Source organism: Ananas comosus, linkage group 4 (assembly GCF_001540865.1).
Source record: "Ananas comosus cultivar F153 linkage group 4, ASM154086v1, whole genome shotgun sequence".
NCBI lineage: Eukaryota > Viridiplantae > Streptophyta > Magnoliopsida > Poales > Bromeliaceae > Ananas > Ananas comosus.
In genome coordinates, this window is record NC_033624.1 from 1,511,667 (window position 1) to 1,581,195 (window position 69,529).

A 69,529-nucleotide genomic window follows, 5' to 3' on the forward strand; every position below is an offset into this window, starting at 1 on the left:
AAGATCAATTAATTAAAGTGCATGTATGATTCAATTTATGTTTGGACCAAAAAGGATTAATAAATTAAAGTGCATGCATAGAAACGCTTGATCATCTGTTTACACAATGCGCTTTGGTCAGATTCCTTATAGCTATGTCGCTTGAGGATGTCCAGCTAGGAGAATTGGGAGCTGACGTACACCGCCTGTGGGATATATGGAGGGATCGGAAGGGTTCGAATAACGACTTAAGCGGTATTATTGCTTGCTGGTGGGTGGCTTGGGAGACTAGGAATGGAGTCATCTTCGCGAAGGCCCAGGCCGATCCGATCCGGGGGACTCATAAGATCAAACACCTGATAGCTCAGTGGGGTGCTCCTGACCCGTAGAGCTGCAGATAGACCTCGTAGTTAGTGTAGGAGAATCAGCTGTAGTTTGCAAACAACTTCCACCATCCTGTTTTTTCGTTTTTTGTCTCCGTCTTCCTTGAGGCCTTGATGTCTCACCCATGTTGCTTATTTCATCTACTTATTGAATGAAGCGGGTAGCATGCTATCTTTTTCTCAAAAAAAAAAAAAATACTAGTTCTAACCCTTATGATTGTCCATATTTTGACTCAACTAATTTTGATGGTCTATACTAAGGATAAATAAAATTTAATAAATCTAAGCAAATTTAGTCATATATAATTAACTTAATTTATTAAATCTATTGCAGTTAATATTAATTTATTTTGAGTATATTGTAATTAACATCACTATCGGGTTTTTTACACAAAAAAAGTGATGTGACTCTATAAGGTGGTGGTGGGATGCTGATGCCCCTCTCACGTGTCACTGCCCAGGAAAAGCTATTTAGGAGGATCACTTCACGTGACATGCCCACTCCTTGACCATATTGACATGTATCTCTCGTGTCGATCGCTTTTAATTTTTTTTAGAATAAACTTCAATTTATTTTAGCTCATTTCATTAAAATAATGTTTAATTAATTTATAATTTAGCTCATTTTTATTTTATTATTCTGTAATTTAAAAAGCTATATATATTTAACTTCTCTGTGGTTCTCAAAAAATTTTAGTTCACTAGTTTATTTGATAGTAAATTTTTGAACGGAATAAAAATAATATAAAATAGCCGAGGGTAATTTTTCTAAACCATTAATTGACGAAATAAAAATAATATGAAAGTGTGATGCACGTACACATTGCTGTCATTTCCTATAACAGTGATAGAAAAGTGTGATGATCTTCTGCGTAACGCTTTTTTCATATTCAGGCATAATTTGATATTGTAGTAATTAAAAATATTTATTTTATATTTTAAAAGATGTTTTTTTAAAGTATTATAAAATTACAGTAAAAATCGCCATAGAAAAAGTACATAATCACTTATTTCTTCAATGCAGCATTAGACTAAATAAAAGCTTTTATTGTTATATACCAATTATTATTAATAATATAATAGCCATTAAAATGTAGCATTTGAGCAGGCATGCAGTATTACTCTAGCCACAACTTTGACTACGAATGTCAAACCTCTGGAGATCATGATTGATTTGAAATGGTGGCTCAATTTAGACCCCATCATGGATCGCGAATCTCATTAATTTGTCCACAATTTAATTCATTTTTCATTTGACATGCATGGAAAATTGTTACCATAAAAATGTGTACAGTAATATATATTATATATATAAGTGTTGGAAGATTATGCATGTTGTACGTAGTAGAGAGCTATATATTGGATTCATACTAATGTAAGAGTTGTAAAAGCTTTATGAACCATGTTAAAAAAAAAAATAAAGACAAAATGAAATTTGATATTATAAGCCACAATAAGATTTCATATTCCTAAATAATTAGCTTCATACACAGTACTGTTCACTATGTCACGGACTAACACATAACAAACTCATGCAATGAACTCCAACAAGCTCTATTTTACACACACACACACACACACACACACACACACACACACACACAATTTCTTACTCCTAATAACTTAGCAATACATCCTAAGCAATTTAACCCTAGAAAAGTTCACTGAATAAGCATATGCTCTTCTACATATCGACGACCTTGAAGTGCTCGCGATTCTTGACGACGATGTCGTACATGTGCACGGAGCGAAAGCGCGCGAATTCCTTGGGGAGGGAGATGAGGTCGAGGGAGGAGCGCTTGTGGAATTGGAGCTGGTTGGGGTCCTCGTAGTATCGCTCCCACCCTAAGCTCAACAGCTTGCGCTCGAGCGAGGCGTAGGACGCGATCACTTCGTTCGTCGGTGTGTGCAGCAGCACTTTGCGCCGCCCTGCTGCGGTGTCGCTCTCCACGAGGCGCACCACGCCATTCTGCGTGAACACCCACACGCCCGACATGTCGATCGTATTGCTTCTTACGAATCTCGTCGATTTTGTAGATAAAAAGAGAGAGGGGATGCTGAAAATAAGAAGGGTTTGTAGCTCATATATATAGAGAGAGGTTAGAGAGAGATTAGAGAAAGAGAGAGATAAAGTAAAACAATAGCAGCCAAAAAAAAAAAAAAAAAAGAACATGTGGGGTAGTCGTTAGGAGGAACAATATTTGTGCGGATGTTTGGCCGTTGGCACGGGAAAAGCTTTGTTTGGGGAATCTATATAAAAAAAAAAAAAATTTAAAAAACAAAAAGAAAAAGAAAAACACACACGTGTAATCAGCATATTTAAGGTTTGGGAGAATTTATATGTGACATATATACGTTTTCATAATCAAATCATGGGTCGCAAAATTGCACTTACTGTCATATCATGTTAACATAAAATTAGCAACTCAGAACAAACATTCGGCACATATTAGCACACCTCAATTTCCAAAGTTATCGACAATATATATATGCCGCGCACTATGGTTTTATTTGGATGTTTTGTTATAGAGCAATTAAGATACTATATATGATAAATACTTTGTTTCTAAATTCCAATATTACAACAACAAATAACAGAAATTCAGAGGTTTCAACTCTTTTTTACTTTTACAATAAATTTACAGTACTGTTGAAATATATTTGTTATTATTTAATACTTTATAAATGCACCCAAACTTCTCCTTATAAATATATATATAACGTTTACTATATATAAAATACTAAAAATACTCCAACCACAGGAGCAAACTAAGCCAACACAAATACAACAGCAGCACTTTGGGCCCTTAAGGTGCAGTATCCAAAATACAAGCTACTCTTATCTACTAGATTCATAAGTTCACATAGAGTCCAAGTAATTTACATCGATCACAGCTATAGATACACTACATATAATTTTATAAGCGCATTGCTGATAAGTTGATAAATCTATGCAGTATCTCGTAGTGTGTGCATAATCTAATTATAACCTTTTATATCATAGATACCAACGCACCAATATATAGCACAGTAGGAGACTATATATAGTCGGGGATCCACGGCATTTCTCTACAGTTATGAGTATTGTAGATGATCACGGGGAAAATGGACGTAGCAATCACTTCACTGTTCCTCGTATTTGTATTCCATCGCATATCCACAGCGTTACTATTTTATTATGTAGTTTTATGTTTTATTGATATATTAACAAATCTAGTTAACATCTTGAATTGTATGCGTAATATTTTGTAACCCTTAATTTACATCATATTTGTCAATATATTAATAAGATATAATGACTAATAAGAGATCCAGTAGTGCGCATCCAAAGCATTTCCCCGTACAACAAAATCTAATCAAGTAGATGATGAGTTTTCGAGCTGCAAATCATGAAGTTGTAATATTTGTGCTCGTACAAAAGTAATGTTCGTGAAAGGACATGAATGCACGGAATTTATTAAAAGAGCCCAACAGTAGTAATTAACAAGCACAAAATTCAGAAAAAAAGAGAGTGATATTTCGATAGTTGGTTGTTATTTGCTTATCAGTAAATTTAATCAAATTTATTAAATCCAATCTGGTTATAGTGAAAATATCTCTGTGAAAAGTTTTTTTTTTTCCCTTCTTTTTTTCTCAAAATCACCTATTCGACTGATGTAGGTAATGAACGGTGAATTTGACAATCAGCGGAGTGGGACGACACTTATAAAATTTTTTAGACACGTACCATTTGTACAACGGGAATAGTTTCAAGGGTAGTATTTCCTGGAGAATAATTAGATCTTAGGAAATCATTGAAGCCACAAGAATTCTAAGGTTATTATAAGCAGATCTTATTCCAGGGAACATCATAATTAGATCTAAGGACTAAGGAATTTAGTTCTGTTCACCAGTGCAGGGAATTTTTGATCCATGAAGATAAACTATCTTGTCATGCTCCATTTTGCTCAAATGAAAGTTCCCCACAAACTATCCAATGTTTTTAGGTCCTAATGCGCTACTATTACTATCTAAAGATTCCTATCATTTTATGTTGTTATAAAAACAAACCTATTAAGGTTTCATTTCGGATTGCGGGGAGATTGCGTTACGTGAGGTGAGAAAGTACTGTACGTAATATTGAGTTTCGCATATCGCGCGCGATGAGTCGGTTACGATATATTTTCTACGGTCCCACAGGAGAATGCAAAAGCATATATATCCTATATGCTTTTTTCTCAACTTCATTTTATCTAATAGCGTTAGATAGACCTCAATACCAAACTAAGCCTAAGTACCATCTGAGTGGGCATGTCGCGATTAAACATTGTAAATAAAAACTTATTATATATAATGACTAAAAGCCCCGCCTTTATACTTTGGAAAGTCTGAAAAAATTCAAAAGTGCCTCTAGCTAGGATCCCTTTCTCCAAATGCCACAAATTTAACTTTTGTTACAAGTTCAGTCGAGCATGTTTTGCCTGCTTGGTTTGGTGCTTAGCACTTCTTTAAGAGATCTTGAATTTCATTCATTATATATATAAATACTTTCTTTATAAGTTTGATAAGAAGTAGCCATTTTATTCCCTACAAAAATGTAAAACAAGAAGCTATCCTAAATAATAAAAGAGTGGGCATTGGTTAAGTTGGAAAAGGACCAAAACTAAGAACAAGATAACAAGATAACAACATAATAAAATTAACCACAGACTCAAGAGGTATAACTTCTAAGAGATTTTCGCCTATCATAATATTGCAATTTTCGGATATTATTTATTTGGAGAAAGTGTTTCTTTAATGTTTTGGAACTGTTTTTTTCTTTTTTTCTAATTAGGAAGCTTCCCGGATTTAAAATATTTCAATCTATATACCATAATTTTGCTTCCAAAGAATCATTTCCAAAGGAATATCATTCAAAGCAATGGAAATATTATCTTGTCTATTAAATAGCTTTTCCCCACATCTCCTTTTGAAAGATTTAATCAACCAAAAAGTGTCCTTTCATAGCATCATTTGAAAGGAATTTTCTTTAAAGTTAAAAAGCATTTCTTTTTGTCACTAGCAGGCATAACCTAACCCCACTTTTTAGTTCTTATAAGTACTACAATTTGATAAAAAGAGTCCCTATTATAAATATCTTAAACAAAGAGAGAGAGGCATATGCTATACCATTTCCTTTTGAGCTTGTCCCCTCTTATCAATTTCTAATGTAATGGCTTATCTTAAACTTACCTTATCTTTAACCCCGGCATTAATAATACGTGCTTCGATTTTTACAAGTTATACGAGAGCTTGCATTTGCACCGTGACTTCAAAAATTAACAGATGAAAAATATATCGCAATAGAATTATTATTTAACTTATCCTAATGGTTAGCTGGAGTATAAATTGGCTACTTATATGCCTTGCTTTTACTACGGAATAGATAAAAGAGGTAAAAGGTAATAATTAATGATGAGCTCACAATGCCACGCGACGAGAATAAAGCCTCTTCAACATAGGGAATGTTGGATCAATTCCCCTAACCAAAATGGTGAAGAGAATTTGTTTTCTAGAAAGAAGGGGATCTAATTCCCCCCATCTTAGTTAATTTTCGATAAGAATTGTCGACCCACTGTCATGTGAATGTCACATGGGAACAGCTTTACATATGCTTATGTATTTATTGGTTAATTTCAACTTTATCTTGGAATGTAGAGATGGCGTGCGAGAGAGAACAAAAATTCGACAAATGGATTAGCTGGGACATGCCAAATCCACTTTTGTTAATTCTATGTTGGAATACCTAAATTACGGTATCGTATTTTCTCGCCTGAACAACTACTCTAATTATATCTTATTATGTAAACGCAGTTGTACAAATATTGTGTACTCTACTAATCCATAGAATGTACGTATTGGTTTTTTCCATTAAGAAAATCAAATTTTCTATTTGTTCTCTCTCTTTTGTTCATTCCTAAAAGTGACTGTATGAATAGTAGATGATAAAAACATCCGATTGAATGCTCGAAATGGGTCCATGACACTATGCCATACCAAATGAATATAATGGTGCGTTTGGTTCGCGCTATTCCTCGTAATCCAATGAGAATAAAAAAAATATGACGGTGTTTGGCTAAACGCACTAGGTAATCTAGTTGGTAATATTGGATTCACTTGGGAATAAGATTCACCCCAAAGTACTAATCTCATTTCCTTGAGGGAGGGTGGGTATCCTCATATTAATGGATTGGGTAATCATAATATGTCTAATCTCTTTCTTTCTTCCTACCCGCCGGCTAATTGATATTATATTTTCTTTACACTCTAACCTTATATCTCTCTCTAAACTTATTTTTCACTCTAAAATTCAACTTTTTTTTCTCTCTCTAAGCTTTCTCTCTCTCTCTCTTTTTAAAATTTCAACTCTTTCACTCCCTCTAATTTCGACTATATTTTTCTTTCTATTTTTTTAATTATGCTCTCTCTCTCTAACTTACACTCTTTTTCCCTTTTTTCTAAAAAGATGTTGAAACTTTTGGTAACATTATCTAAAATTAAATAAATAAATAAATTGTATATTTGTTGTAATATTAAATAACATGGCTAATTAATATTACCGTGCGAACCAAACACAGGAATTCCACATTCTTAGTAATAGGATGAATAAGAATAAGATTCTCGGATATCTTTTATTCCTAGTAATTTTTCATAATGCGAACCAAACGGACCCTAAAATTAATGGTGATATATAATAAATTTAAAGTAAATTTTGCTGTGAAACAAGCGAGCGCATCTGGTGTAGTGGTATCATAGTACCCTCCCACGGTACTGACCGGGGTTCGATTCCCCGGATGCGCAGTAAATTTAGTTTTTTGAAATTTTTTAATTTAATTTTCTCTTTTACGCTTTTGTTTTCCTGAGTTTCAAAATTTATTTTCCTTATTATTACTCTAACCTTAAAATCTTTTGTTCGCGTAACTTTTGCTTTTAATTCCTCCATTATAGAGCGTGCAGTTTTACTTCTCACATAGATTTTAGCCTATTGGATTTGTTGCGCGAGCTTCGAAATAACTTTAGCTTTAGTTAAAAGCAAAATTTCGCCAAATGGCTGGTAGGTTTCTTATAGAAATGCGTGAGCCCTTATTTTCTCTCGCTGTAAATTTGACTCTCTAGCGTAAGTGGCAACTAATTTGGCAGTCGGTATCCGATATTCCAAGTTCGAAGGTTAATTGTTTTACATTTTTAATTAAATTTGTTTCTAAAAAAATAACAAGACAAGTAACATACTCTGGCTTCTCCATTTCTAAATCTAAATCTTCCATATTCGTATCGTAAGATTTACATCACTCTTAATAACGTGCACAAAGTATTTTTCTTTCTTTTATTGACGTGAGAAATTGTAATAAAACATTAAACATAATTTGAATAAATTTATACCGTTAACACAATAGTTTATTAGTAACTGATCGAGGTTTCCACATTGCAGATGAGACGTCTAAAGTCGACAGCAATCTTGAAAGCTGAATCCGTTACTGTCAGCCGCGCGTATTATGCAGACTATTTTACAACATTTGTTAGATACTTTTCAGAGGCAGACAGCACGACACGAAACGGATGAAAATCAATGAATGATAGACAAAGCACACCAATTTATTTCGCGAATCATCGACCGTCCAACACTGCGAACAGAGAGACACAGATGTTCTTAATTCGCACACCGAAAGCATTGCAGATCGATTCGACACTACACCCAGAGGAGACCGCGACGCGCGGATCTCAAAGCAGCGACCGGAGCATCTCACAGGGGGATACCCGCAGCGGTCTTCTTCCACCCCGGCCTGGACGAGATGTCCTCCCACCAGGCGTTGACGCGGGGGCGGGCGGTGATCAGATCGGCCTTGCTCGTCTTCAGGAGCAAATGCATGCAGGGCAAGTGGTTCAGGTCTGCCAGCGTGAACTCACCCCCCGCCAGGTACTTGTTCGCGGCCAGGCGCGCCTCGTACACGTCCAGCACCTTTGCCAGTTTCTCCGCTTGCTTTTCCACTATCGCCTGGTCGGTAGTCCCGCCGATCATCGGCAAGATGAGAAGCTGGAAGACGAGGTCGCCCGCGGGGTCACCGAACTGGTGTGACTCCACCTCGAGCCACACCTCGGTCGCAGCCGATAAATCGGCCGGGAGGAGGTCCGGGCCGGTCCCCTTGTACTTGGTCGCGATGTACCGGTTTATGGCTCGAGATTCTGGATCAGTTCCGGATTTTAAAACGCCTTTTATATGCTATTACTATATATATAGTCGGAGTTTCACTCCGCCCTCTTGTGTTCGAAGTGAATCACTTTGTCGCCGGTTGTTATTGTTACTTTTGCGTGTAAGAACTTATCGGTAAAACGATAAATAAATAAGAATAGCAAGTTTATGATGACGCTACACTGTAAACCACATGAAAATTAGGCTACTCCGTAAAAAAAAACTTTTTCTTAAAAATAAAAGGATTTTACAAACTGCTAAAGAAAAGCCTTACCAAAGAGAACTGTGTCTCCATCCTCCAATGCAGGAATTTGACCAAATGGCTGCAAAAGAATACGCAAATATAACTTGAATTAAATGCAAAAAAAAAAATCAAAAGATACTGGGACCTTAGTAATCTAGAACAAAATGGTTATGTCCACATATTACTATCATAGCCTATTATTTTTATATATTTTCTCAATCATAATTTTTTTTTTTTTCTACCCAGTATGAGACTGTTAGTGCATCACATATTTTTCTTATTTCTCAAATTATATTTCCTAATAAGAGCCTGTTTTGTTTCTTCAAAACAATGTAGAAAATTTTTCTCATTTCTCAAATTTTTAATTCTCTGTTAGTTTGGTTCCAAAAAAGACTCTTAGTTTTTTTTTAAAAGATATTATGGAAAACTAGTGTTTTGTTTTTCTAAAAAAAAATCAAAAAAATGAAAACACTAACTTTTCACAAAATCTGAAAAAAATTCAAAATCCTAATTTTTAGAAAAAACCAAACAGGGCGAAAAACTTTAAAAGGAGTTTCTGATTAAAAAAAAAATCACACTTTCCAAAAAAAAAGCCAAACAACCCCTAATTCAAAATCACAAATCACCGAGCGACTTCGGCTAGCAAAATCTTTACATTTTTAATCATAATCACTTCACGTGATACGCTATTATTGAAACGTCACGCTTAAACTGCTAAGAACCCATAACTCAATATTTCATATTTAATAAAAAAAAAAATTACAGAGTTGTGCGAGAATACTTCTAAAAAGTATTATTATTCACTTATTTCTAACTTTTCTGCTCTTAGATCTACTGTTATTCTCCTTATTTCCACCAAATCTCATGAATCCGAGAACTACAAAGGATGGAAGTAAGTGAATAGTGATATTTTTATAAGTATTCCAACGCAAATCAAGAAACCAAGTAATTAGGATGATGATAGCTAGGGTGGGTCTTTTTAAGTCGTAATTGGGGATTAAGCTTCCGATCATTCTCATTTCGTAGAACAAAAGAGGGAAGAGGAAGAGGAAGAAGAAGGAGGAGGAGAAGGAGGAGATACGTTGAGGGCGAGGAAGGGGGGCTGCTTGTGGGCGCCGGAGCGGAGGTCGACGAGGGAGAATTCGAACTGCAGGCCCTTCTCGTTCAGCGCGGCGGTCGCCCGCACTGTGTTGTAGGACAAGGGCATGCCGTACAACTTGATCCCCATCTCTCTCTCTCTCTTCTTTCTAGAACTCTCTACGATGGAGAAATTTCTAGATCTCTCTCGCCCTCGCTCTCAATGGGACGATGATAATGACTAGATCTGGGCAATCCCTTCTTAAAGAGAGGGGGCAGGGAGAGGGTGAATTTGAGTTGATATTTTTTTTAATATAAAAAAGTAGTATTTTATTTTATTTTTTAACTGATTAATGGGGGAGGAGGACCCGAATGGTCGGGTGCGTGGAAAAACGTATAAAAGNCGTTGATTTTGAGCCCCTTCGTTCACTAAGCAAATGATATCGTAAAATCATAAAATTTATTTTCTAGATACTTCAAATACTCTAGATCAAGTTTGACGGAGCCGATCGACGATTCGAAAGCCGCAACATCGAAAACGAGCTGAAAGCACGAAAGGCTCCATACTTTCGATAGCATAGTAGCCTCACTCTATATATATATATATATATATATATATATATATGTTAATTAACTGCTCCCATTACAATAAAATAAATAAAGAATTGTCGACGCGCTTGATGAAACACTTTTTGAGGAAACACACTCTGTAAAGGTGCGTATTGCGTTTTTTGACACTATACGATGAAATTAGCAATACTACGGACCCTAACTACGGACTCTAATAAATGTATATCCTATTCAATGTTTTTAGAATAAAAAAGTTGTAAAATTAACACCTACTATGAAGTATGAATACACAGATTGCATTTTCTGGTCGAACTTGATCTAAACCTGAGCTAAATCTGCACTCTACTTCCACCTGAATAAATAGTAATCTAAATTATTCGGAACCTTAAAGGAGCCTAGTTACCTAACCTTGAACTAACCCGCAACCCAAATATTTCAAATCAGAAATAAAAATTACTCAGCATCCAAAACAACATGCAACTCCCCATCTATTTACCAAAGCAAAACTAGAATGAACCCTGAGACAAACCCAAATGACTGCAACCTAGCTCAAATCCATATGACCCAAAAAGCCTGAAATGATCATCACCTCAAATCCCAAAATAATTGATTAAAAACTAACCGAAATTTATGGATCATGGCATCAGGGCATCTTGTAATTACACGCCATCATCACTTACTTTACAAATAGTGCTGACACTAATGATGATGATAATAATAATATTCTTCGTGACTACGCATTACCATCAACGAATAAAGAGACCCCGTTTCATCGGTCAAATCACGCGTCACCCGTGACACAAACCCATCACCTAACAAATGGAAAAATACATTACAAAAATAGAAATTAAAACGAAAACAAAATGTCAACAAACTATTAACTTGTAATTAAAGTAATTAAGTTGCACAAAACAAAACATCTAATTCTCTATACACAGCAGCAAAACCAGCACGCAAGCAAGGGAGAGACTTTTGATTATTTAATTTAATTTGATTTTCTAGATATTATTTAATTTAAAATCCGAAGCCGCCGCCGTCGTCGAAGCCGTTGTCGAAGCCGTTGTCGTATCCGGCGTCGTAGACGTCATCGATGGCCTCGCCGATGAGGAGGCCGCCGAGGGCGCCGCCGAACTTGTTCTTGTTCTTCTGCGGCTGCACCACCGCCGCCGGAGGCGCTCCGTATCCGTAAGCCGCCGCCGCCGCCGGAGGCGGAGGGGGGTAGCCGTACCCGTATTGCGGCGGCGGTGGGTAGCCGTATCCCGATTGCTGCGGCGGCGGCGCGTACCCGTACGGCGGCGGAGGGGGCGGCGGGTATCCGTAGGGGGGCGGGTACGGCGCGGCGGCGGAGCTCGACGCCGCCGGGTACGCCGTCACCGGCTCGGCGCCCTGTGGCGGCTTCCCCGTTGCCTGAGGAGGGTACGACGACGGCGGTGGGTAAGGTGCCGTCGGCTCGGCGCCCTTTGGCGGCTTCCCGGTCGCCGGAGGAGGGTACGACGACGGCGGTGGGTAAGGTGCCGCCGCGGCGGCGGGGTAGGCCGCGACGGGAGCGTCGAGCTTGGACGCCGCAGAGGGAGGGGGGTACGAAGATGGAAGTGGGTAGGACTGCGCCGCCGCGGTGGCCGGGCGCGGGGCGGCGGCGGGCGCGGTGGACTCGCCGAGCTTGTAGGAGAAGTTGAGGACGCCCTTGGGCTTTCCGGAGGAGGGGCTCCGGACCTGGTAGGAGACGAAGCGCGGGGCGGAGCGGGCGCCATCGGCGAGGAGCTCGGAGAGGGGGACGTGGACCTCGCCGACGTCGCGGTCGCCGAGGGCGCGCTCGGCGCGGAGGAGGACGTGGAGGACGAGGCGCGAGGGGTCGATCCCCTCGGCGGGAACGGAGAAGCGGAGCGTAGCGGACCAGCTAGGGTTCCGGCCGCCGACGCGGTCGGTGGGGGTGCGCTGGCGCGATTTCGAGTCGCCGGAGAGGGAGAGCACGGCGTAGACCTCCATCTTCGAGAGGATGTTCACGTCCTTGAGGTCCTTCGCCGAGATCTGGCTGATCTCGAGGGTCCGATACGCCATGGTAGAGGAGGGGGCGACGAGGTCGAAGCCGATCCGATCTAGCGTTAGGGTTTGGGGATTTGGGAGCCTCGGAGGAGGAAGAGGAAGAAGAAGACGACGAAGCTGTACGAGAGTGGTGGAGATGAGCAACGGTGGAGATTCCGAGGTGTTTATATATGAAGGGGAAGGAGTTGAGAGGAAAGGACGGTGAAGATTCGTCGGAGTTTGCGTAGGCAAATAGGGAACGCGTTGATGAGATGAGATATTTTTGATATCGCACTCGCCTCAGAATCCGAAATTACGAGAACGCCCCTGTAGCGTCTCCGTTGACTTTATTGTGCCTGCGGGAGTAACGCGTGGGATCGACGCGCGATGTGTGGGGCCCACATGTCACTCTTTCTTGAGTCTAACCGCCATCTTTAAGTGCAAATTATTCCCTGCACCGGATGTATGCATACACTTCATGCTTTTAGATAATTTAAAACCGGAGTATGAGAAGAATCACACATCCGGTGCAGTCCAAAAATCACCCAAACCGACCACGGAGAGCCACGTGGCATCATATCTTTGGCGGCGGGGCTCCCGACGCGAAAAGGCCGGTACGAGCCTTGCGTTCTCACTTCTCACATGCCTTAAAAGGAACGTAAAGAGCATCATGGGCCTAGGCGCACACTTACGGCCCAAATCCTCTGGATCATTCGGGCCGGTTAGCTAGGCCCTACTTTGGACCCTCATTTAATAGTGTTTATTTTAAATTTTTCCAAATATAACATTTACATACAAATTACTTACAATCTGTGCATGCACGGTGTTTATTCGGCAATAAAATATAAAAACTTGAAATTAAATTTTTTCTTTTCTTTTTTTTTTAAGAGTCATCTTTTACCATATACGGGTTCGATAATCCTTTATATTTTTTATTAAAAATATCAAAATCATTATTACTATTTAACTTAAGTTTAAGTTGAATAATTATAAAAGATTTTAGTCAAGTTGTAGAATTATTATAAATAAATAAATAAATTTTTAGGCGGTAGGAATATCAAATAATCATGAATCTGGAGGTATTTTTATTATAAAAATTATTAGTAATTCATTAATAAAAATTACTAGTTCACCGGATTTAATAGTTGATATTTGAAATTAAAAATTTGAATATGCTTTTATTGAGTTTATTTTAAAAATGAATGATGGCTTGATAACATACATGGGAGATTACATATCAGTGAGAACGTTGGATTAAAAAAATTTGTTTATTTATCCACGCTATATAAAATTGCTTTGGGAGTCAAAGGGTCGGTCCACGGAGCACTTAACGCGGCCCCTCCCTCATTTCACAAGGGCCGCGTTGAATTTGGACGGGGTTTGAATTGAAATTACGAAGATTAAGACTTGTTAACAATGTTGCATGGACGCTCGAGAACCCATCAGAAAATTCAACTCCTACTAATAATAATAATAATAATAATAATAATAATTAAAATAAAGACCAAAAAAGAGAAAAAGCCGCAAAATCCGAGAAAGCAAATATAGAAAAAAAAAAGAAAAAAAAAATCGAAGTGGTCTCGTTTTCTTTTGTCTCCGCCTCTCACCTCTCCCTCTCTCCCTCTCTCCACAAAAAGAGACTACGTGTAGAATCGCCTCGATCGTTCTCTCTCTCTCTCTCTCTCTCGTTTTCTCTTCTCCTCGATCCCTCCACAAGAAGCCCTAAACCCTAAAAGCTACTCTGATTTGGTTTCGATTTGGAGGGGGATTTGGGGTGCGGGGATGGAGGAGCCGGGGCAGCTGAAGCGGGCGTTCATCGACTCCTTGGCCGGAGCCCTCGCCGGAGGGATCTCCCGCACCGTGACCTCGCCGTTGGACGTGATCAAGATACGTTTCCAGGTTCAAATCTCGATCCGTTTCATGCCCTTTGATTCAATTCCTCTGCTGTTGCCTTCAACTGTTGATTAATTTTTGGTTGTGTGGTTGAATTGGGATTTTGGAGTTAGGAGGGAGAAGATGAATAATGTGGAAGGGCAGCTGTTGATGATGTGGTTGCGATTTGATAAAACAATAAGATTAAACTCGCTTGCGCCAGGTGTATATGTTCACCCCTCACGCGCCTCATTCAATATTCAGTGATTAGTATCTTTAAGTCGTAATAAGCTAGTACAATAGTAGTGATCTTTAGATGTGACCTCCATATGAAAAATCATAAATTTTGAAAACCTAACACCTAGGCATGCTGAAAAATAGCTTGGAAAGGGATAGTGTTAATTCCATAGGAAATAAGCTTTTGAATTTTGTGATTTTTGATATGTAGCTCTTTTGAATATTGTAGAACACTTCCGATAATTAAATTTTGATTTTGAGACCTCTATGAGAGGGCTTTTAGGGGTTCGGTGCGTGAGGTATACGGAGGAAAAACTGGGTACGTTCTCTTATTATAAAACAGAAAGAGTTTAGATTTATGTTAGACAAGTCATTTTGTCCTATAAATTTATATGGTGTAATCTCCTCTCCTAAATTTATTGCTGCTAAAATGTTCGTAATTACGTTTACCAATATCATTTGTAGTCTCTGTTAACTCCATCTCCTAGGCTGTTACATTGCTTTGTAGTTATGGATCGGTACATTCGCATCTTTATATTGTATGACCCGCTGAATGACACTACTCCAACTTTAAATATGATGTCTTCATTTTCAATCTACCTGTGCAAGCAATTGTTGCTATATATATATTTACTTCGCAGGCCTTTCAAGCTGGAAAAAAATAAATAATGTGGTGGTGATTACTTGCAGGTTCAACTGGAGCCCACGTCGTCATGGGCTTTGCTCCAAAGGGATATGTATAGACCTTCAAAATATACTGGAATTTTGCAAGCTAGTAAAGATATTTTCCGAGAGGAAGGTTTGGCGGTACATGTCTTTCTAACATTTTTTTTATTGTTTGCTCACCTCTTTTTCTTTCTTTAGCTTCTACATGGTTTGGAATTTTAGAAATTTCTATTGTACTCTAGTTTATACATTAGTAGTTCGTTTGTACAATTTTTCCTTTATAACTTTCAGCTAACAAAGATACGTATTGTTCAATGCTCCTAACTTTTATCTAGAAATTAAATGTCATAATATGAAAATCTTGAAGATGAAATAAGCATGTAGTGAATTGTGGACTTCCCTACTTTTGCAGGGTTTCTGGAGAGGAAATGTTCCTGCTCTACTTATGTACATGCCTTACACTGCTATACAATTCACGGTTCTGCACAAGTTGAAAACTTTTGCAGCTGGTTCGTCGAGGTCAGGTATAGATTTACTAAAATGACTCCGAATTGGAATATGACCCATGATCTTAGGAAAAACCTAAAATCTTATATTTTCGAATGGTCACATGGGTATTCTTCTATTACATGTGTATATCGACAATTTTGTCACAAACATAGACAAGTCATAAGCAGTTTATAATGCGTTCATTTTATAAGCAGTTTATAATGTGTTCATTTTGCTAATTTTATGAAACACATAAACAAGTTATAAGAACTATCCAGAAATGAGAAGTTTTATAATGTGATCTATTTGCCTTAGCCGTTCATTAGTATCTCCATCAAACTTTGTTCACAATATTTTTTATTTAGATATTATGAATTTGATGGTACATTGCAACAAATTTTGCATAAGATTCATTTCAGGTAAGTGAAGTACTCCGTTCTTGTTCTAGAGTTCATTCTTATGTTGCATTTTTCAGTGAAATATGCGGTGTTTCCTTTATCCTTTGTGAAACTTTGTATGAGGAATACATGTTTATGTTAGAGGTAATGTCTGTGACATAGTATTTTGGTGCTTTGCTGAAATTCCTCATTTTTTTTGCTTGTTTAGAGACTCATGTTAATGTTACCTTATTTTGACAGCGCTGAAGTCTCTAGTAGTTATGTTTTGCAAGCTTGTACTTCTGGGATTCTCTTCAAACATGTTTTCTATTTTTGCCCTTAAATTTCTTTTATAACTTTTATCACATGTATTGCAGAATTAGCTGAACTTCTGGTTGTGTTATTTTTTGATATGTGATACTGCATTGCATCTATCTATCTATCTATCTATCTATCTATATATACTTCTGCAATTCTCGTTTTACACACCTTATTCTATCTTTCCTTTGCAGAAGATCATCTACAGTTGAGTCCTTACTTATCTTACGTAAGTGGGGCATTAGCAGGATGTGCAGCAACCATAGGATCATACCCCTTTGATCTTTTGCGTACTATTTTAGCATCACAGGGTGAACCGAAGGTATGTGCTAATTTTCTCAATCTGTTTTTGCTCCCATAGTATTTATCATAGTATTTGTGTCGTTTATTCTAGTATTTGTGTTTTGTAGGACAATGGCATCATTTTTCTTTATTCAACAAAAATCCACTGACAACTTATAGAACTGCTACTCATCACATATAACAAAATACTATTCACCACATAAAACTCTATAAGTGTTTCTCTTTCAGTAACTTTTACGAGATCTATGTGAAGTTGTACGAGAACTTGCCTTTCAGAATTTGGTAATATTAGGTCCTCACAATACACGTCGTGCTCTAAAGTTGTTTATATCGTCTTGAAAGTTTTGCAATTTGCATTATAATTTAAAGCTGACTTTGAGTGCTCTCTCATTGAGTTTATGCATTACACTTTGATCTGCATACCCATATTAGAGGGGGGAAAGTTTTGTAGACCCTAAAGCAGAGAAGTGGAAATATTACTGCATGTACACTGATCGGGAAAACATAATGTATGCATGATGCTTCTATTGACAATGGAACACCTCCATTTTTCAGATATATCCTAACATGAGGTCAGCATTTTTTGACATCATTCAAACACGTGGTATTCGAGGATTGTATGCTGGGTTGACACCAACTCTCGTCGAAATAATTCCTTACGCCGGCTTGCAGTTTGGTTCATACGACACATTCAAGCGATGGATGATGGTATAATTTGATGTTATTAATTCGTTTAATATTCCTGTCACTTCCTCCTTGTAAGGTGGATATTGATCTTTCTTTAGCATATTTGGCATGTGATTAGCTCCAGAGGTTGCAAAAAATGGCCATCACTTTTCTGATAAGTGTTATTATTTGTTAACTCTTGTTTCTTAGATGCTTTTGTTTGTGGTAGAACAACTTGCATAAATAATTGTGATGGCATGCTTTGATGGTATGAATTGAATTCGCTTCTGTTTATTAAGAATTCCCACAGTAAAAAAAATGCAAACGGATTTGTGAATTGTTTTAATATATTTATATTATCTAGGTAGAAAGATAGTGAAGAAAGTAATCAAACTTCTGCAGAGTGCATATTCCTTAAAAAATTGTGAGAGAAAACAATTTGCTCAGGACATAGTTCGAGACATCTAGCTGTGACGTGTATGTAAAACCATACTTTTCCTGTCAGAAACCAGCATATCCTTACAGTTGTAGAATCAGTTGCATTGTTCTTTTACTTTGAATAGCACTTACTCTTCTAATTCCAGGGTAATCTTGTGCTATGAAATATTAACCTTTTAGAAAAGATCATGAAATAATAACCTTTTCGAAAAGATAAACTCCATGTTTAAATTTTGTTATGCAGTTAAATTCACTATTCAGTTTTTGCGTCCATCACTCCTGGCCTCTCGTTTAGTTCAATTTATAAACCAAGATAGTTTTACCTTATTGGTGGTCCCTTGAATTCATAAATGACATAAACAATCAAACTTCGTAACCATAGTGCAAATATAACTTTGAAATGATTTTACAATCAGTGATGAAAGTTTTATTCTACATTCCAACCTTTCTTTAGTTACAGAGGGTTCAGTATGTCATTGGACTTTGCAAAATAAAAACGACTAGTCCTAAATTAAATTCTTCTTGGTATCTTTCTCAGTAGATTTCTACCCATGTTGAAGTTGCATTTCATTGTATTTTTATTGCTCAGGCATGGAACAGGTACAGAAATTCAAAGCTTGGCTTGTATGAAGAAGACAACTCTGCATCGAGCTTCCAGTTATTTCTTTGCGGATTTGCAGCCGGAACATGTGCGAAAGCCGTGTGCCATCCTCTTGATGTTGTAAAGAAGAGGTTCCAGGTAACTCTGCTGTGTCCAACCAAATAGATAAGAAGTACACACGCACGTGCACACAAATGCATATACCAATAAGGGTGCGTTTGGTTCGCATTATGAAAGATTACTAGGAATAAAAGATATTCGAGAATCTTATTCCTATTCATTCTATTACTAAGAATGTGGAATTCCTGTGTTTGGTTCGCAAGGTAATATTAATTAGCCATGTTATTTAATATTACAAAAAATATACAATTAATTAATTAATTTATTTAATTAATTTTAGATAATGTTACCAAAAGTTTCAACATCTTTTTAGAAAAAAGGGAGAGAGAGTATAAGTTAGAGAGAGAGAGCATAATTAAAAAAAAGAAGAAAAATATAGTCAAAATTAGAGAGAGTGAGAGAGTTGAAATTTTAGAAAGAGAGAGAGAGAGAGAGAAAGCTTAGTTTAGAGAGAGGAAAAAAAAAGTTGAATTTTAGAGAGAAAAATAAGTTTAGAGCTGGAGGATATAAGATTAGATTGTAAAGAAAAATAATATCAATTAGCGGCGTGGTAGGAAGAAAGAAGAGATTAGATATATTATGATTCTCAATTCATTAATATGAGGATACCCACCCTCCCTCAGGGAATGAGATTAGTACTTTGGGATGAATCTTATTCCCAAGTGAATCCAATATTACCAACTAGATTACTTTAGTGGCGTTTTGCCAAACACCGTCATTATTTTTATTCCCATTGGATTACTAGTAATTCTTTAAAAGATAGCTGCGAACCAAACGCACCCTAATAGTTAAGTTAGATAGGATATCTGAATATTATGTATCTCTCTCTCATAAACAGCAACAAAAATACTTATGATCCAACGCAGTGGTTAGTCATTTGGAAGTACTAGTTCAGTTCAAACTTTTCTAATTATCATGCAATCGCAAACTATTTTCCGAGGAATTCTGCTAAACACCCTTATTCTTCAACCTGGGCAATCTTCTGTTTCTTTCTTTCCATCATTTTGCTTTTGTTTATTTGTGCATTGTTGCTTGTCTTCATTGCAACTGCTATGATATGGACTACAAAGACACCCAAAATTGGGCTCGGATAGAGAACCAAACCTACAAAAGCATGTTGCATGCCATTCCCGATGATGGCGAAGGGGGTTTCGCCGCTTTACAAAGCATCCTCTTTAGTACAAATCTGCGCCTGCTGGTGCCGTTACATTCGTGGGCTTACGAGTACATCTCGGATTGGCTAGAGTCGATTCTAACATGAAAGAGATACATATACAAGAATTTTTGACCCAAATTTTGTTTTTTAATTAATTTTTTGCTTTTTTTGGGTTTGTTAGTTTTCTTCATTCTTTACAACGCCCTTTGTACTATGAGAGTTCGATTCGAGTTATTCTTCTTACGCTTCATTGCCCCAGCAGAGCCCTTTAACACATATGTAACATGAATAAACACTCGGGAGAAGAGTGTCTCTCTTGTTGGATTTTACTGCTGGGATAAAACCTCAAATTTCTTTTTGATTTTTCGGTGAATGTGCTGCGGAATTATGTAGTCGCGCACTATTCTGAATCATTGGAAGAACCGAACACATACATCTCAACAACTTTATTTCCGTGGGAGATTAACTTTTGCATATATTATTTGTAATTGTCCAAAATTCTGAATCAAGAAGCATGGCTAGTGATCCAATTGTCTTGTAAATATTTTGATTTCTTCTTTTTTTTTTCTTTGGAAATTTGTTAGTATCATAGAAAAGAGTGACTTGCAGTCAGAATTCCACAACTCTTTGCTAAATTTCAATTTAGTTCTTGGCCTTTAAATTCATACAGAATTCTTTCAGAACTAGGGCTTAATTGTAGTGACTTCCGTGAGTCCTTTACTATAAAAGCCCGTTAAGGGACAAAAGAAGTTGAAAGAAATCTAGAATAATAATAATTTTATATTGGATAGAAATGTGAAACTCTGATGGTGTATGATATGCGCTTCTTCACCGATTAGTTTAAGTTTTTAAATTAATTTGTGCCCTTTTATATAATTTCATTTCATAATTTGACTTATACATGTACTTCATATGTATTTCTGGTTGGTCCACCGATCGGTTTAGAAATAAGGTGTAGAAATAAAGATAGTCAAAATTCAATTTTAGACATAATTATAAACCTAATTTGATAATAGCAATATATTATTAAACTTAACTTTAATTATAACAAATTTTTTTTAAAAAAAGTTGTGTGAATAAGCTTGAAAATGGAGAAAAATGTGCAAGTTTTTCGGGGTAAGGTACCTGAAACAGAAACTAAAATTACTGTTAGACCTTTAACCAATATATTATTATTAGTTTTAACTTATAATAATAATAATAATAATAAGGAGGTGTGGGTGGTAAGTGTGGTTGAATGATTTTTAGATGCTCTTTTCGCTTGACAACGCGCGCCGGCTGATTTCCGAAGCCAAGGCGGATTCGAAGCCATCGCTGCGTCTTCCTTCTCCTCCTCCTTCCTACCACCCGAAACCCTAACCCTAATTACTCCCCCAACTCTCCCCTCCGCTTCTCCTCGGGCTTCTAGGGTTTCCTCCATCTCCGATCTGGGGCTCCTCTTGTCCTCTTCCTCCTCCTCGGAGCCCTGATGCTCCTTTACCCCCGCCGCCTCTCCGCTCGGATCGTCGATGGCGCTCGTTCCTGCGGCGGCGGCGGCGGCGGAGGCGGGTGCTCTGGTCGAATCGGACCTCGGGGGCGTCTCTGCGGAGTCGCTCGCCGGGATCCTCCACGCGCAGAGGGAGCTATTCCACAGCCAGGTCGAGGAGCTCCAGCGGCTCGTCGTCGCCCAATGCAAGCTCACGGGCGTCAATCCCCTCGCGCAAGAGATGGTTCGTCTCCCTGTTCCTTTTCGGACCGATTAGGGTTTCTCTTCTCGATTCGCACCCTTTCTTGGATATGTTTGTATCTGTTGGATAATTCTTCGTAATTTATGTCACATGTCTACAAACGTTGGTAGGTTTGGCTTTGATGTTGCATGGGAAAGAAGCAAGTTTGGATTCGTATTCGATTATCTAAGCATAAAGAACATCTAGCGCTGGGCAATTTTTCAATTCCAATTCCAAATCATCTACTAGTTTTTAATTGATGTTTGAAAGCGAGTTATTTGTAGTGAGAGGTTTACGGTTTGCCCATGGATTGTTTTCATCATCTTTAGAAGAATGACCAAAGAAGGGCTTGTTTTATTCATCATAATTCTCCTGTTTGCCTGTCCCTTGCCTGCTTGGTATTATATATTAAGATCCTGGGTTAGACGAAGAGCAGGAGATATATAAATGCATCTTGTTAGCTAGTCACTAAGTCTGGTTCATTTTTTTTTTTCTTTTTTCAGCAAATCATTTATGAAAGGCAATCCCCGTTGTGCATTCTTCCGGTTATTGCTACAATCGATGCATACTAATGCATTTGAGCTTTTGTCACAATCCATCTAATTTTTCTCATTTTGTCTCACTAAAATGCTTTGCAATCAATTTCTCGTACTTTTAATAAAGCCATTGATTATGCTTTTGTTTCATGCAGGCTGCTGGCGCATTGTACATTAAAATTGGTGAGTAGTCAGTTGTCTCTATGAGTCCAGTAAAGTTGGCAGTTGGATGAGTTCTTTTGTTTCTTTACATGCATTTTTCAATTTGTCAAATCAAGTGCAATGTACTGGCTTAAATTCAGCATCTTTTGTTGCTCAAATACCTTTATCCTCATTCATTTTACTTGAGAACTTAACCAGATTAGATTTATGTTGTTTGGCATAACGGGGTTAAGTTATTGTGGGTTAATGGGCTGGGAAATTTACTTAAAAAAGTGTCTTGCAAAGCATTTATAGATGAAAATTCCATATGCATATCTAGAATACATTTTAATCCAAAATGATTTTGAGTATAAAAAAGACAAATTTGTCGAAGAAATGTGTGGCAAACTGAAGTTGAAGATCAGCTTACTTCTAACAAATTATTTTTCACCTTAGACTGTTTTCTGCTCAATTTTTGTCAAATATCAATTAAAGTCTGTGAAATACATTTTTCTGTTTATATCCTGCTAGCTGTTCGAAATTTTTTTACTAGTAGATTGAATAAACATATTTTCTCACCGGAGGCAGCTTTTTATTTATTGTAGGATTGTCAGAGAGCAACCTTTGTTCTTTGTTCTTTTTCCTTTTCTTTTTTCGAAGTTCTGAACTACTTGGCAGAATCTAACTCATGACACTATAGTACTATTTATAAGAGAAATGTGCCGGTTGACAAGTAGATCTTTTTAATATTATCATTCATAAAAATATTTTGCTAGCTATTCCCTCTCTAGGAATTGTTGAAGCACTGACCACAAGTTAGTTTAATTGAATAATTGCATGATGATGGCTATTCGTTACTAGTTGTTTTCATGTTGAACTAAAGGTGGGTGAGATATATTTACCCCATCTAAATTGAGTTAGAATCTTTCCAGGAAAGAAGCCAAGGGATTTGCTGAACCCGAAAGCAGTAAAATACATGCAGTCCATCTTCTCTATTAAGGATACTATTGGCAAAAAAGAAACTCGGGAAATTAGTGCTCTTTGTGGTGTGACAGTGACACAGGTTCTTCCTCGTTCCTTATCTTTCTTTTTGTTTTTCAAGCATTTCTCTCAAATTACTGCATGAAAAGTGCCGCTTGTGTTTTAAGACTGAAAAAGAGCATGGTGAAAAGCTAAGTTAATGTGGAACGTGAAAGCTAACTTTCTCTGATACCTGAGCATCACTGGTTTGACAGTGATGACCTTAAGAGAACAGAACTCATTAATTGTCCTTGTTTCCTCTGAAATGATTGGCATATCTTCTTTCCTCAAGCTGTTATTCATTTTAACTAGGTTGTTGTCTTGCACATCCGGAACATAACTCCATAAGCTTGCTTATTTGATAATTGATATACTGGCCCTAGCATCAGAACTTGTTCTTATTAGAATGTTAAGTTGTTCTTGTTTCATTATGGGTGAAAGACAAGACCAAGGAAGGAGCCATTTCAATCACTATGTTTCGGCTTTTAAGATTATGTCTGCTAGATTAGAGCTTGATCTTTGTACCAGCCTGTACTACTGTAAATTTGTGCTACTTTTTACGACAATTCTAAATTATTCTTTCTTCGTTCCGAACTCTATAATCTGTTGGGATGTTATCCATATATTTATTGTTAAGAGACCACTTATCTTGCTTAGTGCATAATTTAGTCTTTTTCGCATAATACACTTTTGTTTATAAGTTGAATACCGACTGTTTGTAAATATCCAACTTTCATCTCCATTTAGGTTAGAGATTTCTTTACCAGTCAGCGTTCGAGAGTAAGAAAGCTTGTACACCTGTCACATGAGAAAGCGACCAGATTAGAGGTATCCCACCAATCAAGTAGTAATGTATGCTGCATCATCTCTGATCAACCCCCTCCTATTAGCATAGAGCCACCTTTACAGACAGCTGAACCTCAGAAAGCTCTGGAACCATCTGGGATCCCCACAAACTCTGCTATCATTTATGCTACTAGTAAAGAAATCCAACAGGGCACTGAGCATCTAGTTAATGTTAAGGCTGTTGAGGGCAGCACGAAACAGGACACTGTTCCAGGTGAAGCTTTCCATGGTGTTGACTCTGAAGACAAAACCTTTTTGGATAGCGTTTTCAGTTTAATGAGGAAGGACGAAACGTTCTCTGGTCAGGTCAAGCTGATGGAGTGGATTCTGCATATTAATAACATAGCGGTCCTCCATTGGTAATTCCTTCAGCTTTAGTTGATAATATTTGGAGTTTGTGGTCTTTTACCTTCTCTTAGGCATTTTTTGACTAATTTTCAGGTTCGTAACAAGAGGCGGTCTCACCATTTTAGCTACATGGCTGAGCCAAGCAGCTGTTGAAGAACAAACTTCAGTGCTGGATGTTATTTTTAAGGTCGCTATTTTTTTGCTATTTGTGTATATTTGTGTTTGTATGTTTTGGATGTTATTTGAACTGTTATGTCGCTTATAGGTTCTTTGTCACCTGCCTCTGCATAAAGCTTTGCCTGTAGATATGTCAGCTATTCTCCAAACTGTCAACAGGTTGCGGTTCTATAGGTCATCAGGTGTGTAGATATTGATTGTAGCACAATATTGTTGGTTGCTCATTTTTTTTAAGATGGGATATTGATTTTTGTGTGACATTGAAATACTGTCTTCTTGTTAAAATCAATTTCCAATGTTTGTTGCTTTCCAATAGGAGTATTCTGTGACATTTACTGCTTACTCTGCATTTCTTCTTATTGCTCGTTAGAGCTCTAGTATGCATGGCTGAATTGGAGAGGGGGCTTGTCCTCTTTCTTTAAGAGTAATTTTGAGTGTAAATTATGTTCTAATATAGAAATCCATGCTCGTATATTGTCGTGTGCAAGTGATTTACTGTTTTCTCCACACTAAACTGAAAATAATTCATGGTTAACCTATGTATACCCATGAATAATGAATTTATTAGAATTCACTTTAAGTGGCTTATTGGAACTTACTTACCTGATTTGAAGATCAGATATATCAAACAGGGCCAAAATCCTCCTTAAAAGATGGAGCAAGCTTTTACTTCGAAGTCAGGCTTTAAGGAAACCTCCTATTAATTCCCTCAAGGAAGTTCAGAAAGCTATGATCTGTAAACAAAGGTGTAAATACTTTTCACAGTACTTAAACTACTGTTACATTGTTTTCATTTTAGGCTTGACAGTGCCTTCAAATTTCCGTATTTAGGATTGGTGAAATACTGAAGGATGAATTTTGGCAGAATGACACTGAGATTCCTGTAAGTGTTTGTAAAAGACAGTTGCTTGGTTATCCCTTGCTATTACAGAGCACTCATAGTTTTTCTTTTCTCAGGAAGATATTCTTGCCCTAACTGAAAATACAGAGAATAGCAGGTGATCATCATATAGTTTTTTTGGACAATATCTAGATATTGTTCTCAACTATTTTGCGCAGCTAATCGTTGAAACCTTTTTTTCTCTCTACATAATCCAGTGTAACAGAGCCCAAAAAGGCACTTAAGCTGCTCACAGCCTCTTCTGATGAGTCAACTAAAAAGCATGGTCTCACTGTCTCATCATCAAGTATCCTTCGGCTGAATCTGAAGTTTCTCTATTTGTTTTATAATTTTAAACCTCTGCTCAGTTTCTGGCTTATTGAATTAAAACTCTGTAAGGCTTCACAAGGCTTGGTCATCATTATATTATTAAAATAAAATGACAAAATATCCTCCCTTCGCCACTTTCTTTTCTTTCTGCTGATTTTGATTTAGCATGTAGGATGGTTATTGATGAGTTTAGTCCTTTGAAAATGTTCTGGCTGTTTTACTGATTTTTCACTGAAGTTCGATGAAAAGGTACCCTTTTGAAATGACTATATGCAAGTCTCTCTAAAATCTGGATTAAAGTTAGATACAGATTAGAAAACATTAAGCATCATTCAAGTATGAATCAAAGTCCGAAATTGAGTAAAAATCCTATTGAGCATATCCAGTTGAAAGCTATCAAAAAAGACTTGCCTAAGGCCCTAAACTGACTGAAATCAACCCCAAATTGATGAAACTAGTCCAAACCAGTTGACTTTTGAGCTGATATGACCAAACCAGTTGACCTTTGAAGTGGCCAATTGATGTAATATTGCGATTCTCTAATATGATAATGAATAATAAAGCAGGCTGAGAGATCAAGTTTACAAAAAAATAGTATAGGATAAAAGAGAATTTTCTCGTGGGGATCCTTGAGGGTCTATCCTTTCACTTCCTCTTTTCTTTTTTTCTTCCCTACCCTTCATACTGATGTTCTATGTCACATGGATTTTCCATGTGATTCTCTTACTTTTGTTACTTTCTATCTAATAAAAGCTTGCTACCTGGCCAAACTAAATAAATTTTAGAAGTTTCTCATCTTATAGATTTGTTGCATGTAACGATACTGCCATATGTTGATCCCTTTTTCTGTTTTCATGGCCGATTTTTACCTATCAAACATTATAATTTCCTTAACACATATTCAGAAACCAAAGAACGCAGAAAAGTTCTGCTTGTGGAGCACCCAGAGCGTAAAAGTGCTGGTAGAAATGTGCAGGTTGCGAGGGCAGTATCGACATGCAGTAGCCGCCCATTATCAGCGGATGATATTCAGAAGGCAAAGATGCGGGCAATGTACATGCAGAATAAGTATGGCAAGGCTGATGCATCTAAGAGCGAAAATAACCTGCAGAAGACAGAAAACCCTAAAGTATCTCCTACTTCTCCCAGCGCACACACTATAATGCCTGCTTTGAGAATTTCTCAGCTACCGCCCCTAAAAAAGTCTGTTGAGAAAACTCCTTTGGCCACCACAGCTAATCACCCTTGCCATAAGCCGGAAATCCCGGTTAAGCAGAAGCCTATCTTGACTTCTCGAGAACACTTGATGGAGATGTTGAAGAGGAATCAAATTCGTTGGAGAACCCCACCAGGTATCTTTGCCTTTTGCCTTATCATCTGTTCGTTTCTATGGTTATTGGCTAGTTTTTTTTGTGGTAAACATGGAGTTTGTGTTAAAGTATGGCCAGATCTTTCATTTTTGTGGACAATGGAGTTTGATGAAATCCAATCTGATGAAGAAGGATGGCTTCTTGGACGTTTGAAAAGGCATTTGTATTACTTGGGCAATTCGTTTGGGACAATGCTAGCCTTTGTGAATGATATAGTTCAAATTAGTTTTCTTTGCTGCCCCTTAATGACCTTAGAAAATTCAGTATTGGTAGGCTAACTATCTTGAGTAAAATGGAGTTTGTTATTGAACATGAAACTACGATGATTCTTGTGCGGTGCTACACTACTGCTACAGACATCAAAGCTGGCTTTAAAACAAATTTCATCCCGTATCTACGACACTTGACTTGGTCATTGTGCCATCTCATTTTTTTTCCTACTTGAATTTTCAAATTCCGAACTGGTTTTATAACTTGAAAAGATACTCTTAAAACCTTGAAGATGGACCGAGTAGGTGAAGGTGCCTTAAGTAGCTGATGCATTGACTTTAAAATTTTCTCCTGCCAAAGGCCTCAGATGCTCGATACCCAAATGGTAAATATAAGGATGAATTGTATGAGCAGTCCCTGTACTATCTCAATATTGCAACTTGGCACCTGTACTTTCAGCTTAAACACTCAAAAGTCATTGAACTTTCCCATGTACTATTATCCCTATGAACTTTTAATTCTGTTAGAAGTACACTGAAATGTTGAGTTAGATAAAGAGTCTACACGGTCCATTAATATAATAAATTTACTTTCATTTTTGATGGTCAAATGCTAAAGCACAATGTATGTGAAACTTTTGGTGTTTACATGAGAACTATAGGGACCAAGCTGCATTATCTTAATAGCACAGGGGCTATCGATACATTTATAACTATAAATAATGGCTAAATAAATGGTTTCCCATATTCTCCTTCAAGCTCCCAAGTTGTTTGGAGAACTATGCATGACAGGTAAAATCTTTATTGCTATTCTCTTAGTAGACACAGGAGTGATCAACTTTTCGCACGTGGAAAGCATGTGTTGGATTTGTGATTACTGCTGGAATAGTTGGGCAGTTTTGTTGCCATATGAATGGATGCAAAAATTGGTTCACATGTATAATGTCAACATATGGTTTTTAGTTTGAAGCTGTGAATAAGGCAAAGGACAAAAGTGGTCTTCTCTCTCTCTCTCTCTCTCTCTCTCTCTCTCTCCCTTTTGGCAATGTAAACCTATGTATGCCCTATTCGTGATGTGCAAATGCATCTCTTGCATACAAGTGGAAGAGAAAAGACCTACGTCCTTGAAGGACAAAGAATTGGCTTTGATATGAGATGATTTACCCAAATTGAAATAGGAAATCTCATTATATTAGCGCAATCCTAATAGTGCTCATGACTTTTGTTACTGTTTTGTTTTGTTTTTGTGAGGAATTTCATAGGCAGCAAAACTTCCTGTAGTTGTTTCATCTTTCTGGGCAATAAGGTTTGTTGCCTGATAGATAGTTCATTAAATGGATGCCAGATTATGCTAGAAAAAATGGTAAAATGTTTCATAGCTGAAGTCTTGCTGTAGCTGTTGCAATTGTATGTTTTACAATTATGTTAGTTAATTGGTGTATACGTTGGTGTTATTAATTGAGCTGATTTGGTTTTACTAAGGATAGAGACATTAAGCTGATCACCAATTACTCCAGATTCAATGAATGTAATCTTTCTATAGTAAATATAGTTGTGTAAATGCCACTTCCCGGGGATAAAGTGTACGCAGTGTCTCCTGGTACTTTGCTTGGCGGCTGCTTGAGTACATGCCCAAAAGGGTTATTAATTATCCGTTTTGGACTCTATTGGAACATTAATGTGAAGTGGTTTTGACTCAACGTAAGAATCCATGTTTTGGAGGTCCATGTTTTGGAGTTCCATGTTTTGGAGATTTTTGCTGATAAATAATCCAGGATGCTTACTCAACTGTAATAGTAGTGACCACTCATATTCATGGAACAGAAATATTAAGCAATCATAACTTCCCAAGAAAAAAAAAAAAAAAGGATTTAAAGCAGCTCCTGTTTGATAATTTTATCAGCTCTGCACATTAAACCATCTGTGCATGATTGTCTCTTTAAAATGCCTGGTATTTGATGCAACATCTGGTCCTCTCATAAATTTTTCTTGTAATGTTGCCACATTATTTTACTGCAGAGGTCAGGATTGACCCGGCGTGGAGAGTTGGCGCTGGAGAGAACAGCAAGGAGCTCCAAGTCCAGACCCAGAGGAATCGGCGAGAGAAGGAAATGTGCAATCTTAACCTGCAGGATATCCCGCCAAATCCGAAAGAGCCGTGGGATACAGAGATGGACTTCGATGACAGCCTCACTCTGGAGATCCCAACTGAGCAGCCACCTGATGCCGATGCCATGGAAGAAGATCTAGTTCCGCCTCCACCTCCATCCAATACCCAAATCCTAACCGAGGCCTCTCCTCCGGATCCCACCCCCTCGGTGTCTCCGCCGGCTTCCGGTGAGGGGGCTGGTCCTCCAGGACCAGACCTTGAGCTGCTTGCTGTGCTGCTGAAAAATCCAGAGCTGGTATTTGCCTTAACATCAGGGCAGGGAAAGAGCCTGCCCAGTGAGCAGACGGTGGCACTGCTCGATTTGCTAAAGAGGAGCGGGGTTGGGTTAGCAGAATTGGTGAAAGGATCGGTCAATGGCTCTGAAGAGAAGCCCAAAGAACCTCAGCCTGTGCCTGTGCCTGTACCAGCACCAGTGCCGATCCCTCAGCTTAAGCATGAGACTAAGCCCGAGCCAATTCCCACTTCTCTTCCATCACCTACTCCCCCATCGGACCCTGCTGAGAGGGTTAGTTGCAGTTTTTTTCTGAGTATACTTAGTTATGCTTTGGGTGCGAAAAAATTTCGTCTACTGATGGATGGGTATCTTCATTGGTTTTTTACTGCAGATTAATTGGAGGTCGGAATTCCCAACCCCCATGAGGACTCCGGCGTTACAACCTCATTTACCCATCATTAGAGGTGGTACGGCCATCTCCAATACCGCTGGGCCGCCTCCTCGCACCCACTCGCCTGTTGTGGCCCCTTCCCTGGTTGATAATTTTAGTAATGCTCGGACCACCAGTTTATCGATGCCTCAGCTGTCGGGCAGCATTAACCCCTCACATCAGCACCGTCCCGCGCATGATATCCTTCCAAATCGACAGCGGGATCCTTCCCTCCATCAGAATCCAGCCTTTACTGGTGATGTTTTGTCCTCTCGGCATCAGTTGGTTAGCAATATCCCGACCGCCTCGGTCCGTTCTATGTCACCCGCATTGAACGCGACCAAATCGATGCCGCAGTCTGAACCTACGGCCTTCCCGCCGAGAGTCCCCTCGTGGCAGTCCACTGGTGCTACTTCTGCATGGCGGGGCCCGCAGAGCAACTTACCGGATGTTCCCGACCCCACCCCGCGTTTGCCGATGAGCCAAAATGGATACAATAATTCTTATTCAAACGGCGCTATGCCAGCCCACCGTGTTGCTTTTCCGGGCCGGGATGAGCCCATGTTGGACTCATGGAGTCCACATGGTAGCCCCCGGTCGGAGTTTAGGGCCGGATGGAACCCAACGGAGCAAAGAATGAATGATGGCCGGAGTTATAGGCCCGAATCGTCTCGGCAGTGGAATCCTGGGAATCGGGATCAGTACAGGTCTGGTAGCAGCAGGAGATGGCGAGATCGTGATAGGAGAAGATGATGCTCTTTGTGTATGGGTGTAAGAAATTTTTTTTTTGGGAGTTTCTCCTTTTCGAGGGGGAAGAGGAACTGCAGGATTGATTTGTTGGAGCAAATAGAAGCGTGATCAGGCCGATTAAGTCGGGTTTCAATTGCAGGGGGCCTTGCTAAAAGATAAATGAAATTATAAAATGAATTAACAAATATTTTAAATCACTCCAGATCTATGCATACTAAATTGACTAGTAGTGGTACTTATCTCTAAAACTAAGTTGATGCGTACCATTTTCTTTTTTTCATTTTTCCTTTTAGTTTTCGGGTGACCCGCCGCTCTGCATTCCCCCTGCTACTTTCGCAGAAACTCGATTTTAATTTTTTCCGAGCATTCGGAAGAGGTCATGTTGTTTGAATTTTTCCTTGTTTGTGTAAATTCCATAAAAATTGGAGAACTTATGCGAGTCTATGGTCGTGTTTGAAACTCGAAAGAACATAATATGCTTTGGATATTTCCATATTAAGATAATAAATATAGTCGAATATAAGAAGGTAAAAAATGTTGGGGTCTGTACAATTTACAAATTACAGTGCGAGTATGTATATATACAAGGTGTTAGTACGAGATCCTAAAACCCAAACCGGTTGGGTTTTTCAGTAATCTTATATCTATAACGCACACATTCTATAACTCTGAACTGAAGAGAAGGCTTTCTCCTCGGTACTGAGGTACTCAACCGTCACTGCGAGATGTTTTGAGTGAACGGTTCAATCCGCACCCACAAATTCGCACCATTTTAGAAAGCTATGCGCTCGCGCATCGGCTCGGCCGAAGTACAAGCGCCACTTACGGCGTGCCCTGTTGCCCAACAACTCGGCCTATCTCGGACCGATTATAACCCGACCCGATCCGCTAACACCCTTTCCCAATAATTATCCCTCCATCCATCCTTCCATCGAACCCACTAATCCATCCATCCATCCATCCAATGGCGTTGCGCGCGGCGGGAGGGGTCGTCGTCGTCGTCATCCTCCCCCATTCCCCCTCCCGCTCCTCCTCGTCCTCGTCCTCCTCCTTTACGGTGTTTCCACGGTGCGGGGCCCCGGGGGAGGAGTTCGCGCCCCTGGCGGCGGCGTTCCGGCGGCGGCTTCTGGCGGGGGCGGGTGCGGCGGCGCTGGTGGCGGCGGGGGCCAACTTCGGCGGCGCCACCAGCTTCCTCCTCGGCCTCTCCCCCTCCCTCGGCCGCTCCCTCCGCCTCGACGTCCTCTACCCCGTCCGCGGCTTCACCCGCTGCCTCGACCTCTCCAACGGCTTCGGTCATCCTCTTCTCTTATACCCCCGATTGTTATTTTTTATTATTTTTAAAAAAATATAATAATTGTCCAAGCAGAATTCATATATCCATCGAGCTGGGTGGGAGACCAGGCGCTTGTCTACAGAGCAGCAGGCAGAGCGGAATCGCAGAGGTCACTGGACCCCCCTCCTCTCCCCGACCGCCGATCCCCTTCCCCTCGCGCCGTCAGCGACCCCGTCGCCGCCTTCGGCCCCCCCGGCTCCAACGGAGAGCTCAACGTCAGCGTCATCGTCTCCCCCGTCCCCCTCCATTTCTCGTACCCCCACCACCAATCCACGCACTTTCAAACTCTTCTACCTTTTTTTTCGCGCGATTTATTTATTATTGGATATATAGGATCGAGGCGTTCGGCGGTCCGAAGGAAGTAGGAGAAGCGGTGCTGAGAAGGATAGCTGCGGCGTCGCGTCGAGGGTCGGAGGTTAGAGCGACGCTGATAGACGCTTCTGTGAGAGAAGATCCCGATCCCGATCCCGATCCCGCGAAGAAGGTGAAGTACTATAAGCTGGAGTTTGCCGTCGAAGGGCCTTCGTTCCGCCGCCACAACGTCGCGCTCTGCTGCGCCCGCGACGGCAAGCTCTACACTCTGAACGCCCAGGCGCCCGAGTCGGCGTGGCCTGGAGTGCGGCACCAGTTCTATGAGATCGCTGATTCCTTTACTCTTACTGAAACATGATGATTAATATCATCTGCTTCTTCTTCTTCTTCTTCTTCTTCTTCTTCTTTCGTTTTCTGCTGAATTAATAATGCCCATAAGGAAATAAAGAGTGATGAACGAGCTTATTTGTATCTGCTACTTTCTTATCCTACTTTTTTTTAGTTGTGTTTGATTCGATTGCGCATAACTACTACGAAATTTCTGGAAAAAAGAAAGAGAAAAAAATTCTTCTTATTTTCAGGGAGAAATCCTCAGACCAAATATGGCCTTAACAACACTTTACAAACTCAAACATCCCAGATGGGCTTTTCCAAGGAAATCAGCCCATGGGTCATCTCCTGAAATGGACCTAAACTCTGCAGTCTCTGGTGAGGAATGACTCCCTGAAGCCCTACATGTTGTTGTGGGTTGTGCTGCTCATGTGGGCTTCTTTGGGGCCCCACTCCCAAGTAGTCCACCATCCTCACGTCCCCACCGCGACCACCGCCACCACCGCTGCCGCTACCACTGCCACCACTACCACCTAACAAGTATGGGATAGGCCTCGAAAACGCACTTAAATCATTCATCGGCGCGCTGTAATGTTGGTTCATTCCTAACTCGGCTAGGTGATCCTGCTGTCCTTGCAACCGAATTTCGTTGTACAGCCCATGGGCCTTTATCGGGCCACATGGTCTCGTGCCGGAGAACCGGTCCGGTCCGGCCATCATCGACACAACGCCCCTGTGCATCATGGCAGAGCTAACATTGTTACTGACCGGAGCCGCACCCATTTGGGCTGCCTTTTGTAGTAGTGCGGTCGCCGACATGTGGCCTGAGGACCCGGCCGCTACTTGGCCTATATTGGCATCACCGAGCCCATCGAGGCCCAATGGGCCTATCGTGCCTTTCAAATGAAGGCTTGATGGGCCGAAGCTCGAGAGCATGCACCCGGCCATACCGAGAGGTCGAGGAGAAGTCAGCGCAGTCTCATCAGAAAAGGGCTTGAGCTGAGGGTCCTTCGCGTCGTCGGTGAAGTCGGCGAGCCCCACGGAGGTGGTGACGGGGGCGTTACCGGCCGACAAGAGAACGTGGGCTGGGCCTTGTAAGTTTGAGTGGGCCATCATGGGCTGGTTTAGTTTGTTGCTCTCCTGGCCCAGTGCATCACAGAAGGCCCTGTGAGTGATGAAGCTGTCTCTCCTGCAGTTGCCAAGGGAGTACCGTCAAAATTTTGCACAATTAATTTGAAGACTAAACAAATTATTACATAATAATTACTTATGAGAAAGAATGACAAGCATCTTAACTCATAATAAACGAATTAATAATTAACAAGGTTATAGACCGCACTAAAAGAACTACCTATAAGCATTTCATCGACACGACTTCATCAATGTTTCTCTGTTTAATGTTACTATATATTGATTAAGTAAATTAAAATAGGGATTGATTTTGGCCTTATTGTATAGTGTAATATTGTTTGTTGAAGTATTATCTATAGATCATCGGTCTATTAAATATAAAAAAAAAATTGCTTCTGCTTTTGTAGCTCAATCACAATTGGAGATCAGTTTGGTAAGTATAGAACGAGCGTTAATTATGATCGGATGATTGTAGGAACCTGGAGAAGACGGTGCCACAGTCGCACTTGTACTCCCTGGTGCCGCAGATCTTGGAGTGGGCCTTCCAGTCCGACTGCACCGCGTACTTCTTGCTGCACTTGTCGCACTTCCACTTCTTCTCGCCGTGCTTCCGGCAGAAGTGCTTCTTGATCCCCGTCAGGTCCCCGAGCGCCCGCGACGCCTCGTGGTGCACGCACGTCGGCTCCGGGCACACATACACCTTCTTGCGCGCCGCCTCTGCCGCGTCGCCGCCGCTCGCCCGCTGCCGCAGCTTCCACGGCAGGTTGTGGCCGCGCCGGTGCAGCTGCAGGTTCTGGTCCCGCTGGAACCCCTTGTGGCAGATCTCGCACACGAACCGGTTCGTCGCCATTAGCGTTCGCGGCGACAGCGCAATCACCTCCGCATTCGGATCTGAAATCACAATGGGATTTTTTTTGTTGTTGTTGTTGCATAATTAGACGTTTTAAAAATTTCCACAGCATATGCTTGTTTGATGCATGAGGAGAGAGCTAAGAAAAAAAAAAGAGTATAAGTGAATGATTGATATGTTTTGCTAATTAATGTGCGATATCTTTGGACTCATGTAGGTTTGAACTGGACTAGAATTTTTATCAGAAACTGTAATTTTCGTAGGACACAAATTATTTGTTTTTTCTCACATGTTTTCTTTTGATTTTTTTTTTTTCACTCGGTGGTATTTACTGTGAGAGGTTTTTTAGGCTTCTGCTACTTACGCGTTTGGTATTAAATCATACAGAAGCATGCATTAATTAACATGTTTTTCATATAGAACAGCTGTGTACGTACTTCATTTTGATTGATGTTGATCATATTGAAAACTACTGAGCTTTGATTAGGTGATCTTGTGATGATATATATATATATATGCACATAAGATAAAGTGTTGTTAATTCTAAAATATATTTACGACCACAAAAAACTATAAATAAGCTTATCTTATCCTGAACTCATGACAGGATAGAGACAAAACATTGCCACTGGACGGCCAAAACAAATGATAGTCCATAGCACAGTTACTCTAATTAGAAATTGATTTGGTTATACAAATTATTTGTTTAACATGGTATATTAATTGTTGCTACTCTCTCTCCAAATTAAAGAACTTCATGCTTGTTACTATATAGCTTGTTGGGTTTTTTTTTTTTTTTTTTTTTTTTTTTGATACCGGTCATCGCAGTCTCTTAGGCAACTGCGCATGGTATACCATCAGTAGCTTGTTGGGCTTTTTAATGCATTTGAATTTGTTTATTTTGTCACTAGGAGTGCTAACATCAGAAGCAACTTAATTAGAAACCAAAAGAGAGGGAGAAATGAAAGGTACTTTTCTTGGTAGTCCTATATATGGACCCAACATGCATGCACTTCATGGAATGTTCAGTAGATTAGACATCTAGACAGATAAGAAGTCATGTGATGTTACCAAACAGCAAAAGATCTCATTAAAATCTTAAAACAGGTTGAATCTTGTCATTGATATGTCATTTGTATCTTTCAATTACAAGGAGCAGATGTAGACCAGCTAACAGTTACTGCAATAATTGCACTGCCAAAAACCAAAATAATTGGCATCACTGCACCCACAGCCAACAAAGAAATTTAAAGTGAAAAATAGAAACAAAAAAATTGAAGTAAATAAAAGCAAAAATTATTAGCAAATCAAGGTAAACAAATTAAACTAAATTATCTGATTTTAGCATCAAGCATATAGTAAGTATGAAGTAAGAAATATAGCCACCTGGAGTGCCGGGGAGGCTCCTCTTCTTCTTGGCGGCCGGCGGTGGGGGGTTGGCCTCGGGGCCGATCGCCGATGACTGATGAAGTAATGGATGGTGGTGATGGCCCTCATCCTCTCCTGTGTTCTTTCCAGAATGGAAACTCCCACCATCTCCTGATATGTTTGACATGGTGATCAATATTGGATAACTACACCTTTCTAGTTATCACTTCTTGATCCTTTCAACAATACATCCTCTCTCTCTCTCTCTCTCTCTCTCTCTCTCTCTCTCTCTCTCTCTCTCTTTTGTTGGGGTGGTGAAGTGGAGATATAGTGGTGGAGAGAAAGAAGGGGGAGGAGACAGGGTGAAGGAGCTCTGTGATTATATGCTAGAAGAGAAACCATATTATTTGCTACTAAAAAATGTTTTTTTTTTAAATTTAATATTACAGTTCCGCTACAGTATTTTTAAAACTACCAAACACTTGGTACTGATAAGTTTTTCACTATTAAATATATATTTTGACCAATTCCACACTTTAAATTATATTATTCCATTAAGCACCCCTACTTAACTCTAGGGGATCACTGTTATTATAACTCTACAAATCTTCATTCAAAGATCGAAAGTTTAGAAGCATCAATGACTTGATTCGATCTTTTAAAAGCTTAGGAGCTCAATGCTTAATATTATATATATTATCGTTCTATATATATATATATTTGTTTTGTAGATACTTTTAATTTCTTGGAATCAGAAGATAATCTCCCACAATTATTTTAGTATATAATTTTCAATCTCCTGATAGCAACCTTGTTTCCATGGGCCCTTGCTGCATTGTTTTGTCACCAAGGGCTACACTACTAGGGGGGGAAAAAAAAAATCAAATGGAAATTTATAAGAAAATGGTAGCCAATAAACAATATTCCACCCTCTCCTAGTGCTTATCTCTCTAGGCACAATTTCCATTATTTTTATTTGTTAGGCTGATTGGGACATAATTGAGGTTCCCTGTTGCTCACCTCTACTGTACTCTAGCCTGCATATATAGCTATCACAGTGCAATCCATGCTCAGTGTAACTTTTTCACTAGAATTCAAAATTGGGTTGCCTTTTGCTTGTCTCATATGTTGTAGCTAGACTCCTAGCTATATTGGACATTATTGAGGCAAGGATTTTAAAGAAAACAAGAGCAGATAATCTGGAACATACACTGTTTGTCTTCTAATATATGTTCAAGAGTCAAGTCCATTTGGTTTGGTTGCACTTTTATAGAAATGTTCTATGAGTACAGTTAGTTGAAGAAGCATTCGCAGTACTAAAATCATATATAACTGAATTTCCATACTTAACTCGGACTAAAGTGGAGTCATTTTCTAGTTGATTTGGGCTTACAATTGCTCAATTCAAGTTGGCCTAGACAAGGTTCTCTTGACCCCTCACTGCAAGAAAAATAACATTTAAGGATATTTTTTTTTTTAGTAATTAATGATGCTTAAAACTGTTCCAAATTAGTCTACCGTCATATTAGAAAGCGTCGGCAAATAAAGAGTTGCCACATATATACCAATGCTTATTCCATGCGTCAGTGAGATATATTCCGATGCTTTAAAGTGTCAGGATTTTACAAATTTGAACGCTTTAAAACTTTGAAAAATAAAAAATAATAATATAATTTTATAACTTGTTCACAGGGTGATAAGATACAACAGTGCAGAATCTCGTAATTTGCACTCTAACATCATTATAAAAAAAAGATGAAGTATTTTACTTTTTTTTTTCAATGCAAGGCACGCTCTTACAGAAATCTAGTTAAGGCAGAAACCATAGCTGAGAAAGCAAATAAAGTACTATATATATTTTATTATGCGGAATGTTTGAAACTGCAAATACGCTAAACAAAAAGAGGCTTTTCGAAGTTTTTCAAAACGATAAATCTATTCGTTTGATTGTTGAAACTTACACCTTTGAGACAGCTAGAGAACATTTTGGGCGACTTATCGGCTAGAATCTTGCATAGTAGAACAGAGGACAGAAGGTTCCACAGCTCAGCATCGATCGAGCATCTCTCAGGGACAGCACCAATCTAAATTCCTACACATTTTCCTGGTAGATCCTATAAATTTATAATACAGTGTTTGTACTATCTAGGTGTTGCAACTAAAACCTGGTAGTCTCAAAAGTCAATTTACTTTTCTTTACAACTAAAACCTGGTAGTCTCAAAAGTCAATTTACTTTTCTTTACAAATCACGACGCGTAAACATAGTAGTTAATTTTTGGCTAAATTACAGAAAACTCCCCTGTAATAACCTATTTTTTCACTTTCCCCTCCTGACATTTAAAAACCTACACTTTGCCCCCCTGTAAAATGAAAAATGTTCACAGGGGGTTACAGTATGTAAAATGACCATTTTGCCCCTCGCCATTGTCGTCTTCTTCCACATCTTCCTCAGCCGCCCCTTCGTTCGGCCGCGATTCCCACCTCAATCGGCCGCGATTTCTTTCCATTTCCTTCTCCACCTTCTCCCCTTCTGCTCCTGCACCCTCGCCGCCCTCGATTTCGGCGACAGTAGGAGAAAACCGAGGTAGGCGACAGTAGGAGAAGGGTAAAGAAGGCGAAGGCGAGGCGGCGGAGGACGGCGAAGGGGATGTGGGTGAGGACAAGGCAGTGGAGGACGACGAGGCGGCTAGGCGGCGAGGCGGCGAGGCGGCGGCGAGGTGGCGAGCCGGAGGGAGTCGAAGCAACAAGGAGATGGCGGAGGAGTATTTTCGGAATAAAAATATATTTTTTAACGGAACCCTAACGGATAAAAATATATTTTTTAACGGAACCCTAACGGTAGGGAGTGAAGTGCATATTTTTTATTTTACAGTGGGGCAAAGTGTAGGTTTTTAAATGTCAGTGAGGGAAAGTAAAAAAGCGGGTTATTACAAGAGAGTTTTCTATAATTTAGCCTTAATTTTTTATCAACAATATCTTTCAGTGATAAGTGATCCATTCCCGCTAGCACAAGTAACTTACAAAAATGTGTATGCTTAATCTATTTCTCCTGATATGGGACTATTGAAATGCAGTATATCCTTAATATTAAGTTCTCGATCAGTTGTAATCTTTCCTCCCATGATAGAATTCTACATTCATGAAAGAGTACAACATTTAAGATGAAAAATATGGCTACATAATTATGATTTAATCATGTGAATCAAGGGAGGTTGAGCACACGTTTGTCGGTGTTATTCAATCTTGTTTAACAATTATTGCCGTATCTGATCCCCCATGTGTTCACATTCTAGAGAAAATAGAAGTATTAGTTATTGAGCATTTAAGTTCTAATTAGTTGTAACATCTATGCCTTACAATCTTTTTTATTGTCCTAGAGAAGTAGACTAGGCTCTTATCTTGATCAGGTCTACAATTTTTTTTTTTTTTTTCCTTTCTCCTACTGCATTTGTATGGTAGAGCAGCTTTCGATGAACCGCCGATTATAACCTTGAATTCGATGTGTTAATAATGGCTCCTCGAATTCGATGTTTAGTGTGGATTCGTTAAGATACTAGATGATTTTTTTTTTTTTTTTTTTTTTTTTTTTTTTGAGAAAAAGATAGCACGCTACCCGCTTCATTCATAGAGGAATTGAATTAGGCTACAGTGGTGAAGCAACTAAGGCCTCGAGAGAGAGAGAGAGGAAAAAAAAAAAATCTAATAGCAGGGACGAGTAGCTCGATTAGCAAGGAGGAGCGATTCCCAGTGCTTCGTTAAACGAATCAACTTCTGAACAGCTAATAGGGGGTCCGATGTGACGTTTCGAAAGATCACCCCATTCCTTAACTCCCAAATGACCCACCAGCAAGCTGCAAGAACTGGTAGCTTTGTGCACGTTGGCTGTGGCCCAAATTTGCTCGACCACCTGTCCCAGGCCGAGGTGACGTCGGTGGCAAAATCAATAGAGTGGACTTCCTCTACAGCCTTCAGTATAAGGAATTTCGTGAAAACGCAATGTGAGAACAAGTGGTCTACGGTTTCCTCTTCGGTCCCACACAGCACACAGTATGCATCCCCAGTCCATCCTCTCTTTATCAGGTTTTCTAATGTAGGGATTCTTCTCTTAAGGACAAGCCAACAGAACACCTTCACTCTTTTAATTATTTTTCTAGATGAAAATAATTAAGGAGTCAAAATGCACAGATTGAAAAGCTATTGAGGCAAAGATATAAATTTAGTGGGCACTACTGTATATTCTTAAATGTTAATTGAAGGTTGTATTTGTGTATAATTTTTAATCATTTCATTGCGGGCTTTAAGTGAAAAAATAAAAAAAAAATGGTAAATCTTGTGATTATATGTTGATATAGCAATATGCTACACAAAAATAACAGGCACACAAATGTTGAAGAACTATTCTATTTATTATATGTATTACTTTTGGTTTGTGCATGTTCAAATTAATTTTATTTACACTTTTAATATATAGTTCCCTTAGATTCCTCTTAAAAGTGTTGGATAACATATGCTAATTAATTATAAACCTGAGTCAAACTGTTCACTATTGCAACACTAGTACCCTGCTTGTTTCAATACGAGTTCATGACCAAAAATTACGAGGCGTTATAATTATAAGTCAAAGGCGAAAAATGGTCTCCTCAATTCTATAATTTTTTTTGTTTGAATCTAAAGATTAGGCATGAAGAGAATTGGTAGGTGACATGAGAAAATCAAAGTACGAATGGATTAAACGAAAGAGGTTGGTCACGCAAACCAATTTTTCATCAATGTGAAAGGATATTTGACGAGTCATTAATTTCTAATAAAAAAAATTAACGGAAAAATTGAAATCATGACGAAGACACGAGGAAAGGGAAGTTTAATTTGTTTTAAATTTCACCGTTGCCGAGTGGAATTTGTCATCTTGATGTCGAAACCGAGGAGAGAAATTTTTTTATTAGATTTTCTTTAATTAATTGTTTTATGTTAATGTCGACTATATTTTATTGTAGATATGAATTAACAAGATAATTAAATGATTATCTATTGATACAACAAACGTACAAACAAAAATAAAAAATAGCTAACATGAAGTAAAAAATTTATAAAAAAAAAAAATGAACATAAAGATTTACGTAAAAAATTCTTTAAAGGGAAAAAAGTACTGGACAATGGAGGAGAGAGCTTCACTATGAAAAGGAGAGTATAATGTTCTAAAAATTACAAACGTTGCGTCGTGTGTAAGGCAAAAGAGAAAAAAAATTCTTAACAAGTTCTTATATCATATCAAATCTGTACCACAGTTAGGGCCTGAGCCCTCCACTATCCATCACAGACATCTATTTTTTCTTCATAATTTATTTTTTCAAAAAAATCTATCATAATGCGAAACTATCGATGAATCGAATTTCGAGGCACCTCTAACATCTACTGTGGGGCATTGTTGTTTGCTAATTAAATCAACTAAAACTTATAATAAATCTATGCTACATGCATGAGCTATATAGATAAATGATGCTGACATTAATTTTAGTAAGAGTGACATAATAGAATTCCTTTTCATGTTGCATAATGTTTTAGGTTGAAGCTTTTGGCTGCTATAATGGATGATCATATTAATGTTCTTATTACCTTACTGTTACCTAACATTTCGGTGCAGTTTATCTCACAAAGATTTAAAAAAGGTCCCTTTCAAACAGTTATTTTCGAAGTTGCTATCATTGGACTTAATCCAACTAGATGGTCTTCAAATTAACATAATGTTAAGAACTAACAATGAACATGACATTGCGACTTTATCGATTTATTAATCTTCAAAAAAAAAAAAAATGGCGCCTTCATGCATGTTGATAAATATAAAAAATATAAAAACATCATTCTCTGGTAAATTAAACTTTTGAAAAACAACAATTATTTTATATAATTTAACATGCTATTAAAAAAAAAATTCTGAATTTCAAGTCTCACCAAGCTTCTAGTATTATTAATTTATTTTTTTCCCAATTAATCAATTCCATGTATTGGATTTATAAAACAAAAATTTGAATCCAGAGAGAGCTTGAAGTGTTTGGAGAATAATGACTTAATTTACTATTTTATTTTTTAAAAATATCTCTTCTAAAGTCAATCCTAGCATGTTGAAAACCCGTTCCAATTATTAAAAGGTAAAAAAGTATTACTACATGAATATATATATATATATATTGCACGCATATAGAAAGCCAAAAAGATTCTCACCTCTTTGGTGGAATTTTCGGGTGAAAAATGAAAAATTTTGCATGAACTCATTGTGAGTAGATAAATAATTGATTAAACTACCAAAAGATGCATAAATACTATGAATTCAAAGTTCCCACATGAAAATTCTTAAGAGGTGAACCTTATAGAATCATTAGACCAAGTGTCCAATGTAGACTAAATTAAGCACCAACTTACATTAGCCCTAAACAAAGGCATTAGTCTTCTTCCTACATGTTAGAGAGAGAAAAAACATGGGAAAAAGAAAAATAACTAGAAGAATGATTCATCCATTAAGAAACTCGAACCCGCACGAGAACGCGTAAATGAGAAAAGAATCCATTTTGTACTACTTATATTTTAAATTAAAGCACAAAATCTTGCTTATCACCTCTCTATTTTGCCCATGGATTGCATCGATCCCAAGATCTCCGCCGCGCCATCATCGTCAATCCCCGGTCTGCGCGGGTATTATTTTATGGATGGTGCAGAGAAACACGGAAAGTAGGGAGACCCTACTTAAAACCTTGTTATTATCACAACATAGGATTTAGAAGGTAAGAAGTTACAGCTAAGCAAGCAACAAAGCATCCAATAATTAATACAAGCAACTAGAGTTAAACATGAGCTGTGATCTAGTGAACAAGCAACATGGACTTATGGGAATAAATTAAAAGTTAAAGAGGGATCAAGGATTTAAATATCAATAGGAATGAATGGTTTAGTTGAGAAAGCAGAAACAACTTGTGTTAGAACAAGGGAAATTCAAATCAACCTACTTAATACGGCCAATGTAGTGTAAGTTAAATATCAGCAAATGAGTATGGTTCATCCATCTTATCTCCAAAATTACTTTCTTTTCTCATCATGGTTTCTTTTTCCTGTAAGCATTACAGCACTCTATACTTTACCCACAAGAAAAACAAACAAAAAGTTTTGGTTATGAGGCAGTAGTCATTATAACGAATCAAATAGCCGAAAATTGGGTTCAGAATGAAGTTAGCTATTTGAATCAACACTTGCAATTTCTTCTTCTGATAAGGATACCGATAACACGAACAAACAGATATTTAGGCATGACTCTTAAATAACAATGACAATGTGAAGCCAACAACGACAATGTAATATGCGTTGGACCCGTAATTGGTTGCTGATAGCAAAATGACAATGCATGTCAACTTCAAATGAGTCACACATTTACTTCCTACCACTATAGCATTTACAAATTGAGAGATCCATTTAAGTGCAAAAGTGAAGATATGAAGGCCACAAAATTGATACAAATCATTGGATGTGTCCCTGCTGATAAATGAACTTTGCAGCTTTGCTGTTCAAAAGATGTTAAAGAATAAGAGTAGCTTGGTGTGATTTATGCTTGCTTATTGTACGAGATCGCAAACTTTGTTGTTATATAACTTAGGTTTATTTAAATTAGCACTCCTATATTGGCTCTGTTACAACTTAATTACATGATTGATTGCAGCCAAACAGGGAAAAAATAAACATGGTAGCTCTCATTGCTGTGTTATGACGTTCAATTAATAATTTAAATTACTCTGTGCCCAAAGAACCCAATAGTGCCATTGTTCAAAAACTTCCTTGGGAGTGCAATCAATTCATCATGTAAATACCTATAATTGAGGTATGGGCCAGTATGAATAAAACTATTTGAAAAAGCACTAATTTTCATTAAAATCCACGAACAAATCAAAGGTTCAAAATTAAAATTCCAACCACTGCAAATGCAACAGGCAAAAACGGTGTCCAAGAGGCTGAGTTGAGCAAGCTACCTGCTTCATTCATTAGAACTATCATGTACAAATGGAAAAAAGAACTTTCAAAAGTTAAATTCAAAAAAACCTACCTATATAATCAGCCTGTTCTAATCAACCACCTTCCCTTATTTCCAATCAATTTTTCTTAATGATCATCAGTCAAATTGACTCAATTGACCAAAACTCTTTTAGGCATTTAAAAGAAGAGAAGTAAATTGTGAATATTTTATGGGACAATAGTCTTCAACAGAAAATATAGAAATTAGGGGGTAGGTAGTTGATTGAAGTGCTAGATTGTTTGGGTAGCCTTTATCTTTTGAAAGTTTGGGTAGTCATCCGTAAAAGCTTGACAGTTCGAAAGGGTTCTGTGCATTTTCACTAAGATTCAGACTTTCTCTTTAACCATTTCTAAGTGCAGCTCCTTTGTGGGGAGAGAAAGAGAGAGCATGCCTATAGAGTAGGTGCTGCTGTGGCGTCATCAGCTCCAATTCTTGAACAAGATAACAATTAGAGCAAGGTTCCAATTCTTGAAGAGGACTCGCTAAACGAGATTGCATGTTATGGGTTGCTTTTCTGCCAACAATCTACTGTGCCGCTCAAATCTTCAATCCTGGAATTAAAAGTATGAGTATGAAGGGAACGAACAGGTGCCAAGCTTCCACGCGAATTGCATGCTCAGCTGGAGAAGTGGTTACTGAAGGAGCCTATCTTATGCGGCCTTCATTCCTTTACCTCTCCGCTTTGTCCCGAGAAGACCACTGGCAAGAGCTTCCAAAGCTCTCCTAGTTGGTGGCCTGGTTCTGGTGCTCTGCCTTTGAGAGCTCAACAAAGATTGGCCCCCAGAAAGCTCTTCCTTGGCTCTTTCTCCTAGGCTTGCACCTTTATCTTTATTTTGCTCATCTTGGTTGTCTAAAGGCATGCACAAGTTTTCATTAGTCTCATTATCTGGCAGTACATAAGGTAGATTCAGATCAAACAAAGCTCGAGCTAAAGGCTTCTTCTCCGATTCTTCTCTCTTCTTCTCATCTTGCGCACTTTCTTTACTGTCTTCGGGCAACCCCCTCTCATTCTTAGTACCCTCTGTCAGCTGGTGACCTTCTGAGGAAGAAAAACTATGGTGGGCAGCTTCTTCATACTTCGCAGCTGCTAATCTTCTTCGCTTTGAAACAGGAGCTAAATAAACTTGCTGCCTAGATTTCGCCCTTTGTTTCAACTGACACTTTATATCCTTTAACGAACTAGTATCATTCAACACATCTAGGCATGGATTGCCGGGAACATTAGCACAAATAGGAATCGTTTGGCTTGAAACAGCTGCAATATTACCGTCACCAGAGATATCTTGATCGGTACCTACTTCTGAACCTGAAGAACTCACATCTGAGCTGTACTGCTCTTCTGAGCTATTGCTCTGTGATTTACCAAAATGATTCGAAGGCTCATACTTAAAAGTTGCATCAACAGGAAAATCCCGCATTTCTCTCACCTTGAATGGTCCTTCTCCCTGAGCCAAACTAGTATCCACAATAGTGAATTTCGTTAATCCAGAATTGCAAATTTGCAGTTTGGGTTGTAGATAGCCGCAAAGATGGTCATCAGGATGAACCTTTTGGTCTAATTTGTTATCCACTTTGTTACCTGTAACTTCTTCAACGTCTAACTCAAGAAGCCGTGGGTCAGAAGTTACTTTGCTCAAGACATCACTAACAGAATCAAAATAATGGTTCCCTCTCTTGTGTTTTTTCCTCGAGAATTTCTTAATACCTGGTATGAGGAATACTAAAGTGCTTTTCGAGCCAGCAATGAGTTGATCTTTTGGCTGCTCAGAATGCCAACCCCTCGCAAGCAAGCGTGGCCAGACGGCCTCCCAGAATAGATCATTTGACCTTGCCTTGCTTATTCTGTACCCACCTGTTAAAAATCTGATGATATCTTTGGGTGTGAGCGAGGAACAAGCCTTCCCAATAGGCATTTCAGACGGGGTATAGCTAGTTTGATTATTTCTTCTAGATGGATCTGATCTGGCTTTAGTCAGGTCCGTTTTACCTTTGCCAATTCCAATGGCTTCTGCAAGGAGTTGCATACCAACTGTGGATTTTAAAGCAAAGATAAATTCCTCAAAAGAAGAATTGCGCTCATTGAATGTCTTAATGACCTGCCAACATAATAAGATTTTATGGATGAAAAGAGACATTTGTACAATATTTCAATGATGAAAATGCATGAATGATACTGTAAAAAGTCCCTAAAGAAAAAAAAAAGCCAGGATCTTTTACTTCCAATATTGTAAATAATGGTCTGCATATCATGCTTGAATTTAGTAGAAAAGAAGCAAGAGCCATCAATTCAAATATTGATTAGTCATCCTCACGATCTTTTAGGCCGTGAACAAAATCTTGTAGAACCAGATCTAATAAAAAACCTTACCAGCAGTTATAGATTATTGGCAGTATCCCAGAAAAGCTTCTATATGAAGGAGCAAGTTCCCAAAAGGAGCTTTATTTGTTGCCCCGTGACCTAAAGATTAGGATCATAATGTTTTTCATATCTTCTATAACCATTTTCCTTTCCTGGTCCCATTTTCTACAGATATGGCTTCTTGATGAAACCATACCTCCAAAGAAACACAAGCATGATATGAATACAAGGTGCAAATTGAAATAAAATCTTTGTCTATCAAATCCATATAGATACAACTTCTTGATCAAAGCATACCTCCGACAGAAGGTGTTGTGCTTCTATTGGTATCGTAGGCATCAAGCGTGACAATAGCTCCTGTTGTCTCCAACTTGTAAATATACGCTGCCCAATTATACCTCTCCTGCTTTTTATTTTTCTACACTGTGACCATTTACAATAGGCATCGGACCCATAAAATTTTCCATAATAGTAAGATAATATATCTCCCATCGTCTTAGAGCCCAGAAATTTTCTCAGCTGAATTAAATTTTTACCGAAAATGTAAAGTCCAAGGAGAAAACTTTGTGCCTCTGCATCACTCCAAGTCGAAGTTGGTGAATTAGGCAGCAGACTATATTCTACATTTTGATGGCTTGAATTCTGAATACACACTATTGGAATAGGTAATCCTAATCCAAATGTGTAGTCAAAACCGATAATGTTGTTATTATCAGTTGAACTTAATATTAGCTGGACGGATTCGGCTTCTGTTGCCATATTAGGAATTTCCACCTGGTGCTGATCTCCTATGCGGGGGTATACTCGCAGTTCATCAGAAGATGTCTCTGCATTATGCTCTTCACCTTTTTCTTGTTCAGGAGGATCCATCTGACAAAAAAATAGAAAGTAATGACTAGCGACAACCATAAGAGTATTCACATTAAGTGATCCTCAACCACTTCTCCGTAAGAGGTTAAAGATAAATTAGATAAAGCTAACAAATAGTGATCACATAATTCAACTTCAAAGAGAGGAGAATGCTAGAAAACCATGCGAAACAATGTTACATGAATAGTGGAATTAGAACTAACAAACAAACCGCTAGCCAAATGAATGCATGCCAAAAAGAGAACTTGTTTTACCTCCGTAGGGAACTAATCAATAAAACTACTCACCGACCAGCCATTATCCACTGACTCCTCTAGATAAAAGGAAAATTCTATCGATCACATATATCTAAAACAATGTTAAAGAATCTAAATACTTGTTAAAGCTATGGACAATACTATCAGCTCTGCAGCCTAAAATATCTAAACTGAGGAAATACATGACAGGATCATCTGATACAACCATATATCAAATGAAAACAATTCTTGACCATGATCCCCCCACTTTGACCTACACAATTGTAATCATCAATGCCTTTAACAACATATTAAGCTAAACTTCCAATCTGATAACTTTTTATTCAAAAGAAAAGCACTCACGGGTCAGAGATGGGCCATCAATACACGCAAATAAAGCTAATAAGAGGGAACCCGTCAGGTATAATCAAGAATAGGCAAATGAGTATTGATCATTACATGGAGATTTGCATAGATTAATAACTGTTCAGCAAAACAAACAGAACCATGCCAAACCCATTAATTGGAACCACCATAACAAATTAATACATACTCATAGATAATCGCCATTTCGACCACTTAGATATATAGATAAACTAGATTAAAAGAACCAATGCTATGAACAAAAACGTACTCCTACAACACAAACAAGCTGAAGTGAGGAATTTACATGCCAAAATCACCTCAAGCAATCACATTTCAAATCAAGAACAATTCTTGACCATGATCTCCGCTGTGAGCCGCACAAATTTATCATCAAAGCCATCAACGAAGGATAAAGCAGCAATTTTTAACCTGGTAACTTCTTACTCAAAAGAAAAAGCATCCAAATTTCTCACGGATCAGAGATTGAGCAAATGGGTATTGATCATTACACCGAGACACGCATCGATTAATAAGTTCCCAAGCAAAACAAACACAACTAAGCCAAACCCATTAATTGGAACTACCAAGAAGAGATATAAACAGGAGAACGAGACCAAACACATGCTCGTAGATATCGCCGTGCTCTACCTACATGTAGAAACATATAAAAGGAAGAGAGAGACAGAGAGAGAGAAAAGAGAGATGGAGATGGGTTCGTAGCTTCACTTACATATGGAGAGAGAGAGAGAGGGAGAGAGCTAACGCAATCTCATATAACACGAAGAATCGAATGGGAGGAGAATGGGGAGCGAACCAAAGAGGAGTCGTGAGAAAGAGAGAGAGAGAGAGAGAGAGAGAGGCGAAGAAAAAAATAAAAAGCGAAAAGATTAAGGTTTATAAATGTGTGGAGACCCCTCAATTATAGCCAATTTTGGACAAAGTCCTCCAATTTTTTTTTTTTTTTTACTAATACCCTTTAACCTTTAATTATATTAATTTAAGTCTCTTAGGTTGAATTAAAACTCTGTCATAATTAACTAATCTAAAATGTATCAGCCATTAACATTTAACAAAATCAACCGTTACATCAGCCAAAAAAATGTGCACAAAGATGAATCAATAGCATTATTGTTGAATTACATAAAATTCCTAGTTTAATTAATTAAAATAACATCAATTAAAAAAAATCAGAAGTTGAGAAATTAATTTTTAATGGTAGAGGGACCGATTTTAAAATTGCTTGTAAGTGAGGGATCCTCTCGTACATTTTTACCGAAGGAACGCAATATGGAAAGAAAGATTGGGAGAGAGAGAGAGAGAGAGAGGAGAAAGATTGTTGGATTAAGGAGTAATTACGTGGTTAAGCACACAATTAATGCGTCCGCATCAATTTAATCCCATGGGAATTGCATCTGCACCGTCCAATAACGATCGAACGGCAGATGAATGAGTCGCATAGTTTTTAATCACTCCCGGCGCGTTTTGGCTGTGCTTGGTTTCGAACAGCGAGGGAAGGTGATCGGAAACACAGGTGCCGGATCCGGTGCGAGACTTAGAGCACGGATTCAATGTTTTCTCGGTTCGTACATCGTGTTTTGTAGTACGTGGCAATTTTTTATTGGGTCGACGAGTGTTGTACACTTGAGCTGGGGTAGGGGATGGGATCTGACGAGCTTGAGACTCGTCTCTGGTCGTCCAGTGTGGTTCCCGTTGGCCGGGATTTTTTACTCGAAAGTACCAAACAAGTCTCCAATTCGAAAATCGGCCCTTGGCGAAATTATTCAACATTAGTACGTGGTCAAATCATTATTTGACGCAAGTAAATATGAGAATAATCATTAAGGGCACGTTTTGTCGATGTTCGAACGGAATTGTAGAGCTCAACATCAATAGACCTATGCTGTCTTGCTCATGAAGTTAAATTTTACCAGACAGAACTCGCGGCTTCTGTGCGATGTAATTTTGTTTTACCAAACAAGTCTTAGGCTCATCGTTTTAGATCTGAGCAAATCCATACTAAACTACTCGACTGAGTCCGTCTATGTTTGGTTCAATATTTTACTGGTCGAGACTCAATTTTGTTCGGCGCTTTTTACTCCATAATGTTGTTTGAAATTAGAGGGACTTGTAATAAGTTTGGTATTTGCTGTATAATGTGACATTGACATGAAGAGTGACCTATATAATGCCTCGTTAAAAAAAAAAAAATGAAAATGAGGTTGTTGTCACGGGTAATAACATAACATATTCAACATATGCTACTCATTTCTATGGGGATTAGTGCAAACCAAATTCCATGAAGCTTCAATCCCTACGACGATAATTATTCATCAACATCAACTAGTTCAACGGTCGAAATTAATTCGATTCTCTACATTTGTTTGCATGAAATTTGGGTCCCACATATTCCACGTCGCTGTAGCCAAACGCTTTTCCTCGTCCACGTAGAACCGGTTTACGATGCTATCAGGCTATCAGCTGGTTTAGACCGGGCCGGTTCCGGACCGGCCCGACATGAACCGAACCGCTTCTCCACAAAAGCCCCGCTTGCCCCGTCGCTCGTCTCCTACCTTCGAAACCCTACTCTTCGCTTTTCCCCAAATCCCAATCCCAACCCCAACCCCGATCGTCTTCGGCGGCGCCACCGACTTCGAGGAGCACATCGTCGGTAATCTTCTTCTTTCCCAAGCTCTTCACAATCGCTAGCTTATGAAACCCTAGTTTCTTGTTGCGGCATTTGCATATGGATCCCTGCGAAGATTGGAAATTGCGAGGAGTTTGTTCATAGTAGTTAATTCTCAAATTGGTCGCTTTGTGACGTCGACAAAATTTATATTTTCAGCATTTTATTGGAGGATTTAGGGTTTAGGGTTCATATAAATGACATAAGAGGTAGAGTTAAAAAAGGCTTTTTTAAAAAAAATTTTCTTTCAATCACTTTGGTTCTACACTGAGGTTGTTGACATATGCTTATGGTGAATGATCTAAGTGGTTGAGATAAATTATTCAGGTCCAATTGCGTAAGTGGTCTCAATTTCTTAGTTTTGCTTAAATTCTATGCATTTGATTTTCTGTTTTGTGTCAACTCGACTGTGACTATGGCAATTGCTTGCTAAATCGAATCTGTTGAATTGCAACCAAAGGTCGAGGAGGTTCTCAACCTTTTACTACAGCTGCAGCGTGGTTTTGCAAAATCTTTTAATTGTTACAATTAGCTTTCTAACCTTAGTATTTTGTCCGAACTTACCCTTCTGATTAAATCCCTCCATAAAATTCAGAAATGTTTTATAAATTATCATTAAACTATCATGCATGCAGCTTTTGAACTCTTATATGGCGATTATGTGGGAATTTTAATTCTATTTAATCAGGGAAACTTGGTGAAAAAGGTAAGATTGGTATAAGTTAGGGACCAATTGTAAGATTTGAAGGGTTTGAGAACCGTTGAACCTCATAAAAAGGTTGGAACTGTTTGTCCGAGCTAATGCTATTGTTGCCCTGACCTTTTCTATATTGTTGTTTTCTTCTTTGACAGAATGTTCTTTTATGGACTTGACACACTCATGTAGATTGTAATGGCCTCCATGTGGATAATTTCTTTATTCTGCCTAAGCTGTACAGAATCCATATTTTAGACTTTATGTTTTTATAACACCCCAGTAGTCCCACATCAGATGAAACAATAATTTTAATTAGAATATATAAAGCCTCACACGCTAGTAATATTAACTGGACTTAAGTATTTTGGACCGATAGTTTGGGTCTAACGAGTTATTATTGCTAGTGGGCTGAGTCGTTACAATTGGTATCAGAGCTGAATATTAGCTAAAAGTGTGAAAACTAAGTGTTATGCGGCGCAAAGTGCTACACCAATGGGTTTGGTAGGAGCCACCTCTTGAACTCGTTGGAGTTATTTCTAGAATCTCACATCGCCTGATAATTCTGATTTATATATTTGTGATCTGGATTTGGACCTGACAAGGACGTCATGGTTTAAACAGGAAAAGTTTGTAACGCTCCAGTAGTCCCACATCGGATTAGAATATATGAGGCCTCATACGCTAGTAATAATAATTAGGCTTAAGTATTTTGGGCTAGTGGTTTGGGTCCAACGAGTTATTATTATTAGTGGGTCGGGTCGTTACAATTTTATTATGCTAACTTTCATAGTATTTCTTGAGAGAAAATTCTTATTGTTTTATGTCTCAGTTTTGTAGGAGAGGCAGGATGAATTTGCACTAAATGAATCACAGGAGATCTATGGAGATATTTTTTCCTTCTGAGGGTGATGGTGATCATCAACAGGAAACTTTCCTCGCAAAACAAGCACATGGGCATTTCTCAGGATCCATATTGGGTGAAAAACTGGAAGTTGAAGAGCCCAAGATTGGGATGAATTTTAACAATGAGAAAGAGGTTCATCTATTTTACACGAATTTATGCTCGATATATATAAAGGATTTGGTATGACTAGAAGAAGCTAAAAAATTGGAGACGATGGAAAAAACAGAGACTTCACACTTGCTTTCGAGCGAGGAGGCAAGAGCCAGTACAATTCTCGAAATTCCTTCAAACCAAATCCATCTATGAAGACAATGCACAGCTACAATTAATGCAACTCTTTGCTCCAAACGAGCGTAACCGTAATTTTACTCCAAATTAGGAATTTTAAGTATAATAGAAGACAAGATCTGCATGTACAAAGAAGACTGAAGCTAAATGGCTGACTGGACAGCAACCGTGAGTAAATAAGAATTATACTCCTCTTGCTGTTCAAAGAAGAAGATTAAGATTTGGCAATGGAGATGTACAAGCACTTTATAATTATTTTGGGAGTATGCAATCCAAGAATTCAAAGAGTTAGAAGAGGAGTGCTGTCTGAGAAATGTGTCTGGACAGATGCAAGGAGTAGAGCACCTTGTGAGGCCTTTGGAGATGTTGTGATCTCTGACGCTGCTTATTTACCAAACAAATATGATTACACTATTCACTCCATTTGTATGAGTAAATCATCATGAGCACTCATTCAGTTCTTCTAAGTTGTCGATGTTGTCGATGTTGTCAAAGGAAGACATTGAAACCTTCCTTCGGTATTTCAAAGCATGGCTTATCTGCATGTCGGTCATTCCCAGAAAACTATAATCACTGACCAATGCTCAAAAATTCAAAACGCAGTTGAGATCATATATTCCGAAGCTTGACATAGGTGGTGTTTATGGGAACAGGCGTCCTGAGAAATTGCGTGGACTAATCTTTATATGAGGCCACCAAAATTGATCGATGGAATGCAGTGTGTGATTCTTTAACACAATGATTCTGAAGATCGTTGGAAATAGATGATTGATAAGTATGATCTTCATGATGAAGCATTGTTGTGTTTAAGTGTATGTGAGAGATACATTGTGGGTTAGAATGTCTACCACTAAAAAAAGTGATTGCATTCATGCAATTTTTGAGAGACATGTCAATTCAAGAACAACATTAATAAAGTTTGCAAGGAAATATGATAATGCCTTTGGTTTCATGCATACCATGGCTTACAAATTACTACATTGAAGAGCAATTATGGTTCTGTACCCATTGAATCAGCTTTGAGATCCTGGTGTTCATCATGGAGGGACCTAATTTATTTGGAATCATTAGCTGGATCTCATCACACTAACCATGATTTGTATTTGTTATAAAGTGTTTGCTAACTAACAGTGTTTTAACCATTAATTGGGCCTATAACTTCACCTTATTGCATCTGTAGTGAGAATAAAAGTTTGATATTTGAATTTAACTTCATTATATTGACGCGTTATGGGATTTTACTGTTTAGGATAAACCGATAACATGACTCTTTTAAGTTCTACAGTGTTAATGAGTAGGCTTTTGCAATGTGATATATAGCTAGCAACAATTTTTGAGACTTGATATCTAATTCCGACTATATATATAAAATCTGCTTTATCAACTGTACTAATAGGCCATACGTGGACAAATATTTAGTTGTACGTACATTATTTCAAAAACAATGATTGATAGAACATTAGCTACCTTAATTACGAACCATAATTAGACTTAACCGGAAGTGGACTCGGGTTGTGAAAATGTGAACTGAACCAGCTTTTGTTTTGGGAAAGCCCAGATGAAAGACTATGTTTTGCACAGGTGGAAACATGGGTATGTGAAAGAGAACATGCAAGGATAACGTGACATTATTATTTACAAGCATGATATATAAATATTCTACGTACAATTATGTTCCTATTCTCTTGAGAAAAAAAAAAAAAAAAAAAAAAGCATCTGAAAGCGTCTATCGTCTTTTGTTGTTTTTGACTGTTGTTGACCTCCGTGGAAGTAGTACAAGCGAAAACCCCCTTGGATGTTTCTGTACTAGAAGAAATTATTGGTCACCACACGTACATTTAGCCGTAGCTTTTTTCAATTTTTTTTCAAAAATTATTAGTAATGAATTAATTGTTAATGCATGTTGCTCGGGCAATAACTTCTCATAAATCGTTATACATGCGAGTGTATAATATAATATATATTATATATATATATATATATATATATATTTAATATAGTTCGGCTACTATACTATTAATAGCACGAAACATTTGGTGCTACCAATTTCCAACCATTAGATCTACCATTTATCATTTTTCACCCGTTAAATCATACTTATACCAACCACCACACTCAATCTCTGGGGGCCCACATTATCCTAACTGCACATCTCTAATCTAATGCCAAAAATTTGATAGCATCAATAACTTGGTGCTATTAATAGTATATTAGCCGTATTCTGTTCTTATATCTTCTATATATATATATATATATATATATTAGTTGACTGGGCTACTATTAGTAGTAAAATCAATCTGTATTTTCTATCAGTTTTTTAGCCTTGGATCAACTCTTTTCATTATTTTTAACCATTGGATTAAATACTATAACCCAAAGGGACCACTCAACCCTAGGGGGACCACCAACTCTAACCGACTAATATCATCCCTGACCTACAATTTTTTATTCCAAGGATATAAACACTGCATACACAAAAAGAGTGTTTACTATTAATAGTATCCAGCCTAATCGCATCTGAGAAGCTGTTTACTATCGTCTTTTTGTTTTTTTTGACTGTTTGATTGACCTCCGTGGAAGTAGTACAAGCGAAAACATCCCTTAGATGTTTCTGTACTAGAAGAATTATTGGTCCCCACACGTTACCATATAGCCGCGTAGCTTTTTTCAATTTTTTTCAAAAATTTATTAGTAAAAGAAAGTATAATTGTTAATAGCATGGTTGCGTCGGGCCAATAACTTCTCATATCGTATACATTTGCGAGTGTATATATTAATATTATATATATTAATATATAATATACTATATTATATATATATAATTAGTTCGGCTACGATACTATTAATAGCACGAAACAGTTTTGCTACCAAATTTTCCAACCATTAGATTACCATTTGGATCCATTTTCACCCGTTTAAAATCATACTATTTCAACCAACCTACCACTCAACTCTAGCGGGCCTCACATTATCTTAAACTGCACAATCTCTTAATTCTAATTGGCCTAAAAATTGAATAGCATCAGATAACTTGGTGTCTATTTAATAGTATATTTAGCCGTAGTTCCTATATATATATATATATATAGTATATACTATATATTGGACTGGCTATATTACGTATAAAATCTATTGTTACTATCAGTTTTTTAGCTTTGCATGTCAACTCTTTTCATTATTTTTAACCATTGGATTAAATTACTAATAACCCAGTAGGACCGACTCAACCCCTAGGGGACGGCACTCAACTCTAACGCGGACAATAATCATCCTGAGCACCTAACATTTTTCATCAAAGGATTTAAAAAACTTGATAGCAAAAAGGTGTTTTACTATTAATAGTATTCCAGCCTAATTTCTATCTAATATATATATAGAGTTTTGCTTAGAATACTATCGGTAGTAAACGGCTCGTTTACTACAGATTTGTTTTCGATGATAGAGCTCCAAATTGATGATCGGCACCGTTAAATATGATCTAAACTATTTAAACTATCTGGAAATCAAATTTCACACATTTTCGATATTGTTCTCTTGTCCATTTAAGTGAACAGTAAAAATAAATGACTGAAGTGAATATCTTTCAAAAGTGACGATACAATTTTTATATTGAGATCTAGAGTATAGATCTTATTTTAAATAATTTAGATTTTTTATAAAAATTAGTTATTTGAACTCTTCTATACCGTTAAACGAGCAAAGCGCACCAATATCGACCTTTAAAATTATAAATTTTGTGGCCCTTTATCGTTCAGTTAGTGATCCAAAAAATCATTAAATTGATTTCTAGATAATTTAAATGTCTAAATCATGTTCAACGGTGTCGATCGTCGATTTAGAAGCTTTTCATAAAATAAAAATCGTAGTAAACCGAGCAGAATTACTACCGATGTAGCCCTATATACTACAATTATAAATATATATATAATATATATATATATATATATATATATATATATATATATAATTGAGCTAGAATACTTTTAAAAGTATCACCCTAGTGGTGCTTTTGAGAGTATTCTAGCTGAACTCTCTCTATATATATATATACATATAGAAAGAGAGAGAGAGATATGAGTATAGAGCCCTTCGTACTCATAAGTTGTTTTGATGTTGGGATTTTCAAATGGACGATCCACACTGTTATCTATGATCTAAAGTATTTGAAACTTTTAGAAAATAAATTTCGTAATTTTTCAAAATCATTATAAAGTCCATCAAGTGGGTATAAAATGAAAAGTCAAAATCAAACGTCATCCTAAAAATGGGTGATCAGATCCTTTAATTTAAGATCGGAGTTATTGATTTTTATCTAGGTAGTGAATAGAATTTTCTATCAAAAATTCAACCTATTCCGATTCTTTTACACCGTTAAATTAGCAAGTATCTCATACCGGCCGTTAAAAATTTTTAATTTTGCAAGCTTTTGATTGTAAGGTAAATGACATCAAAAAATTATAAATTTTGATTTCTAAAAGTTTTAAATATTCTAGATAATATTTAACGGTATGGATCGTCGATTCGGAAGCTCTATCATCGAAAATAACTTATGAGTACAAATGCGATCGTACTCATAAGAGTATAGTAGCCGGACTCTCTCTCTCTCTCTCTCTCTCTCTATATATATATATATATAGTTCGGCTGAGATACTATCGATAGCACCAAGAGCTTGGTGCTATCGAGTTTAATTTTACATCGTTAAATTTAATTCTTTAATTATTTTTAACCGTTAGATTATACTATTCAACCAACCACCCACTCAACCCTAAGGCATCATGTCATCCTAATCGCACATTTCTCAATCCAAAGGCTAAAAAATTAATAGTAACAATAGCTTAATGCTATTAATAGTATTCCAGTCTAGTTCTATCTATGTGTGTGTGGGCGCGCGCGCATACATAACACTATAGTGCGAGTCCTGAGATTTCAAAGTTCATGTATGAGTGCGCATAAAGGACATATAGTATTTAGTTTGGGGATATATAAGTTTCATAATTGATGTACACGTGGGGAATCAGACAAAATCTATGTAATCGAAAATGACCCGAGAACGATTTTAAGACTTTCCTTGTAATTTGTCCAACTACTTACAAAAATGTCGAACCCTGACATATAAATATCATTGAGCTAACATTTGGGTGGGCCCTTTGGTCACTACGTGGCCACTGAAGTTTGAAAGCAAAATTGGTGATACTTGATTAGGGAGTGAAAAAGAAAAAGTCCCTCAATCTCATGATGTGTTGTGCTTTTTCCTACCAAGCACCCTAAATTGTCTTGAGTTTGATGAAAAAAAATTTCTAATTGAAAATATAAAAGGCCATATACTCTAATAATAATAATCAGATTTAAACATTTTGGACTAGTGGTTTGTGCTCAGTAAGTTATTATTATTAGTACACTCAGTCGTTGACAAAACTTGCATGGCAATCTTGATAGCTAATTTACTGTATATAGATGTAAAGTACGTAGGTGATAGTCGTATATTAATAATGTCGGATAGTAATTAATGAAATTGAGTCTATATACTAATAATGTTGGATAGTAATTAATGAAATTGAGTTTGAATGGTTGATTAAAATAAGTGAAGAGGTCGCTCATATTCATGGTTTAGCTTTTTAAAGATTTTGTAGTGGTCTTTAACCGTCCTAAAGTTTAAAAAAGACTTGGCACATTTTTTGTCTTATCTTTATATTTTGGTATTTAATTTTTGAATTTGAACGTCTCAAAGAATCTAAGAGGAATCTTCTCTTCTTCTCCTTTGTTTAACATGGAATTTCTGTTCAGTTAACCTAATAACTAATGGCCAAAGTGGGCATTTTATAATGAAAAAAAGTTAGTAATTAAATAGTACCAGGCCAACAAATCAAGAAACAATCTTTCCCTGCATGCTTCAGTGGACAAACATAAATGGAGATAGTTAACTATCTAAAGAAAGAGAAAACCATTCATTATCCTTCCCCATGTGGTTTTCCCCATAAAAGTTTCTCTATAAGCGGTTAGGTTTTTGCAATTTATATATATATATATTTCCAAAAACCAAGATTCCCCCAAGCTAGTGGAGATTCAATTAGCCCTCTGGTCAACAGAATCCAATACAATGAACTGTTCTTCTGACACAAGCTCTTTACTTGTAACCTTTGTTTAATAGGTGATGTTATTAATTAATTAATTAATAGAGTTAATTTTTCCGTCATTGTTTGCCAATTAAATTTATCATATTTAGTGAATTTGATTGGTCTGAACTTGTTCAAAGATGGTGATATTAACAAAAGTTACAAAACTCGATATTAATATCAACAAGAAAATACATTGAGGCCATTATTAACTAATTAAACTTTATTAAAATTATAATATTTGATTTCTATGCGTGTAATGCCTCAGTAGTCCCACATTGAATGAAAAAATAATTCTAATTAAAATATATGAATCCTATAGGCTAATAATAATAACCGGATTTAAGTATTTTAGGTCGGTGGTTTGGACCCAACAAGTTATTATTGCTAGCGAGTCGATCGAATCGTTGTATTTGATATCAGAACTATATTACCAGTCAGAAGTGTGAGTGCTAAGTGTCATGCAAGGCAAAATGCTATATCAACCTACATTGGATTTATAATATATAGTCATTAGAATACATGAGGCTTACGCAGATTTATAAAATATAGTCCCTAGAATACATGAGGTCCTTAGAATACATGAGGCCTACACCCTAGTAATAATAACTGTGTTTAAGAGGAGCAAACAAAAAAAAGTCAAATTGAGAGTTTTCTTTAGAGAGATAGGTAGCATACTATTCGTTTCGTTTATAATCCTTTGTCATTTGTGCCAGGACAGACAGTTGGTCAAATTGAGAGTTAGCAGAGGTAGGACCGACGCGGCCAAACAAGAATTCAACCCTGTGTAGAATCCATCAAGTCGGACAAAAGCAGACTTGCCAGCACGTGGAATCCTCCAGCGTGACAGCCGAGTAACACTCTTCTCCCATTAGCAATCCGCTAAGTACTGATTACGAGTGAGAAACAAGAAGAACTATTTGTTGTCAAGTAAAAGTTGAAATCAGAATCATTAGCCTCTCCCTTTCATTTCAAGCAAAATGATACATATAGGGTCTCTGAAAATACTTTCCAAATAGGACAAGACTCAAAACTACCTAAAAAAAACTATGCATAAGCCACTTCCAACCAATAACATATTTTCAAGCTACTGACCGTCCTTAACGTAAGCGACAACAAAATTTAATAGTCAATATATATTCGAGATTTCAATTTCGAAGCTTAGCTGATTGCTTTATAAATTTGTAATTAACGAAACAGATAATATGCTATTTTTCTCACTCAAAAAGAAAAATTCGAGTTGATTATACATAATTCTATAAACTTTACGAAAAGTTAAAGACTATAGTGCGCAATTGCACGAGTTTTGCACAGTAGTGCATAAATTCTGATCTGCATTGGCATATATTACCGACCAACACAGAGACCGTACCATTTCTTCATGAGACTGCACAACTTAATAGTGCTTTTACAAAAAGTTGTACTAGACCAATGGGTGACAAATCCCCATACATAGGTGGGATTCATAGGACGGGATGTGGTCTACACAACAATTTTAACGGATCAAATTCTCCACAAATTTGATTTACGTACCGAAATTTATGGGTACATTAAATATTGTTTCTCTCGTAATTGTGCGAAGGGAGATATAGACAAGTGAAACCATTTCCCATCAAACCCTTGTGTGACCAATTAATAGTGAGTTCCTACCAGTGAATATGTATATATATATATATAAGTTTTGCGTCCACCAATAGCGAAGCTGCTTTGTGGTTTGTCACACCAAATTAAAGAAGCTTCTTATCTTAACTACAATAGCGTGTCACCCTTGATCAATCTTTAAGTGATGCAAGAGAGCTTGCATCTCTTGTGGACTTAAATATATATATATATATATGTAATAACGTCAATTCGGTGTACCATGTCACGTTGCGCTAGCCAATGAAAACTCAATGATGTGCTCTTTGATGAAGCGCTGCTTGACTAATTAAGTTGCATACCTAATTATTAGGAAAAACAGAAGAAACCACGAATGAAGCTTTTGCTTTTAGGTTTCAAAAATCTATTTTTACTTCGCTCTAAAGTAAAAGTTTCAGATTTTTTGAATAGCTAGCTAGGTACTCTATTATATATATAATTGCAGGTGAAAACAAAAACATAAATAGGAGCAAATTAAACAAGTTCTTAGACTTGGTCAAAGAGAACAGAAGAGGCCCCACCTATATATAAAATCTGCACATGGGTACGTATATTTGGATTGGCTTATTAGTTTATTGGTGATATGGTAATTAAGCTAGCCCTATAATTAACTTGTCACATAGTGTATTAGGAATCCTAACTTAAATATATTAATATTATTATTATTATTGGTAACTAAAGCACAGTTCAAAGTTCCAATTCCTAGGGCAAATAAGGAGATACATCCTAATATATATAGAGCACTTACGTGCATGCACGAGAATCTTCAAGAAGTGGACTTTAAAGAAATCCCAAGATCCTGAAAAGAATTCAACATCTAGGGCTTCCCTTTGGCTCACTAGTCAATTTCATGAATGTGGTCCTTGATCCACTTGCTACATATCTTAATTAAGGCCACTAACCAAAAAAATGGAATATAAAGATTAAAGAGAGGTGAGTCAAATGGCCTGCTTGTTGCCTTTCAAACTATACTATAGATATATATATGACAGGTGGAAGCACATATGATATGAGAATCTCAAATTAAGACATTAGGAGATGTCCTAAGAGTACTATATACATATATATATTAAGGAGCTCAAGATGTATGTATGTTCCCTCCCCTTTGCAGTTTTCTCTATGCCGTTTCTTAATTCCTTGACCTTTGGGCAATGCTGCATAATTTTTTTTTTCTTTCTTTGTTCCAAAGTTTGCGGTCCTACCACACGCGAGCTCGACACATGTGCGCTCGACGCACACTGACTCCTTTGATTTGTTAGTGCGGCATCGAGAAGCGCCACCTAGCATTTGCCCCCAATGCCGCGACAAGCACCGAGGATTTAAGATTATTCTAGCTAGGGGAGTTACCATATATATATAATCAAGCCCATATCTTCTTAGTGGAGAATAATTTGTTTACAAGTGTGTAAAAACTAAAAAGGCACTGCTTAACTCCACCACAAGATAGAACAAAAAATAAAAAAAAGGAAAAAACATGTATGTTGTGATTAGAATATGTTAAAAATGAGATCCATATGCTCATCTATAGTAAACTCAACGGACACAAACTAGTCGCCCATATCTGAGATAGCCAATCATTCCCTCCCATATGTAAGCAAGTGGATTATGGCATCTTAGGGAAAGAGATGAAGAAAAAGGGTGGCAATTAGCGTTATCTGGACATGCCTCTTTAGAATAAAGTAGACCATATAGAAATAAAAATATGTATTTTGTTTAATAATGAGAGACTAGCTGTTAAAGTGTTAATTAATATATAACTAATGATGAAATGGCTTAGGCCAATAAACTTTTAGTCACAATAAAATTTTGGTCATGTATATATATACAAACTATGTTTAACTTAGATGCATATATATATACATCGTCATCATATATATTTTCGCAGATTATGTATATGCATTTCATAGCACTACATGCGAACTCACTAATTAAGCGAAGAGATAACTTTTTTATTTTCAGGTGAGCGAAACTCCCCAACACTACCCGGGCACTACAACGTGAACACTAAGACTAATTAATACTAATAAACTACTAAAGTCATAATTTTTTTTTTTTTTTTTTTTTTTGTTCGCAAATATTGTTTCCTTTTCCTTTTTCTGTTGACTTGTTCTCGTCCTATTTCTAATTACCTGTTTTGCTCCTCTCTCTCTTTCTTCGGAGGCCCCAGCTGCCTCCGCTATGTAAGCCTAATTCATTTTTCTAATGAATGAAGTAGGTAGCTTGCTACCTATTTCTCAAAAAAAAAAGTTTTATTTCATGTGCTCGGATGAATGATCGCAATTTAATTATATATTATAATTGAGTACTGGCCTTTGACTAGTTTGAAGTCATATTATTTTGAAACTAAGCAATATGAAGTGAATTTTTTATTGACATTAAATGTATAAACATCACATGCAAAATAGCCCCTTTATTTTTGCTCTTTTGTGTGCATGCATATGCGTGCGTTCGTGTGTGTACATGTGTGTGTGTGTGTGTGTGTGTGTGTGTGTGTGTGTGTGAGAGAGAGAGAGAGAGAGAGAGAGAGAGAGAGAGAGAGAGAGAGAGAGAGGAGAGAAGTGCTTAAATCAATATCAATATTTAACACTATCTGTCGACTAACACGTTTATAATTAAACTGAAATTGCCCATAAGGGTATTAACTGGGACCAATTTTTTAAATGATGATTGTTATATAATTCTTTAAATTGATACCTTGAAGTACTAATAAGCAATATTTAAAGGGTTATGGAATCGATTCAAACCAGCATGGGCAAAATATTTAGCGATTTGTATTTGAAAGGTAAAGTAATGGATGCACGTGGTGCTTTAAAAAAAAATATACAAATCAAAAGAAAATGAACCTAACGCGTTCATTTCTATTTAATTGTTTTACATAAATTGGAGATAAACAGTGAATAACAATCATTGATTAGCTAATATTATTTAAGTATACTATATATAGATATAAGATCCTAATCCTTTATAACCCACAATCTTGGAACTACCTTAATTTATAGTTAAACTTAAAACCAAAAACCTTTTAGTGCAGTTTCTTCACTGAGGAGGACAGAGTGTGGCTCATATCCATGTGCATAGAATAGAAAATTAAATAGAACAACTGTTGTGCACACAGAATAACTGTTGGTTTGCCAGGAAATTAAACATGACTGGCCCCTGTACTAGGAATCCTTATGATCTCCTAAAAAAAAGTGGGACTAAAATGACAAAAAATAGGGCTTCTGATTTCTGATCCTCCCATCAATTAAACTCAGATTTTTTTTGATTAAACAGGGATCTACCCTATTTGATAAAGGGGTACAGGAAGAAAACAATTAAACCCAGATTAAATGACTTTGTAGGACCATTTGGAGGCATATATATATATCTCTATTGACTTTGTTTTCTCTTGGTTGATTTGAATTCATCACTTTAGTTAACCAAATCACAACTGTTTTCTTTTGCAAACACTAGTAGTAATGTTTCTTCTTCTTCTTCTTTTTCTTCTATACATATATATATATGGACTAGGTAGCAGGCAATCAATTAATCCAACAAGGTGCTCAGATCAGAATTTAAAGCCACTTTGATTATAGGCAGGTTGGGATCCACGGCATCACATGCACACGTGATCGAGCACGACGGCATGGTACAATTATCGATGAGTCGAGCGCATTAAAAATAGGAAGAGAATGGGGACCATGGTACCCCTCACATGCATGATTTTGCTTATTATAAGGTGTTATAAAACATCGCCAAGGCACCAAATCCTTATTCAAAACATGCTTTCCGATCCATCTGTGTGCTTCTCTCTTCTACTCGGCACGTGTGAGGCGCGTTGAAACGTCCTTGATTAACCCCCCACCACAAGCAGATGAAAAACAAAACTAACAGTGAAAAGAAACCACCACTTTAATGTATGATCAATTAATTAAGGCGTGACATGACTAAGAGACAAGGCCAACCACAGCAACTCTAGCTTTAAAGAGGTACCCGGCCCACCGAGTCCTCAGCTCACTGTGTGACACCGCAACAACCAGTCCCACAACAACTGCAAATAAAGTTAGCATCATATACCGCACCTCCTCCTAGAATTATGACACTACGGCTTTCCATTTAGACACCTCACAAAGATTTACATCCATATTTCCACTCTTGCTTGTGAATACGCACGGATGTACGTACATTTCCAGAAGTACATATGCGCATGCGCATGTAAGTATGTATAGAAATACGAAATACGTATGTACGTGCTTTCGGAAGCTAGATGTAAGAGCAAATGAAGTTTGAAGTGCAGCAGCGTCTCGACGACACTCAAAAGTGAGCACACCCATATATTCACATACATACAAACTTACTTTTGGACCTATATAGGAGAGCGAACGAAGGCTGAAGTGCGACGTGTCTACATTTGAAAGGGAGTCTAGGTGCTACCAAATTGGGTGTTATCGTGGCTATGGCAGAAAGTAGTAGCCCCGACGACTCTCAAGGCCTTCACAGTAACTACAAGGGCGCCGCGACCTCCTCCGCTGGGGGGACGGGCGAAGGGGGCATCAAGGAGCAAGACCGCCTCCTCCCGATCGCGAATGTGGGGAGGATCATGAAGCAAATCCTGCCCCCGAATGCGAAGATCTCGAAGGAAGCCAAAGAAACGATGCAGGAGTGCGTGTCGGAATTCATCAGCTTCGTTACGGGAGAGGCGTCCGACAAGTGCCACAAGGAGAAGAGAAAGACTGTGAATGGAGATGATATATGCTGGGCTCTTAGCAATTTGGGCTTCGACGACTATGCGGAGCCCATGAGGAGGTACCTGCAGAAGTATAGAGAGATGGAAGGGGATAGAGCCGCTTCGGGGAGTCATAGTAACAAAGCGAGTGGCTCTGATGCCAGGGATCAATCTCCGGGATCTGGTCATCATTTCATGTTTAATGCTATGGGGGACGGGAGTAATGATCCTTCGTCGCGGCAATTTTAGGCTCTTTGGGGCTACTGAGATGAGTGTACAATACCTAGTTTTATCTGATAATTGAGTTGATAAAGAAGATCAAGCTATGATTTACGCTGTGCATCGGATTTTATTCAGTATAAAGTCAGATCAAATCTTGTGTTTCTGCTTAATTTGCTTGTAAGCATTAATTATCTGCCAAGAACAACAATATGTTGTTTCGTTCTCTTTAAATTGACAGATTAGTTTCCATTTGCAGATGTTATTACATAAGCATAAAGTGGTAATAGCTAGGTACTTCTACCTCTTTTTTCTTTTTAAATTTTCTGTAAGGAATTCTTTCACTTCATGTTAGATAATTAACTTTATCAAACATCTAGTAATCAAACTTTTTATTGTTCTTCAATGCGTCTTGTGTACATTAACTGGTGTTTCTTTATTGATATAATAACAGTATGACAGTATGATCCGTAAATTAAGTGGCTGGTGAGAAGGGCCTTCGATCATTTCGATCGATTGGCGACTAGCTATCAGTTGATGATGATCGGTAAGATGTCCTATAAATGATTTTCAGTTCTAATCTAGCTAGCTAACCCTTTAGATAGCTATTTCTGAAAGAAGTCGACGGTTTGCCTCAATTTGAGATAAACCAAAGAAAAACTTCAATTCCTTTGAAATTAAAGAACTAACTCATATTGCCATGCATGTCTTACTTTGTTTTCAGAATCTCTTCACCTCCCAACTAATGAGCATTTATTTATGTAAAAACAACAAAAGACATAGCTGATCAGCTTCTATTAATTTCATGAGAGTGAAAACGTTTATTTTTTTGGTGTTCTAATATGACATTATGCTTATTTCATAGAATATTGACAAACTACTGCATATTTCAGCATCTTCAACTATTTTATTGTTTGTGATTATGTATTGATGTTATCAGAAGAACTCATTGTTGCATTTTTTTTTTTGTCTTTTAAATAGAAAAAAATTGATTAGATGTCTAATATTGAGAAAACTCAAGGATTCTCCTATTTTAGGATGTTAAAAGAATATGAAACCACCATGTTACTCTAAAAGTTTAAGCTGCTAGAAAATAGTACTTATAATTAATATTTTATATTCAACACTAAATGATTGCTTTTCTCTAAAAGCGTATTTAAAATATTTTACATTCAACACAAGAAAACCTTTTCCAATCATATCTCTTCAAGAGAATATCTACCTATTACCTCTATGTTGTGTAGAAATTTAGATGCAATTATCCATCTGAAAGGCAAACTCCACTCATTCTCATGGCTCATTCATATAGCACTTTCCTGAACTTAAAAGAAAAAAAGAAAAAGAAAAGGAAAAAAGGCTCATTCATATAGTGCATAGTTTCAGAAAACTAAAGTAACTATAGTAAATATTAGAAGTTTAAAATTTCATGTTTCCTTAAACCCTACGGTGAAACAGAAACATAAAACTACGTTCCAGCTTCCCCAAGATTTACACATGTAACAAGGATTTCGCAAGTTGGCTTCTCTATAATGTCATGAATTTTGTTTTCCAAAAGCTTATAAGAACGAGTAGAACATTGTGCTTGGTTTAGATTAAATATTGAGTAATTGCAGCCTCCAACAAGGAATTGAATATCTGAGGAAGCAACGATTATCAAACGAGGAACTACCTTTCTAAGCTGTTCCAATTTATAAGCTTTAGAACCATAAGGGAATTGCATAGCCTTTCTAATGTGACCAGACCAATACTCCAGCTCTTCGTAATGTTGGTGAAGATCGCCACGTGCCATGAATATATTCTAGAATCATGATTATCAACAGCGTGCGGACTATGGCACGGCTTGTCGGCAGGTGTCCCCTCGAGCTTAATTGTTCTTTTATTTTCAAAAAAGACTGACCAAAAAATAAGAAGAAATGTCTTGCTTCTTAGCACCATAACAAGCCATTTCCTAGTTCATTCGTAAAGTCGTGTCAACCTTATACATCTATGACCCATGCATGATATTAGTCGAGCGATACAAAAAGCAGGTTATTTTCATTTCATGTTCTGAGAAATGTTCATAAACTGTTATCAAGTTCTAACTCTTGACACAATGAACAAATAATGTGCCCATAAAAAATACAGCACAAGATTGTCTCTCTGAGAGAGAGAGGAAGAGAGAGGGAGAGTAGTTAAATATTCAAGAATAATATGCATTTTGGTTTTACTTTGCAAAAAGTATTTGTCGTGAGTTTAATTTATCAAATTATGCTCACAGTAACATTATAATATAAAAAGTAGACAAGAGACAAAAGTAGCCCACATTCCCATTCCATTGCAATATAGTGCAGGCTCCATGTTGAGGAACAAGTACCCTACAAGATTGATAACCAATATGTTAAATGAGATTAAATCTGCTACAGATGAATGTAATGTTCAAGTTGCTATATGATAGCTTAATGTTGATATTTTGCAGTAAAATAATAACCTTTTTTTCCCTGATATATAGTTACAAATTTATACTGCCGAAGAATTAATTGAATATTAATTTTTGCACAATATAGGATATTTATTTGGCTTTCACTGTGATTTACGCAGCATGTTTGTATATATGAGCTTCATCTTTTAATTACTAGCTTTGAAACCATTATATTTGAGTCTAAATATAGAGGCTAGCTATTTGCAAATTCAGAACATTTTTTGTGTGCAACTTCTTACAACTGATTTCTACCATTACTCATGAGAATCCTAGCTGCTCATTTTTCTGTACAAATATATTTTTTAAATGTCTATATACAACAAGAATCCTTTGACCAATATCATCTCTCTTTAAGACTCAACAGTAGGAGAACTCAAAGCATGCACGCCTTCCCCTCAAAGAAGATTTCATATATGTTTCTAATATTAATAAAATATGCATGATTTTTTTGAGTTGGTGTGATTAATTTGTCATGCATTTACCATCATTACTTGTGTTGAATCGAGAGCCCTGAATTTTTTTTTTCTGATAAATGCATTTAATCAAGTTTATAGCACTAGTTAATTGGCATTTACTTTTCAAGTTCAAATTAAATCAGGCAACATGATCAAAACTAATGCATTCATTCCTTAAGAGCAGATTAACTATTGAGCATATCTCGATTCGTAAATGAGTAATTTAACCTAACTTGTGGGTCAATTATTAGAGCACTAAATTATTAATTGGTTTACCAGGCAATGTTAGGCCAATAGCATTAGAACATTCCACACCTTTTAAGGAATTCAATAAAATCAAGTAATGATGTCTGCGCACTCGATGCATAGGATGTCATGCCTACATCAATGTTGCAGTGCTAAACCTTCACAACATGATGCCCCTTAATAAATTTCAGTTCTCCTTGCAAAGATGGATAAGAACATAGTTGGCGCCCAAAATTTCTCGAGGGAAGAACATTCCGATGTGCAAGGTCACCTATTGCCCATAGCAAATGTTGGAAGAATCATGAAGCAAGCTTTACCACCAAATGCTAAGATATCCCAAAGAGCCAAAGAAACTATGCAAGAGTGTGCGTCGGAATTTATCAACTTCATCACTGGGGAAGCATCTGATCGGTGCCTCAAGGAGAAGCGCAAAACAATCAACGGAGAGGATATTTGTTATGCTATGAAGGCACTAGGACTTGATGAATATGCCGATGTAATTTCAAGGTACTTGCATAAGTATAGGGCGAGTGAAGAGAGAGCAACATCTTTGAAGCAAAAAAAGGGCATTCAAATAGGTGTAAGAGATGAATTATCCAATTTTAGTAGTGATCAATCTGGCTCGACTGCAAGGCCACTTGCAAGATCTCTAGACATCAATGATCCTGCAAAGACTTCAATGTTTCTCTAATTGTTGGTCTTTATTTGAATTATCAAATTTCATGTTGTGAGTGTATGTGTGTGTGCGCGCATGTGTGTGTGCGTATGAGAAAGAGAGAGAGAGAGGAGAAGGGAGGAGGGCGTGAAAGAGGGAACTCTTTATCAATGTATCTTCAATCATTTCATCTTTATTACCATTAGAATTGCTGAAATATTAACTTGAGTTTGACCACTCATCATCTCACAGTTTATTTGAATTTTCGATGTCATAGACTAGTCAGCAGGATTATATTTCTTCTTATTTCTCTTATCATCTTAAACTTTACTGATTTCCATAAAAATGGCCGAGTATCTAAAAGTAATTGATCCTCCGTGATAACCGACTGAATCCTCCTATGCTTT

The 69,529-nt window shown here is 37.5% G+C and overlaps 10 protein-coding genes, 1 long non-coding RNA gene and 1 other non-coding gene across 16 annotated transcripts; 7 read left to right on the plus strand and 5 right to left on the minus strand.

Moving 5' to 3' along the window:
- LOC109709598 (flowering-promoting factor 1-like protein 1) lies at positions 1,838-2,432 on the minus strand. The gene has a single exon (XM_020231898.1). It carries the CDS (start codon positions 2,356-2,358, stop codon positions 2,047-2,049), a length of 312 nt encoding a protein of 103 aa, XP_020087487.1. The 5' UTR covers positions 2,359-2,432; the 3' UTR covers positions 1,838-2,046.
- Positions 7,111-7,181, plus strand: TRNAG-CCC. Its single transcript has one exon. It is a non-coding gene; the product is annotated as a tRNA-Gly (tRNA).
- Positions 7,949-28,326, minus strand: LOC109708723 (glutathione S-transferase 3-like). 3 transcript variants are annotated; one of them, XM_020230541.1, is made up of 4 exons: positions 28,304-28,326; positions 9,894-10,054; positions 8,843-8,891; positions 7,949-8,561 (listed from the first exon to the last, which is right to left on the minus strand). In XM_020230541.1, exons 2-4 carry the CDS (start codon positions 10,038-10,040, stop codon positions 8,122-8,124), a joined length of 636 nt encoding a protein of 211 aa, XP_020086130.1. In that variant the 5' UTR covers positions 10,041-10,054; positions 28,304-28,326; the 3' UTR covers positions 7,949-8,121. The 3 variants fall into 3 exon arrangements, with proteins under 3 accessions (XP_020086130.1, XP_020086129.1, XP_020086131.1); XM_020230540.1 differs by having other exon boundaries at positions 28,296-28,321; XM_020230542.1 differs by having other exon boundaries at positions 28,300-28,320.
- LOC109708719 (protein SRC2-like) lies at positions 11,087-12,721 on the minus strand. Its single transcript, XM_020230535.1, has one exon. The coding sequence runs from the start codon at positions 12,515-12,517 to the stop codon at positions 11,474-11,476; it is 1,044 nt and encodes a 347-aa protein (XP_020086124.1). The 5' UTR covers positions 12,518-12,721; the 3' UTR covers positions 11,087-11,473.
- Positions 14,042-19,545, plus strand: LOC109708722 (mitochondrial thiamine pyrophosphate carrier-like). 2 transcript variants are annotated; one of them, XM_020230538.1, is made up of 7 exons: positions 14,042-14,380; positions 15,281-15,397; positions 15,669-15,780; positions 16,638-16,762; positions 17,299-17,451; positions 18,437-18,655; positions 19,351-19,545. In XM_020230538.1, exons 1-6 carry the CDS (start codon positions 14,264-14,266, stop codon positions 18,611-18,613), a joined length of 801 nt encoding a protein of 266 aa, XP_020086127.1. In that variant the 5' UTR covers positions 14,042-14,263; the 3' UTR covers positions 18,614-18,655; positions 19,351-19,545. The 2 variants fall into 2 exon arrangements, with proteins under 2 accessions (XP_020086127.1, XP_020086126.1); XM_020230537.1 differs by having other exon boundaries at positions 16,635-16,762; positions 19,351-19,543.
- On the plus strand, positions 20,960-31,077 carry LOC109708717 (homeobox protein LUMINIDEPENDENS). The gene is made up of 13 exons (XM_020230533.1): positions 20,960-21,433; positions 22,122-22,149; positions 23,040-23,170; positions 23,875-24,332; positions 24,415-24,508; positions 24,587-24,680; positions 25,118-25,244; positions 25,330-25,381; positions 25,456-25,496; positions 25,597-25,685; positions 26,614-27,060; positions 29,307-29,962; positions 30,063-31,077. Exons 1-13 carry the CDS (start codon positions 21,233-21,235, stop codon positions 30,852-30,854), a joined length of 3,210 nt encoding a protein of 1,069 aa, XP_020086122.1. The 5' UTR covers positions 20,960-21,232; the 3' UTR covers positions 30,855-31,077.
- On the plus strand, positions 31,786-32,969 carry LOC109708721 (psbP domain-containing protein 7, chloroplastic). Its single transcript, XM_020230536.1, has 3 exons — positions 31,786-32,143; positions 32,218-32,437; positions 32,518-32,969. Exons 1-3 carry the CDS (start codon positions 31,816-31,818, stop codon positions 32,852-32,854), a joined length of 885 nt encoding a protein of 294 aa, XP_020086125.1. The 5' UTR covers positions 31,786-31,815; the 3' UTR covers positions 32,855-32,969.
- LOC109708718 (protein indeterminate-domain 2-like) lies at positions 33,045-36,436 on the minus strand. Its single transcript, XM_020230534.1, has 3 exons — positions 36,194-36,436; positions 34,437-34,848; positions 33,045-34,015 (listed from the first exon to the last, which is right to left on the minus strand). The coding sequence occupies exons 1-3, from the start codon at positions 36,360-36,362 to the stop codon at positions 33,124-33,126; spliced, it is 1,473 nt and encodes a 490-aa protein (XP_020086123.1). The 5' UTR covers positions 36,363-36,436; the 3' UTR covers positions 33,045-33,123.
- LOC109708502 lies at positions 44,173-48,913 on the minus strand. Of its 2 annotated transcripts, XM_020230275.1 has the most exons (4): positions 48,791-48,913; positions 48,378-48,708; positions 46,886-47,458; positions 44,173-46,325 (listed from the first exon to the last, which is right to left on the minus strand). In XM_020230275.1, the coding sequence occupies exons 3-4, from the start codon at positions 47,456-47,458 to the stop codon at positions 44,880-44,882; spliced, it is 2,019 nt and encodes a 672-aa protein (XP_020085864.1). In that variant the 5' UTR covers positions 48,378-48,708; positions 48,791-48,913; the 3' UTR covers positions 44,173-44,879. The 2 variants fall into 2 exon arrangements, with proteins under 2 accessions (XP_020085864.1, XP_020085863.1); XM_020230274.1 differs by lacking the exon at positions 48,378-48,708.
- On the plus strand, positions 50,612-53,600 carry LOC109709734. Its single transcript, XR_002216210.1, has 2 exons — positions 50,612-50,728; positions 52,270-53,600. It is a non-coding gene; the product is annotated as an uncharacterized LOC109709734 (long non-coding RNA).
- LOC109708610 (nuclear transcription factor Y subunit B-1-like) lies at positions 64,656-65,573 on the plus strand. The gene has a single exon (XM_020230416.1). The coding sequence runs from the start codon at positions 64,820-64,822 to the stop codon at positions 65,336-65,338; it is 519 nt and encodes a 172-aa protein (XP_020086005.1). The 5' UTR covers positions 64,656-64,819; the 3' UTR covers positions 65,339-65,573.
- LOC109708707 (transcriptional activator hap3-like) lies at positions 68,673-69,158 on the plus strand. Its single transcript, XM_020230523.1, has one exon. The coding sequence runs from the start codon at positions 68,673-68,675 to the stop codon at positions 69,156-69,158; it is 486 nt and encodes a 161-aa protein (XP_020086112.1).

Bases quoted from the DNA above. Each gene is read 5' to 3' on its own strand.
- LOC109709598 (XM_020231898.1), bottom strand. From the start codon at position 2,358: ATGTCGGGCGTGTGGGTGTTCACGCAGAATGGCGTGGTGCGCCTCGTG.
- LOC109708707 (XM_020230523.1), top strand. From the start codon at position 68,673: ATGGATAAGAACATAGTTGGCGCCCAAAATTTCTCGAGGGAAGAACAT.
- LOC109708721 (XM_020230536.1), top strand. From the start codon at position 31,816: ATGGCGTTGCGCGCGGCGGGAGGGGTCGTCGTCGTCGTCATCCTCCCC. The intron at 32,144-32,217 runs GTCATCCTCTTC...TTGTCCAAGCAG, and splicing joins CGACCTCTCCAACGGCTTCG to AATTCATATATCCATCGAGC. The intron at 32,438-32,517 runs GTACCCCCACCA...TTGGATATATAG, and splicing joins CCCGTCCCCCTCCATTTCTC to GATCGAGGCGTTCGGCGGTC.
- LOC109708610 (XM_020230416.1), top strand. From the start codon at position 64,820: ATGGCAGAAAGTAGTAGCCCCGACGACTCTCAAGGCCTTCACAGTAAC.
- LOC109708722 (XM_020230537.1), top strand. From the start codon at position 14,264: ATGGAGGAGCCGGGGCAGCTGAAGCGGGCGTTCATCGACTCCTTGGCC. The intron at 14,381-15,280 runs GTTCAAATCTCG...GATTACTTGCAG, and splicing joins TGATCAAGATACGTTTCCAG to GTTCAACTGGAGCCCACGTC. The intron at 15,781-16,634 runs GTATAGATTTAC...TTTCCTTTGCAG, and splicing joins AGCTGGTTCGTCGAGGTCAG to AAGATCATCTACAGTTGAGT.
- LOC109708719 (XM_020230535.1), bottom strand. From the start codon at position 12,517: ATGGCGTATCGGACCCTCGAGATCAGCCAGATCTCGGCGAAGGACCTC.
- LOC109708718 (XM_020230534.1), bottom strand. From the start codon at position 36,362: ATGTCAAACATATCAGGAGATGGTGGGAGTTTCCATTCTGGAAAGAAC. The intron at 34,849-36,193 runs GTGGCTATATTT...TTGTGATTTCAG, and splicing joins GAGCCTCCCCGGCACTCCAG to ATCCGAATGCGGAGGTGATT. The intron at 34,016-34,436 runs GTTCCTACAATC...TGGCAACTGCAG, and splicing joins TGTGGCACCGTCTTCTCCAG to GAGAGACAGCTTCATCACTC.
- LOC109708717 (XM_020230533.1), top strand. From the start codon at position 21,233: ATGGCGCTCGTTCCTGCGGCGGCGGCGGCGGCGGAGGCGGGTGCTCTG. The intron at 24,333-24,414 runs GTAATTCCTTCA...ACTAATTTTCAG, and splicing joins AACATAGCGGTCCTCCATTG to GTTCGTAACAAGAGGCGGTC. The intron at 27,061-29,306 runs GTATCTTTGCCT...ATTTTACTGCAG, and splicing joins TCGTTGGAGAACCCCACCAG to AGGTCAGGATTGACCCGGCG.
- LOC109708723 (XM_020230541.1), bottom strand. From the start codon at position 10,040: ATGGGGATCAAGTTGTACGGCATGCCCTTGTCCTACAACACAGTGCGG. The intron at 8,892-9,893 runs GTATCTCCTCCT...ATTCTTTTGCAG, and splicing joins CCCCCTTCCTCGCCCTCAAC to CCATTTGGTCAAATTCCTGC. The intron at 8,562-8,842 runs GTAAGGCTTTTC...GAACTGATCCAG, and splicing joins TGGAGACACAGTTCTCTTTG to AATCTCGAGCCATAAACCGG.
- LOC109708502 (XM_020230274.1), bottom strand. From the start codon at position 47,458: ATGGATCCTCCTGAACAAGAAAAAGGTGAAGAGCATAATGCAGAGACA. The intron at 46,326-46,885 runs GTATGCTTTGAT...TTATGTTGGCAG, and splicing joins CACAACACCTTCTGTCGGAG to GTCATTAAGACATTCAATGA.